The 72089-nt window shown below is 41.5% G+C and overlaps 4 long non-coding RNA genes across 5 annotated transcripts; 2 read left to right on the forward strand and 2 right to left on the reverse strand.

Annotated features, from left to right (window-relative positions):
• The first annotated feature begins 19093 nt into the window (after nucleotides 1-19093).
• Nucleotides 19094-20119, forward strand: LOC129154523 (uncharacterized). Of its 2 annotated transcripts, none has more exons than XR_008559824.2 (5): nucleotides 19094-19213; nucleotides 19346-19509; nucleotides 19584-19655; nucleotides 19730-19800; nucleotides 19896-20119. It is a non-coding gene; the product is annotated as an uncharacterized lncRNA (long non-coding RNA). The 2 variants fall into 2 exon arrangements; XR_008559825.2 differs by having other exon boundaries at nucleotides 19939-20119.
• A 205-nt stretch (nucleotides 20120-20324) lies between these two features.
• Nucleotides 20325-20935, reverse strand: LOC129154524 (uncharacterized). Its single transcript, XR_008559826.2, has 2 exons — nucleotides 20799-20935; nucleotides 20325-20453 (listed from the first exon to the last, which is right to left on the reverse strand). It is a non-coding gene; the product is annotated as an uncharacterized lncRNA (long non-coding RNA).
• Nucleotides 20936-35552: 14617 nt separating this feature from the next.
• On the forward strand, nucleotides 35553-36829 carry LOC139064305 (uncharacterized). Its single transcript, XR_011517380.1, has 2 exons — nucleotides 35553-36331; nucleotides 36680-36829. It is a non-coding gene; the product is annotated as an uncharacterized lncRNA (long non-coding RNA).
• A 76-nt stretch (nucleotides 36830-36905) lies between these two features.
• LOC129154525 (uncharacterized) lies at nucleotides 36906-39053 on the reverse strand. The gene is made up of 3 exons (XR_008559827.2): nucleotides 37916-39053; nucleotides 37595-37775; nucleotides 36906-37252 (listed from the first exon to the last, which is right to left on the reverse strand). It is a non-coding gene; the product is annotated as an uncharacterized lncRNA (long non-coding RNA).
• Nucleotides 39054-72089: the final 33036 nt, after the last annotated feature.

Raw genomic sequence — 72089 nt, forward strand, 5'->3', positions numbered from 1 at the left:
TTCAAATGTGACAAAAACTGTATTTTGATAGATATTTATAGGGGTGGGGATGGTGTTAATCTCAAAACTAATGGTTTTTATAATACTTGTTATTATCATTATTATTATTTTGCTAAAACGTCTGAGAAAAAAAACTTTTTAGTGACCCTAATCCTCTTTTGTGGGCAATTTTCAAAAATATAAATAGTCTCTTTTCTAAAGGTCTTGTAACAGATGTGGCTTCAAAAAGTTTTATTTAGGTGGACTGAGAGGAAGAATTGGCTCGTTGAATTGTAAATAATTGCTTTAACAAGTAAACCAGTAATGAGCAGTCAGGCCAATATTTAAGTATACTGTATAAATATATTGGCAAGGTGATGTATGGAGTGTGAATCTGATTGTTTAGTTGGGCTGCTGTTGTACCCAAACTTCCCCACAGAGAACAAAAAAGAGGACTTGAATTCATAAGTGAGCCCCGCCACCTGTGGATCCTCCACCAGGGGGCGGTATATATGTTTAGGACTTTATATGACAGGTTTACAATGAAAGCACTAATCCTAATATTTTGTCAGTAGTTTCGTGCAAATGTGTGACAGTAGTCTACAAGGGGTTAAAAGAGCCGAGTCACTCTAAATTATATTATCAATGTCTGCACAGACGTAAAAAGAGAGTAATAACAGTCATGTCCGAATGCTCGCTTCTTATTAACGCTGCTTGTGTGTTATGTCAGCTTTGTCTGCTGCAGCAGGATTCTTACATGGAGGCTAACAGAACTGATTTAGGCTTCTAACCTTCAGCAGCCCTGTTTGTGGAGGACACGTAGAGAAGCTCACACTGGACTGAGTCCACTGCTGCTGGAGGATCGGACCATGTTGTCGTCTGCCATCTGCTCAGATAGCCTGCATAAAGGTCGCACATTTCAGAGCTTGGCATCACACCCTCACTGGTGTTAGCAAGTTCACCATCAAAGATCTACATGCAGACTTCAGACCAGAGGAAGACAGCTGCCGCTGCTGCTGGGGTGTGCATTAAAAGTTCCCTGAGTGGAATGAAATCTGGATTTATTAAACAAAAATCTATAAGAAGTAATTTACTTATAAATGTAAAATAACCACAATCAATTTAAAACCAGAGCAGAGTGATTTGCACTCAATAAATCAAAAATGAACGTAAAAATATGACTTTTCTTCCTTTTTTGGTTGAAAATGTTACATGAATCATTTAAAATGATTGTTGATAATTTATCAAAAGACTGTCTGAATTGATATGAAGTGGACCATGATCACTGAAAAAGCAAAGAATCCTAATTCTTCTGATTAAACATTCAAAGATCAATCAGGTTGATATCCTATATTTATATAGAATATCATATCTTATTGGTCATAAGTAAAGGTAGCATATTAAGCTTAAAGCAACATATCATCCCTCTACAGGAGTTACACAAAAAACAATCAGAGATCATTAAAGAACATTTACAAGCTCTTTTGTGGCTTTCCATACATACAGTTCATGTTGACCTCTGCTGCATTAAGTTACAGAGAACACAAAACTTTCTCCAAACTGCACATTTGAAACAGACATGATGGTCTTGATGCTCCTGTGTGGTCTGAATACAGTACAGTGGTGCATCTTCCAGTACTGTTGACAATGACCTGCTACTTGATGAGACACTGGGTAAGCCCATCAGGCACTGCACTGGAGTGGGTTTCCCCTTATTTATATGAGCGTTCCTTCTTCGTGGCTCTCTCTCCAAGTTTCGGTCCTCCTCCATGGTGTCCCACAAGGTTCTGTGCTGGGGCATCTACTGCTTCTACTTTATCTGCTCCCTCTCCAGCGCATCCTGAGCTCTCCTACCAACTTTTTGCAGATGACATCCAACTTTCTACAGCTTTCTACAACTTTGTTGTTGTGACAATTTTCAAAAGCATAAAATACATGAGCACCATCTCTTAAATGACAAGCTGTGCAATTTTTTTGGCTGAACCCTGACATCAGTACAGTGTTGGTTTGAATACATCAAGCTCTGTTTTGATCTTTATTTTTATTTCATACCTGTGTTGTAGAGAATAGTAGAGAATTACATTTCCAATTAAAAACACACTGAACACCTCCAAAAAGCTATTTGCTCTCCACAATAACACACACTCAATTAAAGTTGCTATAATAGAGTAAAAAATCGATTTCCTTCATTCTTCACCAAGTCAGGGACACGGCAGGGTGGGTGAGCTGTTGATTATATTGTGTTGAAATCCTGTTTACAACCTGTCACCTGGGGCTGATTCCAGATCTGTTATCTGTATAATTCATCTGTTCTAGATATTCCAAACATTTTGCTTTAAATTGATCTTCAATGAGCAGATCACCCTTCTTATATTACAGCTTTAATATTATTGTGGCTGTCCTTCCAGACATGCTGCAAATTGTGTATGAATTATTTATTTTGGAGATTATGGTCACAGCAGCAGTTTTTTTAAAATATATATATATTCAGTAAATGTTGGGCAAAGATTGCAGCTATTGAGACAAATTTGAGCCGCAGATAAACCCTGAATCATTGGATTTTAATGCTTATCAAGAATATGTTGTTGCACAATGAAACCAGGAGCTTTTGGAGAAGAGCTGGAACCAGGATGCAGTTGTTTTGCAGCACACAGTGAATGCGTGGCACCAAATCTCAGCAAGCCACTTGTGCTGAAAACCACTCCAGGTATTCCAAAATAAAGGTCCACAATCAAATATCTCTGGTGCACAACATCCCCAACAACATCTTGTTATAATGATGCAAACCCTACCATCGGGTTGAACTGTCAGATTCTTTCTCTCTTTCATCGTTTTACATCACATTCTTCTCTTCCAGCAGCGTAAAACCAATTTTCTCTGGGCTTCTACTTTTTATTTACAAGTCGCTTCCAAACATGTTGCTTTTTAATTAGATGGCACAACTCCTTTCATATGGGGCCACTTTTTATTGAAGTTCCATGAAAAACGGTTTCCCTTCTACATCTGCTTATTGCAATAAATGAAACTGGCATAAAATAAAAACCGCACATCAAAACCATAAATAAATGCGGTCATCTCCCAAAAGCTCCAGCTCACCTGATGATGTTGTGTAGAGCATTTAATGTGAATCCTTATATTGTTATTGAATAAATAAATTTGTATTAAACTGTTGGTAACAAACTGTCCAGGTGCACTGATTATTGGTTGGTTAATAGTTCTCTTGTGGAGATCGTCTATGTACATCAATCATGATGAGTTACAGCCCACAGTGAGGTCCTAACCCCCAGTTGGGGAGAAAAAAGAAGGAACCTTCATGTTTTTAGTTTGTGGGAGGGAACCAGAGAGAACCTACACATGGAAAAAAAATACTGCAAACTCAATGCCAAAAAAAATCCACCCATCCATTCTAACTGCTCCATCTTCACAAGGGTCATGAGGAAGTGGTAGAAGAAGAAGATGATCTTTTATATAGCGCCTCTCAAGATAAAAATCACGAGGCGCTTCACAAAAAAATAAAAAATTACAAATATTTATATAATTATTTAAGATAAAGGATTTTTAAAATGATTAAAAATATGTTTAAAAGGAGAAAAGGGAGAGAGAAAATGAGCAGGGAAAGGGGAAATCAGTGAATCCCGGGAAAGGTGGAATAAGAACAGAATAAGGAGAGGGTGCTGACAAAGGTCACACCAAAGCCTAAACAGGTGAGTCTTCAGCTGCTTTTTAAAGGAGACCACTGAGTCCACTGATCTCAGGCTCAGGGGGAGAGAGTTCCAGAGTCTGGGGGCCACAGCAGCAAATGATCCGTCACCTTTGACCTTTAGTGTGTTTTGGTGCTGCACATCCAGTAGGCTTTGATCACTGGACCTCAGGGACCTGCTGGGGGTGTAGGGACTGAGAAGATCACCAATGTAAGATGGTGCTTGTCCATGTAAGGCCCTATAGACCAGAACCAGGATCTTGAAATGAACCCTGAAGTCGACTGGTGTGTACTGTATATCTAGCAGTCACTGAGCAAGAGGAGTGGGGGAGACCTTGGACAAGTTTTAGCCCATCAAAGTGATGCTCAAAGACAAGCAACCTGTCTTACACCTGTATGGACAATTTAGAGCAGGCCTGTCCAAGGTGTGGCCCAGGGGCCATTTGCGGCCCTCAGAGGGATTTTTGTGGCACCAAATCTAAATTTCGAGAATGGTGGGATTTTGTCTCTCCAGCAGGCTGTTGATATAGAGCAACATGTTTTACCATTATTATAGTCCAATTGTTACTATTATATTTAGTTTAGGCATTTCTGACTTGTACAAATACAAAAGATCCAGTTTTTGCATTTTTAGTAATTTTAAAAATCTAATTTTTGTGGTCTGTGAGGGTGTTTATCATGATGATTTTGTCCCTTTTAATGAAAGGTCTGGGCACCCCTGAATTAGTCTCCAAATAACCTAACTTGTATGTTATAGTCTGTGGGAAGGAACCGGAGTACCCGGAGAAAATCCATGCATGAATGAGGAGAATTATCTAATCCTATGCAGAATAGCTGCATAGACAAGATTCAAACCAACAAAGCAACAGTGAAACCACGGCACCACCATTCAGACATCGCACAAATATTTTGCCCTTAATATGCAATGTCTGCATATATTTGTTATCAAGAGCTCCCAACAGCTTGAACCGAATTGTGTTTTAGACATTTGATAAATAAATCTGATTCTGAAAGATTCCAGTCTTGGTTAGTTTTAGTGTACTGGCTTCTGTAAATATGTTCTGTTGCCTTTTGTTTCAGATTGTGTATGGTTTATTTTGTTTGATTGTTTGTTTTTATTTAAATTTTTTTTTGCTATTTGGGATGTTATCTGTAAAAGGTGCTATGGAAGTAAAGTTCATGCTGTGGCTGTGCCACCGTGCAACTCAACCTAATATAAATAATAATACATTTCTGGCTAGATTTAATCAGATTACTGTCAGGAAACTTAAAAAGATCTGATTTGCTGAGAGTTTTTAGGCGCAAACTCAAATTTGAAATCCTAACTGTTCTCCACAAAAACACGGCAGAAACGGAGCAAAACCACTTATATGCATAAGGAGTTAGTTCATTTGAGCTGATGTTAAGCTCATTTATTAACAGGAATTTCGAATGAATGAGGAAAACTAAGCTCCTCAGGAAAAAAAAACATTTGCTATTTGATAGAGTATGATGGCTACTGAAACTGAAAGCTAGTGAGTAAATGGGAAAACTGCAGATAAGAAAGTCTATCTTGAGTTTCTATATCATTGAAGTCTCCTCAAAATAAGTTTTTACTTTCACAGCCACTGCATGGAAAAATAGCCTGGAGTGAATGACTTTTAGACTCCTGCTAACACAGAAAGTTTGAGGAAGATGGAACTTTTTGAATTATTTTATTCTACAGAAAATGGAAATGCCTAACCTGAAGCCTTTGTTTTATTACAATGTTTCCCTACTCTTTAACCAGCACTTTACAGTATATCACCCCGATCTGTAACTCTGAAACCGTAACAATACCACACAAACCTTTAAACAAATAAAATAACTTTTAATTGCTGAAGCTAACCTGACAAACTTCATTAAAAAGTTAATCAGAGCCACCCTGGGCCAAGAAACACCAAGACAAGGTTGAACAACTGTGTTGATGGTTTGCATGTGTAACGTGACGAAGGTGCTATTCCACCGAAGGTTATTTACCCTGTTGAGGGTATGCCCTCATGAGAAATTGCTGCAGTAATTTTCTCCAAAAGACTGCTAAATTGCTTTGAAAAGCAGATATTAAACATCAGCGCCAAAAGACACTTCATTTCCCATGATGCTTTGCACACGAAAGCAATGTGAAGACGTCACCGCCTAATACCAGAAAAACGTTCTGCGCATGTGCAGGAGCTCATGGAGCTTTCCCGCGACTTCAAAGGCTATAAATCACAACGGAACAAAGAAACTTTGTTCTTTTGCCCAGGATCTCTGGCTGTAAGGACACGCTCGGTCGTACGCTCCGACTAACTTGAGCACGCGGGAAGTCTAAGTGCTCCATCAAGCTCACGGAACCGCTGGAAAGCTAAACTACAAGCCATCAGGTCTGTTCAACCGCTCGCTGCGCTAGCTGCTGAAGGGAGAACACAGAACCGGGCTGAAAAATCAGCAACTCCGTCAAACTCACGGAGAACGCCGGAAACAGCGGAGAAAGCCATCAAACCGACGGACGACGCCGAAAACTGCGGAGAAACACGGAGAACCGTCAAATCAAACAGCGGGGGACGCCTTGCTGTTCTGGTGATCAGAAACTCATCTATTTCTCTATCTCCTTCTTTCCTTCTCCCGTTTCCTCTATAGTCCAGAATAAGCAATAAAACCGCGCTATTGCTTAGTGCCTTGGAAGTTAAAGTGCAAGTTGCCACCCTCACTTTAGCCAGACAAAGGGGTCAGCCATCTTGTATTCAAGACTCCATTTTGAATCCATACACACGCACACACACACCACTCCTTTGTGAGAACAAAGGACCCCATTCATACATCCTCCATCACACGCAAACACATCCATCTTATTATATCACATGGTTATCATTCATTTATTGCATTGTTTATTCATTTGACATATTGTTTAATTAAATGTTATAAAATTCAGATTTTTGTCTCCAGTAGCTTTGTTGTGTCGAAGCGAAGTCTCTGCTCCAAGGATTCTACGAACTTCAAGAAAGACTGATAAGAGTTTTGGATTCAAATTTTCCCCGGTTGAAGGGGATGGTGCCCCGTATATACTTAATTGTATCTTAATTAATTAATAACTCAGTAAATATTCCCATAGTTACAGATTTGATTGAAGAATCCAAAAGTAAGTTAAAGCTTACTAATTGTTCGCTACCCAGATAACCCCAACATTAATTGGTGCAGCCCGTGTGAGGCGGGATACACAGAGATTTCTATCCGGCACAAACAAACAAATAAATCTTTAGCTTGAATTAAAAATAATCAGTTGTTCAGCTTGAACCAGCAACAGAGTGGTACTGATTTCGCTGAGCAGGAAGCTGCATCGAACTCTCACCAGTAACTCAGTGCTTCTTTAAAGGTGCAACGTGTAAATTAATTCTGGTTGACCTTTTAGGTTAAAATTCCGTTTTCCTTAAAGGTGCAACGTGTAATTAATTCTGGCTAACCTTTTAGGTTAAGATTCAGTTCCTCATTAAAGGTGCAACGTGTAATAAATTCTGACTAACCCTTTTAGGCTAAAATTAACTGCTAATTTAGCGACTTTAACTCACAGTGGCTATTATAACTAACTGAAACCTTCACTCAAAGACTGATAACACCCTGTTTGCTAATATTCTGAAGGAATAACTAGCACATCTAACACTGCAAGTGTTGTAAGACGTTGCTACGGCAATGCACCAGCTTTTGCTAAAATACTGAAAGGAATAGTATTTTAGGCGTTAGTCACGGCATTCCGTGCAATTTAAAAAAAACGCTAAAACCTGTGCACACAAAGGTTAATTTAGTGTTTCCTGCTACAAAGCTAGCAGTTGCTGCCAAAAAGGTGCAGCTTTGAGCTATCTGCAGAAGCTCTACTGGGCTATTTTTGGTTTGGTTGTTAAAATGGAGGGACAGAGTAGTGAACTGACCAACTCCCAGCAACCAGGTGGCGCTGCGGCCCACGACTATGAACCTGGCCTACTTTCTGGACAAATATTGTTCAAACTGGTCGCGGTTGCTCGAGAACCCGACTACCCTTCTAGGGATTTCACTGAAGAACAGCTTGACACTGTAATTGATCAAATAGAAAACCCGGATGGTAATGTTCCAATCCAGGTGTCCTTGGCTAAGTTAGCTTTGATCCTCTATCAGAGAGACCTTCAACGTGGTCAGAAGATCATGAACATCCAGAGTATGCTAGCTGAAAAACAGCGAAATGGAAGGCTGATCGAGGAAGACGACACCAGCACCGATTCTGGGGAAGATGGGGAGGAGACCCCGACCCCCTCTGCTGATGACAACAGACAGTGGGAAGGGGGGAAACACCATGACTCTGAGGCTGAGCCAAAGTCCTCTCCCACGCCGGTACGAAAGCAAGCCGGAAAAGCCAACCTGGGTCCGCCCAGGACGACCGGCAAACCGCAATTGGTTTCCTCCACCCAAGGAAGCGAGGGACAGCCGTCCTGCCGTAAAAGTAGGCTACCTCCTGATACATCTCCATACGATAATCGACAGTATGTGGTGTGGGACTCTCTGGACGGACGCACGCCACAGGGGAGAGATGAAGCTCATCAGTCTCAACCTTCAGCCCCGTTCCTTACACACACTATAGGGCATTCAGGACCACCTAGGGGCCGAGGGCAGTTCGCCCTCGAACCCCAGGTTGGACCACCACCCTCATCTTCACGGCCTTCTCAGTCAGTGAGAAGTCGACCAGCTGATCAGCACCTCTATTTAGACCGCTTCCCCAGTCCACGAAGGGTGCAAGGTGCCGATTGGGGTTATGCACCCCAACCTGCACCTCAACCATCCACCCATCCTAGCCACTCCGGTAGTCGGCATGCCGGTAACCAGCTGCATGACAAAGCATCATACGCCAGTCCGTACCCGGACAGAGCGTACTACGCAGACGTGCCCCGGGAGGAGGACCTCCCAGGACACCCAGGTGATGTGCCAGCAGCCCGCCACAACATGCCAGACCCCGATTTGGGCCCCAGGAGTCAACATTGGGAGCCCAGAGCACACCAGCGATATCCAGCGCCCTCTGAGACAGACCGTGGGTCAGAGTCAGAGGATGACGCGCCGTACCGTGAGTCAGGGCTCCGTGTACGTCAAATTGAATCGCTAGCCAAAGACATAGAACGCTTTGATCCTAACACCAATGAATCCAACGTCGACGATTATCTCAGGGAGATAGAACGTTGTCTGCTTGATCTTCCAGCACCCTCTTCAAGGGAAAAGCTCAAGCTAATTTGGAAAAGCACATCTAGAACGGTGCATGGTTTCATGGAAACTCTACCACCTGACACTCGAGATCGGTACTCCTCGCTCTGCCGAGCGTTCAGGGATGAATACGCCACGTATGCAGACTCCGCGTCAGCTACAATGGGGGCCTTCTCCATCAAACACGGGAGGAACGAACCCCCCAGAGAGTATTATCGCCGACTCAAAAGTGCTTATTTCCAAGGTCAAAACGGCCCTGGGCTCGAGGAAGACCCTGCCTTCAGATCCCTGTTCATTCACAACCTGCACGAGTGTGTTCACTCCGAAGTCTCAATGTATTGTCGGATGAAAAAACTGACAACTCAGGAGATTAGGAGATACGCTCAACAGGCTTGGGAAGCCGGCGGGAAGCCCCAAAAGCCTGACGCACATCACCGAGTCATGCACCTAGCTCCCGACGCCGAGCCGTGTTTGGAGCTCGAAGGCACAGAAGCTCCACCCACTACGCCAAGACCTGCTAAACCGTGAAAGCAGTCCCAATCTCCTCAACAGGGGAAGGGGGGTGCTGATTGGCTGCCTAGGTCTGGACAATCAGACAGGAAGTGGCCCAACCAAAACCAACGGCAGGCAGGTCGGAACAATGGAAGGTTTAAGGAGCGCCGCCCACAGGTAGGTCCCGAACGCGAGTCCGCGGATGAGTTCCTGACCAAAGCCGACGTCCAGGAGATGTTTCAGCAGTTCCTAGCTAAACAGAAGGAACAGCTGAGATCTGCAGAAGAGACCCCTGCACCAAAGTCTTCTTCTAAGAAGCCAGACCCAGAGCCAACGTCCGCATGACTAGGCGTGGCTCAACCGCCCAGCGTGGCCAGGACCTACCTGATCAGCTGGGGGAACACTACTGGTAGATCACAGGAGTCTCCTGAAATCTACCCCCCAGGGAAACTTGATACTAAATTTCTGAAGTTCCTTGGTGACTTAACAAACCTTGATCATGCTCGCCATTTGTACTGTAGCACCAACGTAGGTGGATGCATACAGGTTGATGCTCTGCTGGATACCGGCTCAGAAATCACCCTGATGTGCTCCACACTGTTCTGTCGCGTGTCTGACACCATGCGGTCGCTCGGGAAACCAGTCCAGGTTGAACCCTGTGACCTGAAAATCACCAGCTACACCCAGACCCGGGAGTGTATCACTCACCGGGCGTGGCTGGACATCACCTTCCAAGACATGACTCTGGTTCACCCGTTTTATGTCTGCCAGCTAGACACTGAACCACTTCTCATTGGTCAGGACCTGCTTGAATGTCTAGCTCCCCTCATCGACTGGCAGAAGGGTCAACTGTGGGCCCAGGTGGACACACCTAAGCCCTGGAACCCAGATAGCAGCCGACCATCCTCCATTCTTGAAGTCAGCATAAGTGAGCAGCAAAACCCTTGTTCCAAGGTCATGCCCCTCCCTACGGCTCCCACAGACGATGTCCGCCTGCAAAGGCACGAAACCGCTCCTGGAACTTCTCTCCGCACACATTCATCTTTTCTCTGCTCGCTGAAGAACGTCAGCCTGCAGCCATATGCACCACACATAGTTGGTGGTCTCACCATCAACTGCACCCACATCTCAGATGCTCGCCTTGCTCTTTGGTCAGAAAAGTCTGCCATCAGCCAGCATACGTTTGAACACCTGCGTCAGAAGGACCCTCTTCTGGTCAGTGTGACACGTAGCCATCGGCTCTTGTCACCTACTTGGCCGCAGAGGCTCCTGAAAGCGCCAGAGGTCTGCTCTCTGACTATCCAGCTTGGAGCAAGACAGCTCACACATCTATTCAGCATCATACCACAGCTTGATCCACCTGCACTCATTGGAGCAGATCTGCTGGTTCGACTAGGTGCCCAGCTGGACACTTGCAATCAAGTCCTTTGGGCCCGTGCCACACCATCCTCTGAGCCTCGCTCAGAAGGCCCTGAACACTTGCTGTCCGGTCAGACCATTCCACAGGCCTGCCGTGCAGTGGTTGAGGCCAGCACGGTTCTGCCCCCACTGGTCAAAGGAGTGCCTGTTCGTCGTCACCACCTGTTGGCGCAAGCTGAGATTTGGTAACCCTGCATCGTCAACTCGCGCACCTGAAACTACAAAACGATTTGTTAGTTTACATGCGTGACGATCACAGCCCGCCGCGCTGGGTTGTTCCACTTGACCACAGAGGAGTAATGCTTGCTTATGCCCACGACGCTCCGGTCGGAGGTCACCGCGGAGCAAAAGCTACCCTCGCGTCACTGGCAGAAGTAGCATATTGGCCGTCGATGTCCAAGGACGTACACTGCTATGTCCAAGGCTGCCTCATCTGTGCCCAGTTTCAACCCTCCCAGCCGCTTGCTAGAGCACCACTGCAACGCAGGGGAATAACCTTCCCTTGGTCCCACCTGCAGATCGACTGGGTTGGACCGGTTCCCAAATTGGCAAGAGGAAACAAATATATGCTAACTGTAACTTGCAGTTTCACAAAGTGGGTGGAGTGCCTTCCAGCGCCAAACGATACAGCCGTCACAACCGCTGTACTACTGATTAACCACGTTTTCAGTCGATGGGGACTTCCACTCTGCATTGACTCTGACCGGGGAACTCATTTCACATCCAGTGTAATGACGTCCCTGTTTGAACTTCTGGGAGTGGAAGTGAGATTCCACCTTCCCTATCACCCACAGTCATCCGGACAGGTCGAACGGATGAAACGCACGGTCGTCTCCATGCTCAAAAAGTACGTCTGCTCCACTGGGAAGGACTGGGACGTCAAGCTCCCTCTGGTCCTGATGGCCATACGGTCCACTCCCCAGCGATCCATGGGGGTTACGCCCTTTGAGATGATGACCGGCAGACTGATGACTCTACCACTACACCTCCTGTATCACCCAGAGGATGTCAGTGTTGCCACTGCCTATACCGCTCATCAGTATGTGGCAGACTTGAAAACACACCTCAGAGCTACGTTCGCGCACGCTCAGAAGAAACTGGAGACCAACGAAGAAGGCGCTAAAGCCTACTACGACCAAAAGACAACCAGCCGCGAATACGAGGTGGGTGACAAAGTATTCTACTTTCGGTTCGCCCAACCGGCACGCAAAGCTAAGAAGTTCCTGTCCTGCTGGTCAGGACCATTTGAGATCGTGGCAAAACTCTCTCCAGTTGCATACAGGTTACGCATCACCAAAGCGAGACAGGAGCCTGTCTACAAATGGGTGCATGCAAACCAAATCAAACCCTACGTCAAACCATCCCTGCGGGTACAGAGACCAGACTCCCCGCAGGAGGTAGACGTAGTCTCCTCATAGTTCTATGCATGGAAATGGAAAGGGGGGGAAGTGCACGTTTAACCCACTTACATGTACTAACCGACAAAGAACCAGCCCCCCCCCCGCCGTCACTTTCACTAACCAAGAGAAACTCTTCCTAGACCTCTAACAGGATGTACTCACTAAAACCTTACAGGGTACTCTTGTAACTGCCAACCTACACTCGGCTCTGATTATTGAATCTCTACGTGCAATCAAGACTTTGTCTGAAACCATACATACATTGTGTACACACGAGTGGTGAGAGATTTGATGCAGGACCTGCTCAGGGAAGTAAGTTCCACGCTGGACAGCTTGGTTGAAAGTCGTATTTCCCCGTACTTGGTACCACTGGACCTGCTCAAAGTTAGCTTGACAGCTGCTACCCCTCTACTGTGCACCTTTCACAAATCCACCTAGCGTACAGCCTAGGCAGTGCAATTCCCATTCACGTTGATGCAGAAAAATTAGAACTCGGTTTCCTGTTACGTTCCCATAATTGTGACACCTCACATCTATAGGTTTAAGTCGATGCTGAACATTGGTATTTGAAAGGACGGTAGGCATTTCCACTTTGAACTAGAAACCTGGCACTCCATCATCTCAACCTCGAACAGCATGACTCAGAGATTGAAATCATGGACGCTTTCCAGGGTTATAACTTTGCCTTCGATTTAGAAATTGACCAACAATTACTGATTGAAGGAACCAAACTTGTTAAGTTCACACAAACCCCGCGTGAACTTACTCTGACGCCCATGAATAGATACCCAAGACGCTACATTGACACAGATTATACCACCTTAATCTGTACATTGGTCGCCCTGGGGATGGGATGGCTCATCACGGCCGTGATGGCTTATTCCGCCTACAGGCATGTTAAGAAACTCCAAGATAAGATGCACTTGCTCACCTACGGTGTGCCTCGCGACCGCGTTCGGGGAGTCTCCAAGCGTGAATGTACCACACCTGTCTAAAGGGGGCGAGCAACATTTTCTTTGTTATTTTGTAACCCTAAGAGTAGTTCTCACTTTAGTCTACCTCACATTTTTATCTGAGTGTTGCATTATGTCACATTCTTTATAAGCTACACACTGAATGTATGACCTAAGAATGTATTTTATGAGACCTCAAGGTTGCTATGAATTTTCTTGGATGTTATATGTTTTTTGGGGGGGTTTTCTGTATTTTTGTTTCTTACTTGGTCACATATTAACTAGTGGTTATTTGCCGGCCCAGCTCAGTCTGTCAATGACTCTGTCTGACGCACCAGCACATTGTAGTACCTCTTAGTTTTATGGTCCTTGTTTTAGCCCAAAGACTGTCCTGATCCACCCTTTGGACCAAAAAGAGGGGAATCTTGGGACCACATAGGTCAATGCGCGTTTGCGAACTATGGACCTGGTACATCACCGCGTGCTCCATAAACTGAACTGTATGGCCGGCGGTGAGATGCCTTTGTGTCCCCTCGTGGAGTTAACCGCCCACCGACCTTCCTCCTTCTACACTACTACCTCTCGCATGGACGACATCATCATTGCGTACCACCTGCGTGAGTGGCTTCTTCTCGTTATGCGCGTTGGGGACTATCCCGTTTCCTATCCTCTTTGTGCCCGACCAGGATCAAAGACCAAAGGCGCCAGGATCCAAGACAAAGACCAAAGACAAAGGCGTCCAAGGAGACCAACGTCCTAAGGGACAAACCCACCTGTGCTTCCGACAATCAAGTCGACCGAGAACGTCGACCTACGTTCATGAGGGACAAACCCATCTGTGCTTCCGACGATCGAGCTTTGGGCGCGATCCCGGAAACCAAAAGGGGGAATGTTGAGGGTATGCCCTCATGAGAAATTGCTGCAGTAATTTCCTCCAAAAGACTGCTAAATTGCTTTGAAAAGCAGATATTAAACATCGGCGCCAAAATACACTTCATTTCCCATGATGCTTTGCACACGGAAGCAATGTGAAGACGTCACCGCCTAATACCAGAAAAACGTTCTGCGCATGTGCAGGAGCTCATGGAGCTTTCCCGCGACTTCAAAGGCTATAAATCACAACGGAACAAAGAAACATTCTTCTTTTGCCCAGGATCTCTGGCTGTAAGGACACGCTCGGTCATACGCTCTGACTAACTTGAGCACGCGGGAAGTCTAAGTGCTCCATCAAGCTCACGGAACCGTTGGAAAGCTAAACTACAAGCCATCAGGTCTGTTCAACCGCTCGCTGCGCTAGCTGCTGAAGGGAGAACACAGAACCGGGCTGAAAAATCAGCAACTCCGTCAAACTCACGGAGAACGCCGGAAACAGCGGAGAAAGCCATCAAACCGACGGATGACGCCGAAAACTGCGGAGAAACACGGAGAACCGTCAAATCAAACAGCGGGGGACGCCTTGCTGTTCTGGTGATCAGAAACTCATCTATTTCTCTATCTCCTTCTTTCCTTCTCCCGTTTCCTCTATAGTCCAGAATAAGCAATAAAACCGCGCTATTGCTTAAAAGTAGCTTCGTGTTTTCCTCTTTTCGTTCCCAAATACGTCCGTCGGGTCATTTTGAAAGAATAAACTGCTTATTGATCATTGTTTGGTATCTTAAAATGTTTTCTGCTATGGCCAAGCGGTTAAACTAAAAAGATATTAATTCGTGATTAATCTTTTGTGTTGTTTCATGACCATTTTGAAGCGTTTTGAGTGATTTTAAGGTTAAGTTACTTCTGATTCTAAGTGCCTTGGAAGTTAAAGTGCAAGTTGCCACCCTCACTTTAGCCAGACAAAGGGGTCAGCCATCTTGTATTCAAGACTCCATTTTGAATCCATACACACACGCACACACACACCACTCCTTTGTGAGAACGGAGGACCCCATTCATACATCCTCCATCACACGCAAACACATCCATCTTATTATATCACATGGTTATCATTCATTTATTTCATTGTTTATTCATTTGACAAATTGTTTAATTAAATGTTATAAAATTCAGATTTTTGTCTCCAGTAGCTTTGTTGTGTCGAAGCGAAGTCTCTGCTCCAAGGATTCTACGGACTTCAAGAAAGACTGATAAGAATTTTGGATTCAAATTTTCCCCGGTTGAAGGGGATGGTGCCCCGTATATACTTAATTGTATCTTAATTAATTAATAACTCAGTAAATATTCCCATATTTACAGAATTTATTGAAGAATCCAAAAGTAAGTTAAAGCTTACTAATTGTTCGCTACCCAGATAACCCCAACAACCCTCTCCACACAGATGCCTCTGACACAGAACTCATCTGCATGAGACTGCCTCAAGGTCATGCATCTGCTTCTAAACTGCTTCCTTTCCAGCTCAAGAGAAGAAAGAAGACAAAGGACTCTTTCCTTTTAATAAATCAAAGAACGCTATTTTTAATAATGCTAATCAAACAAAGTGTTAGTCAATAATAAGATGTTGACCAATTTGTGAAATGACAATGTTATGATTAGTGTTTTAATAAGTAATATGACTTTAATCTAGCTGCACTAGACACCCTGATCCACGTAATGTAAACGCATGACACATTGCTTTTACTCATCCATTCAGAACCTTCCTTTCTGAAGTGTGGCATAGTCTCTGTGGTGTTTATAAATCTGCCAACTTTGATTCGACCAGAAATCAAAACATCCAGATTAATAAAACCAGTCCCCACGCCATCTTAGTTCAGTTCTCTGAGTTCTCTACAGTTCACTGCATGCTAAGAGAAGTATTGGACCGGCCACCTGGACTTCCTTTTTAAGCAAAGAACCAACAAGCTGGATAAATTATGTTGCATTTAACCAACCAAGCAACGGTTCCTTTCAGAATAAAAGCTGAACTCACTGACCCAAAGGTGGTCCATCTGATGGGCTCGACACACGGGAGGCGACAAACGACCGCGATCAGCGAAATTTGTCGCTGTCGCTTTTATTACCTGTCACACGGGAGGCGATCTGCGGTAGCGGTCAGCGGCAAAGCCGTCTACGCGTTCTGTTCCATGGCGAAATCGAAACTTCTGTTGTTTTGTTTGGCTGTGTCAGGTTGGAGGGAATTTAAGCGGTTCAGAGTTAAAAAGCGGTAGATATGATGTTTCACAAGGTGCTGCTAGAGTTATGTGAAATCTTACTTCTGATTTTACTATAAAATATAATAAAAGTCAACTTCTCCTTCATGTTTGCTCGGAGATGTGCGGAGCATCCTGTCCGCTCATTGGTCAGTGAATGAAACCTCCGTTGATTGGTCCTCGCCCGAGCGACAGCGATGAAAAGTTGAAAATGTTTCAACTTTCTGGGATCGCGTCGCTGGGTCGCCTGTGCACGACACGTGCACGAGTGCAAACTTTCACACGTACGTTTTTCGCGTTTCGCTTGGTAGGAGAGAGACCCGCGATTATCGCTTTGTCGCGCATGTCTCATTGAAAATGAATGGAGGAGAGGCAATGTCGCCTCCCGTGTGTCGAGCCCATGACGCTGTCAACCAACTGTCGCTTTTTACCTGGAGACAATCCAAAAACTAGTCTGTGGTACTGCTGACGCTGTTTCATCAGCTCCGGTACCAAAAGGGGGGTCCGGGGACCTGGCATTCTGGATCTGTACGGAGGTCTCATCCTGAAGGGTATGTGTGGAGCGACAAAATGGCGTCTCATGTGTTTATGAAACTCTGGTCATAGCTTAAGAGCAAAACATCACAACATCATTCAGACTTGCTTCTCCGGATACGAGAGTTCTGATTACAACATCACTCACACATACACCATTCATCTCACGTCTCATTCACACCAAAGAGAGAGGATTATAAGATACCTTTCGTCAAACATTTTGACAGGTCTATTGTTCTTTGACCTTTTTGACCTTTCAGTCCTATTGTTCATTTTGACCCTTGACCTTGCCCCCCTTTCCTATCATTAATCAAATGGACAGGTGTATTGTTCAATCTTTGCCCCCCCTTCCGTATCATTAATCAAATGGACATGTGTATTGTTGATCATCCAGATGGCCTAGACCCCCCACGCCGCATCATCAATGGCGTATTGTTGAGCGTCCAGATGTCCATGATCCCCACGTCATAGGCTAATGTGTGTAATGGCGTGTGAAGTTTCTTATTGTGTTACTCCAGCGGTTCCCACAGCCCCCTCCCTTCTGAGTGTAATCCTATAGTGGATAACTCTTTAAAAGCTCAGATCTGTCCGAATGGTGAAAAGCCGAGCTCTAAGAAAAAATGATGAACCACGAGGAGATGCATGAAGCACCAAGCCACGAGGAAGAGGAATGTCTTACCTCTCAGATATGTTCATCACCTAAATTCAACACACAGAAAGTTTTGTCATCTAAATTGTACTGCAAATGCAGAGAAGCAAGAAAAAGAAGGCCAGCCTCACCAGTGAGCAGAACCACATCAGTCTGACGCTGCAGCCGTTATAATGCATTTACCAGCCCTTACTGGCACACCATATCAGTCTAACCTCGTGGGACTTTTTATATCAAACATGACATGGCTCACTGACAGTGGATGAGTGCGGCCTAACTGCTGTGAATGACAGCCCCACACGCTGGTCAAGTACTTATGAAATGGTTGTACGTCTCCTCAAAGTTAAAGAGCAAGTAACGTCTAAATTAACTTTTTTTTGCTGATGAACTGTATAAATGAGTGTCTAATAGTGTTTTAAATGTCTGTATTCATTATTTTAGCATTTTGGTGCATTTTCTTAAAAAATTAAAAATTCTGCCTAAATACCACAGTATAGCTCCACCTTCAGCTTAAAACATAGAATTTGACTCATTTTGAATAAATTTTAGCCAATGGCTAAAGAGTAAGATACTACGTAATCCAGTAGAGTACTACGTAGCAGCTCTGTGTCAACGTTATAAAAGCATCGGGAGTCTCGGCCACGCCTTGTGGCGAGTTGGGAGTTGGATTTGCATGAGAGTGTAGGAGGCTAGCCGTAGTTCAGCATTAGCATATAGCATTAGCATATCCTAGTCTTTAGCATAGCTTTTAGTGTTATACATACTTATTTAGTGTTAGCTTGGCTGTTGGATATTGTAGTTTAGTTACTGTTTGGCTGTTAGTGTAATTAGGAAAGTAGTTCGGGTTTAGTGCTCCATATCGTGTTAGCATGGTGAGATGGTGTAGTGTAGTATGGTTGCGGAGCTCTGTCGGGTTGCACTCCTTTCCGCTGGACTTAGAAATTAGGCGCCAGTGGTTGCGTGTCTGGAAAAGATTCAGCTCCCGCCTGGTGCTGTAGTTTGCAACCAGCATTTTACCCGCGATTCTGCACGTCTCCGTTCCAAGAGGGAGGCTGTGCCCACCGTGGCTCTTCCGCGATTTAGATGCAGCCCACCGACTCTGCTCCCCCACCATGACGGGCTACAGTCTGAGGTGAGTAAGCTAAATAAAAGTTTTAACATCTTCTAAAGACAATTTCCTACCTAAATGCAAAGTTTGAGAGACGTGGTTCACTCCATTTAGCTAATATCAGTCTGCACTGCCTTCGGGCTGATTTGTCAAGTTCACAAAATGTGGAACGGGATGTAAGGTTAGAATCAGCGGCGAATCGGAACATATCTCGAAGCCCTGGCCGACAAAACGGTCCACATGACTGTCAGGCTCAGAGAAAATTCGGGTTGTTTTTGTGTCAGTCGGTAATTCAGCAACAGTGACTCTAAACTGACGCAGCACTAGTTGACAGACAGCATTACAGCGTGAAATCTAGCACAGCGTGACCCGGTTCCGTGAGGAATTCTGTTCAGGAGGTCGCATTTCAGGGTCTCCACATCATATGTGACTGACTTTTACTTTATAATAACATCACACACTAGGAATGTTATAAAGCGCCTATATGGGACAGTTTCTTTTGTATTTTATCTGACTTTATAAACATCAATGTGCTTCTATTTTTTTTCAGGCTAAATCTACCCAAGACACTGACTGTCAGACTGATTTAGTAATCTGCAAGAATGCACTTGTCCAGGCTGACGTGGTGTTACCCGTAGCAAAGGTGAATTATTTTTAATAATCTTCTATGTAAACATTTTATTACCTTCTAGTTTTAATTTGTTTTACAGATTGTTACAAGTGATTTTATGCTCTTTTAAACATTTATAAATGTGCTGCTTCTTTGTTTTTATAGAGCTCACAGCCTCAGTGTCTTGTGACACAGGGACCATGACAGAAATTCATCTTCCAGAAGGTCCCAGAGCATCCACACCTCCTGAAAAGACCACGGTGTGAGGTGTCTGCTGTTGATTCCAGCTTCCACCTCAGTGACAGTGCAAGCTCAGTGAACTGTTCAAGGTAAAAAAAAATTAAAACATTTCTGAATTTTTAAGATATTAACAATTAAATAAGTATGTGATTACATCATGAAGGAGGCTACTGATTCTGGCCCTGTGACACTTGGTGGTCACCACCAGGTGGTGACGTGTGAGCTGATTCACCTGGTAAATAACTTTTAAATTAAATATTTTGTTTTTGCTATCAAAAGTAAATTAACTAATAACCTGCATTACTGCAGGACACTCAGCAAAATATGGACTCTACACCATGAGGCAGGCACACGTTAATAACTCTATAAGAGCACATAAGGTAAGCAACACCACATATTATTTTTATTACTGTACACTGTCCTGGATTTGTTTTCTTTCTGCATGATTTGTTTTCTTTCTGCATCTCATCATTAGCCTGGCTGATCACCTGATAACTCCTGTCATCTGGTTATGACAGCATGAGGATGTCCTCACACACCTGTAACCTATCAGCTCATCTGGCAGAATAGAGAGAGAAGAGACAACACCACATCTCCTGTTCCTGGAAAGCCTTCAGCCATCCTTTGATGACTGAGAACCTCCATCAGCTCTGTCTCCTGTCTGCCTACAATTATTATAATAAATATTGTGTTTGACAAGTTTTTTGTGCTGCCAAATATCTCATTTTGATTCCAGTTTTGATATTTTAATGGATATTTATAAATTACATTAATTGAATTATCACATTGTCGCATGTTTAACTAGCTCTATTGTGATTAACTAAACTAGCACCTCACTGTTAAAAGCTCGTTTTAATTTCAAGCATGTTTAAGTATTTATGGACATGAACAAAAACAGGAAATATATAAATTGAGATTTATTTAATTAATATAACAAATAAGGGGGAAAGAGTCATTGAAAGGCACATTCTTCTGGAAGTTCCTGATCCCGACGACATCAGCAGGAGACCAGCTGCAGACACCAGAGGATCACCTGCAACCAAGAGCAGCTAGTATCAGTAAATAAATAATGAAATCAGGGCAGTTTTAATGGGCTGAACACATTACAGAATAATTTTCTCATGGTATATTTTCATAACTTTATGCAGCAGACTAGCTTGAGCCCAGATCTCCTGGAGAGCTGCTATCCAGCACGTTTCAGTGGATTTTCCTGCTTTAACAGGTTAGATAAGCTGTTAAGCAGCTCAGCTGTTTGTTGCTGATTAAAACCAGGTGTGTTGATGCAGATAAATCTCTAAAACATGCTGAATACTAGCTTTTTAGGGCCATGGAGACAAACCCTGCAGCTAATCCAATGCTATGGCTAACGGCTACTTACGTTCAGAGATGGGTCTGTTGGGTCGGTTCCAGTAATTTCAGGCAACTCACAAGCTCAAAACAATAAGGCTCATGTCCGGTTGTCTCCTCCAAATAGACTTGGTCCCTTTCTTCTCGAGTGTCTGGGTAAGGAGGGGGAGAAACGTCCTCCACTTCTAATGACTGCTCAGAGTGAAGGGAGCTAGCTTCGTCTAGTTAGCCGTCTCTTCGTCACTGCCACGGCTCCGCCCTCTCGGTCCTCCAGGCAACGCCTACTAATGTTGCAGTTTTCAAAATTGATACGTGGGTGGGGTAAGACTCTGAGGCACACTTGACATGCACTTTAAAGAATCTGTTTTTGGAGTAGCATACAAGATGGGATGGTCTGCTTGCTCTCGAGTGAGTGACAGAAGCTGAGGTCAATGCAAGAACTTTTGCAGCCTTTTACTGAACACACACAAACTCTTCAGAGTGACACATTGTCTATGTCATTAATACTCTCTTTGATTTACTCAGCCATCTGGCAGATGTTCACGTTGGGTTTCGTATGTTCAGTCTTAAACTTTGTGTTTAAATGTGTAAATATTTACATGCAGCTCACTGACACTTTTTGACCAGAACTAAAACTATTGTGTAAAACTCTCTGTCCAGCAGCACATCAAATTAATGGCTGTAAGCCCACACACACACACACACACACACACACACACACACACACACACACACACACACACACACACACACACACACACACATTTAAAGCACTTTCCCCTTTCAGAAAATGTCTGACTCTCTCTAAGACAAGTAAAGAATTTAGGTTACCAACTCTAAACACCATTCATACATTTCTCTCACTTCAGAAAAGCAATGGTTTGCCATCCTAAACCATTTATGGTTCTGTTGTAAACCACCCTGCATACTCAAGCCTATAAGAATAAAAGTTGATCATTACCTCAGCGTGAGCTTTTAGTCGACAACTTACAAAGCAAATTACTCTGTATTGTTCTGCAGGTGGATTTGTTTGAAAGAGTGTCTGGAAGTTGGTTCAACAAAGATCTGTTGAGCTTTCTTAAAGCTCATTCTAAACAATTTTACACGGCCAGCGACTTCTGACAAAGCAATTGACTTCCTTTTTTTTTTTGCAGGTGGCGGGGAAGTTTTAAAACAAAGATCTGGTTCATTCTAACCAAGTCGGTATGGAAACAATTCACAAAAGCAAATGACTTGCTATTGTTTCAAAGAGCTATTTAGGTGAACAGCATCTTTGGTTCGTCATCATCAGCAGTGAAAGCTTAACCATCGCCTCCTGCCTTTAGTGTCACATTTTGTTTTCACTGTCACACACACACACGCACGCACGCACGCACACACACACATTGCTTCCTGCCTCATTGAGACATGATGAGATTGGCTTGACAACGCAACAGATTTTTCATAAGCGATTTCAGGAAGAAATGTCCGGTACAAAACCGGTCCGGTATTATTTTTTGGATCGTAAAGGTTTTTTTATTTCTGCTCCGGGGAGTTTTGATGAAGCAATGGATACGAGTTACACACACACACAACTCTAAACACCCATTCAGACATTTGTCTACCTATACAACAAAGCAAATGACTATGTATTGTTTATAAACATTTTTTTTTCGACCAATCGCAACCGTTTTCTATTCAAGATTTTTTTAAACAGCTGTATAAAATGTAAAACCGCATTTTCGGAGTCGTGATTTGAGGTGTAACAAGCTAAGATGACGGGTAAGTTTTTAACTTAAGACGCAAATCTTTTTTTCTCTTTTTGGTTTAACATCTTTATTTTCAGACGCTATTGTCATATCGGACGGCGAGTGGGAAGAAATTCCTATTGAGGAATTAACTTGTAAAACTCCGGTCCCTCTCGATGATTTGTCTAAAATTAATCGTGCGGTCGAGAATCTGAGTGAGTGGATTTTATAAATATATACGTAACGTTCTTTTCTTCAGCTGAGAAATATCTCATTTTACAGAAAAGGAGGGGGTTCAACCTTACCCCGGAAGTGATAACTTTTACCCAACCACGCCTCCATCCACCAGCCGAACCGTCTTACATTCGTATCAGCCCAGCCATACCGTCAGATCACACGCGAATGCGAACGTGAAAGCTGTTCGTTACAGGACCATCACGCCACAGACGATCCTCGAAGCTGGTAAGTGATTACAAAATAGCGATTAATAAGTCAGAGATGTGTCGTTCATATTTATCGTTTTTATTCTCCAGAGCAACGGCCGACGGCCTACGCACCCCCAATATCTCAGCCCCCACCACCTCCAACCCCTGCTCATGCGCAGACGGATGGTAACGATAAAAAAACAACTGATTAATAAGTCAAAGATGTCTCGTTCACATTTACCGTTGTTTTTTATCCTTTCAGAACAACATCAGACAGCCGCTTCAATATCTCCGCCCACACCTCCTCCTCCTCCTCCTCCTCCCCCTTCTCCTGCACAGGGTAAGAGATATATAAAAAGGTGGTTATTTACTTCAAAGATGATTCGTTCATATTTTTCCTTGTTTTTATTCTTTCAGAACAATCCGACAGCGACTCTGAAACCGCTGAACGTGCTACTGAGCAGCCAGCCGGTAAGCTGTTTCACAAAACTGCTCCGCAGAGTATATTAAATTTTGAAGTAAAAAAATATGTTTTTTATCCTTTCAGAACAACCCACGACCGACGAAGAGAACGCACCACCTCCTGCACCTGTACAGAGTAAGTTAAATTTATATATATAATTTATTAAAAGCTCGTTCATTTTATTTATTTTTTATTTATTTTTTCATCAGAAAAACGGTTAAAGAAGAAGAAGCGGGGCAGATTTACGCGACTTCAGAGATCAAACAGGATGAAGCTTGGCTACCTGCTCCTGCAAGTGAATTCCGGCCTGGTGGAAGTGATCCAGCAAGTTCTGGCTCTGTAAAAGGAGGACGCAGATTTTTTTTCTTCATTTTTAGTAGGTTTTTAATGTCTTTTGTATCATGAGTGAAAATTGGTTTGATGACCTTTCAGATTTGTTTGAAGTAGATGATGAATTAAACGTAGATTTGTTAGATCGAATTTTAGCCAGCCAAAATCCCTCAGTGGAGGCCGAAGAAATCCTATTAAATGACTGGTTTGATTTAAGCGGACTGAGTGAAGTAGATGAATTAGCTGCAGATAGTGAGATCTTAGACGATATTTTAGCATCCCAAGCCGTTTCAAACGAGGTCGATCAAATTCTAGCAAATTCAGATGAGCCTTCATCAGAAGCAATAAACGAAATTTTCAGACAAATAGAACACCAGCAGAGCGTAAACGAGATCGATCAAATACTGGCAAATTCAGATGACCCTTCTCCACAAGCTGTAGATGAAATTTTGAGACAAATAGAACACCGGCAGATCGGAGGGAGCGTAAACGCAGCTTTTAACCAGCGTGAAATTAGAGAGAGAGTGTCTTTTCAAGCAATCAACGACCCAGCCGAGTTTTATATTAATCTGATGGAAATATTAAACAGGTTTGCTGAAAGAGGAAGCCAGATCGCGCGTCCCAACGATAGAGTCCAGTTTGAAATTAATACTTTGCACACGACGCACCACGTTAATTTTAATTATGACGGATCAAATATGTTAAATCAGCTTCAGTATTTACTGGATCTGTTAGTCCAATCAAATGAAGCATTAGAGGCCGACAACGAATTTAATTTCAGACTGCAAGTGATAAATAATCCTTCCGGCGGTGGGAAACGAAAAATCGAAACCATTCTGGATCACGAATTAGTCAATAAAAAACGAAACCATCTCATTTGCCCTCCAGAGGCCAATCAGCCGTTGTGTTTTGCGCTAAGCATAGCCGGACTGTTAAATCCCTCAGCGAGAGATACAGAATTATTGAATGTGGCTAAAAATATTCATCAACAGGCAGGGCTTCAGGAGCAATCAACCGTTTCATTTAGCGACGTGATTCGATTTGAAAATATTGTTCAAAGAAAAATAATCATTTTTTACAGATCCGACAGAATCATTTCTAAATTTGAAACAGATTTTAGCGATCGGTCCAATCCGTTGTTCATTTTGCTACTGAACCAACATTATTACGGCATAAAAAATATTAAAGGTTTCTTAGGAGCCAAATATTTTTGTTCATGGTGCTTTTCCGCTTATAATAACATGAACGGACATCATTGTAAATGGTTCTGTCGCGTGTGTAATACCGATTTATGCAAACGAACAGAAACGTCTCTCATCACATGTTCTGATTGTAATCGAATATGCCAAAATGTAATTTGTTTTCAAACTCACAAAACACCTGTTTTAAGGCCTCAAGCAAACAGGTTAGTTTCTCCTTGCGAAATGTTTAAAAAATGCACCATTTGTAAACAAACTTATTACATCGCCATGGGTGGAAATGGTTCACAGCACGTTTGCTCAGCGACCAAATGCATCGTTTGCAAACAGTCGGTGGTCACGGATGATCATCGCTGTTTTATTCAGCTTGAAAAAAAAGATGACGGTTTAACGGAAAAGGTTATTTATTACGACACTGAAACGTTTACGGATCAGAACGGTGTGCATACACCTTTTTTAATCTGTGCAAAATCCGATTCAGGCGACGTTTGGGAGAAATTTGGTTTAGATTGCATTAAAGATTTTATTATGCAGATGCGTCGTCCTAAATTCAGCAATTATACATTTGTTGCACACAATGCGCGCAGATTTGATGCTTATATAATTTTGAGAGCTATGTGTCAATTAAAAATTGTTCCCAAAAATATACTCATGCAAGGCTGTAAAATCCTGAGTTTTCACGATCCAGATTTCGGGTTGAGATTCATAGATTCCTTAAGTTTTCTCATGATGAAATTAACCAACCTTCCAGCTGCTTTGGGCTTAACAGATAAAACTAAAGGTTATTTTCCTCACAGATTTTCATCGCTTGAACATCTGAATTATAAAGGGCCTTATCCAGATGTCAGCCATTATGGGATTGAACAAATGTCTCCGGAGCATAAAAAAATATTTTTAGAATGGTACACCGATGTGTCTAAACAGCAGCTGTTTGATTTCAGAAAGGAGGCCGTGTTTTATTGTAGAAACGATGTGGAAATTCTGCGTAAAGCATGCGGTATTTTCAGAGAGGAGTTTTTTAATGAAACAGGTATCGACCCGCTGAAATCTGTCACGATCGCTTCAGCTTGCATGCGCGTGTTTAGATCAAAATTCCTAAAACCAGACACATTGGCCATTCCTTGTCCGCTCGGCTATCGACCGCAACAAAAACCATTTTCAAGTTCAAGCATCGTGTGGCTGGAATGGGTTTCACGCAGTCAAAATGTAGACATTCAACACGCTTTAACGCCTTTGGGGGAGTATAAAGTGGGAGATTTTTATCTCGACGGATATGCTGTGATTTCAGGCGTCGAACAAGGGTTTGAGTATATGGGTTGTTTTTTCCACGGCTGTCCAAAATGTTTCTTACAGTCATCCATATGTCCTCTGAGAAAAATCACTTTTGGTGAAATTTATGACAAAACCGTCGAAAAGCTTCAGTCGTTGGAAACTGTGCATCGATTAAAAATGAATGTCATTTGGGAACATGATTGGCAGGAGATGGTAAAAACTGATCCGGACGTGAAACAGTTTGTCTCAAGATTTGACCCACCGCCAGCTCCTCTTTTACCTCGTGAAGCCCTGTATGGAGGCAGAACTTGTCCGGTTCGGCTGAGGCATTCGGCTCAGAGCGGTGAAAAAATCCACTATGTGGATTTTACGAGTCTGTACCCTTATGTAAATGCCACACAGGCTTATCCCATAGGCCATCCCAAAATTCATGTTAAAAATTTCAGAGATCCAAGTCACTATTTTGGCTTGATTAAAGCTGTCGTTTTGCCACCCAGAAAACTGTTTTTCCCTGTTCTGCCTTTTAAAACATCCAAAGGTAAACTTGTTTTTACACTATGTCGCACATGCGCTGAAATGAATAATCAATCTGATTCTTGTTCACACAGCGCGTCTCAACGTGCTTTGACGGGCGTTTGGGTGAGTGTAGAGTTCAATTACGCTTTGGAGTCAGGTTACCGTCTGGTGAAAATGATTGAAGTCTGGGATTTTGAGAAAAGCAGTAAAGATGTGTTCGCAGGTTACATTAACACGTTTTTGAAGCAGAAACAACAAGCGTCTGGTTTTCCTGAAGGATTGATTGACGATGAGTCGAAAAGAAAATACATTCAGGACTACCAACTTCATCAGGGAATACAATTAGATGAGTCTAAGATTCAGCACAATCCTGCTAAGCGTGCCATTTCAAAATTATGTCTCAATTCACTCTGGGGAAAGTTTGGCCAAAGAGATGATCTTGTACAAACCACATTTGTTCAAAAACCTGATGAATTTTTTGACATTCTGTTTTCAGGGAAACACAAAGTTAAATTCTTCAGCTTTGTCACTTCAGGAGCCGTTCTGGTGCAGCACAGTTTGACAGAAAAATGCCTAACGACTCCTGGCAGAAGCAACAACAAATTTATAGCCGCTTTCACCACAACTTATGCCAGACTGAAATTATTAAATGCGTTGAACAAACTGGGAAATCGCGTCATTTATTACGATACAGATTCTATAATTTATTCTGTCAAAGAGAATGAGTGTGTTTTACCAACAGGACCGCTGCTGGGGGATTTAACCGATGAACTGCACGGCGATTCCATCACGGAATTTGCTTCATCCGGTCCAAAAACGTATGCTTACAAAACCCGGGACCGCCAGCAGGTGGTGCTAAAGGCTAAGGGTATCACACAGTCATTCATTTCATCTGATCGCATCAATTTTGACAGCTTAGCGCTGCTGGTTGAGGGGTACGTGGCTGGAGAAAGGGGAAGATTTTTGCAAACTCGGCAGGAGATCGTCAAGAGGGATAAAAAAGGCCTCACTCTCTCGACTGTTTCATTTGTGAAAAGGTTTCGTGTGATTTTTGATAAGCGGAGGTTATTTGCTGACGGCAGTACAGAACCATTTGGGTATTAAAAATGGAAACTGATTTTGACGCTAGACTAAAATCTCCATTCAGTGTACAAATAGCTGGTCCGTCAGGCTGTGGAAAAACCTTTTTTGTAAAAAGTATTTTGGAAAATTGTATGCAATGTTTAACTGAAATGCCAAAAAACATTGTGTGGTTTTTTACATCTTATCAACCTATGTATGATGATCTTTGTAATAAAAGTATTAGATTCGTTCAAGGTCTCCCGCTTTCATTCGAGGATGATGATTTATTTCCATCGGGTCAAAACCACTTGGTGATCTTGGATGACATGATGTCTCAAACGTCCAGCCATCCTGGAGTGCTAAAATTATTTACCCAGCTGAGACATCACAGAAATATGAGCGTCATTTTAATCACTCAAAATGTTTTTCATCAAGGAAAACATAGTCGTTCCATCAGCTTAAACACCAATTATTTGATTTTGTTTAAAAACCCTCGAGACAAATTGCAAATCAATGTTTTAGCAAATCAAATATATCCTACCTAAAAAAGATATTTCATGGAGAGTTTTCAAGACGCTACGTCAGAACCGTACGGTTATTTAATTGTGGATTTAAAAGCGGAAACGCCAGAATCTTTCCGTCTCCGTACGGGTTTACTTCCGGATCAGCTCACTGCGGTGTATTTGTCTAAAACAGAGCCATGTCAGCCCGGATAAAACGCAACGCCAAGATTCTACGTGCTTTGTCACGTATGAAGCCTCGCCAACGTCAGGAGTTTTTAAAAGGGTGCTCCGAGGACGTTCTGAAGGCTTTGTGCGAGATAGCTTTAAACGTGATCAAAGGAAATATACGTCTGTCGCCGCGTCAATTTCAAAAGTTGTCTAAAAGCAAAGAATTGCTCAGACAGTTGACTCATAACAAAACTAGCCTTTTTTAAAAAAAGAAGCTTTTAGTCGGCCAGAAAGGCGGATTTCTACCCATACTACTAGCAGCCGCTGCGCCTCTGATCGGTGAACTGATAGGTGGCTTAATAAGGAAATAAACGATGGCTTCTCAAAAAATGTTTATGGTGACCCCCCAACAATTACGTCAGCTTGTTAAACCTACGATACGGGACGTGGCTGAAGAGAATCTTGACTCTGAAATGAAATTAATTATGCAGGAGACGGGATTAACGCCGTATGAGAAAATTAAAAAATACAATGCGCTGCTACAGCGTTATTTAAAGTTGTTGAGAAGCGGATTACACGAAAGTGCACCTCCCACTGAACCGCCCACGGTGACGGCTGAGCCTACGTCAGCTGTAGAAACAGCGGCTGACACACTCATTAATGAAACGCTACAGAATCTTCCTGTACGCGGAAGAAAAAACGCCGAGTACCTGCTGAAAATGACACGATTAAACTGGACTCCGACGGGGGAATTTAAATATAAAGGCGATGTGCAGAAAGGATCACACATCCTTGACTTGATTAAAAGCATCAGCAACCCGTTAAAAAAACATCCACAATCAGAACCGACGGGTTGGACTCCTTTCCTAAAAACTCTAGTAGAAAAAAATGTACCCTTATCTATCGTGTCCAATCCGCTAGCGAAACGTCAGATTACGCAACTCAGGAACGGAGGGGTTGTTCTTCCGGATTCTGAAGACGGTGTTTTGAAGAAAAAAAAGAAAAAACCGAGGAGAAATATCATTTTATCACCAAGCTGGAGCAATGTCCCCACTTTGAAGAAATGGATCAGCTTTACACCTTAACTCTCTTGTTTGTTCAATAAAACTTTATTCAAAACAAATTTCACAGTCCGTGACATTCTTTAAACATTTCAAGAGTACAATTCACCTGTGTGAAGTATACATCATGACGTTTGATGCAATTTGAAAATTTTTTAACAAAATGATAAACCATAGCATCATTTTTATCTACATTTTTATGATATTTAGACAGAATTTGTTTCAGAGAAAGTCCACAAGCCTTATGACACAGGAAAAAAACACAATGCTGGCCACAACGGTCGGATGCAAAACTCTGTAGCTGACAATCCTGATATTGTATTCGTGAACAACGTTCTGTTAGAAAATTCAGGATGTTTTCAGGGTAATATTTAAATTCAGGCGATAGACCGTAAGAGTCAAAAAATGTCCCGAGGCCATTTTGTTCCACAGCTAGCGCCAACCAGTGTTCACCGGGTAAATGGACAGGATGAGTGTTTACCACAAAGTAGGCCGGTAGTCGAATGTTTTTTGGGACGGTAGACAGCTGATCAGACGCGTACACACCACCAAAATAATCTCCCAGCAGGCTCGATAATATGCCGTCCAATTCGTGATTATCCATTAATAATAATCCACCAATACCTCTCTCTTTGAGTTTATCTCCAGAATGGAGTCGTAACACGCATACACAATGAGTGTAGCCGTGGCTCTCAGAGGTTCTCCAAAGCGCATCTCCATCCTCAGGTTGCCGGTGGAAACGGTTGAAAGCGCCTCCGAGTCATCCGCTGTGTTCAGATTAAAGGCAAAGAGTGTATACCCCTGTTGATATTCCAACCTATTAATCGATAGAGGCAAATCTTTCAATTGTCTTGAAGTGGCTGTAAACAGATTATAAAATTCTCTGACCGATGTTCCCTGGTAAAAAGTAGGTTGGAAGGCTTTCGATGGAATCTGTTTTCCGTCTCTGGACAACGCCAGATATTCCACATTCATGTGGCGAAAATTAAAAGGCGAAAGATCTCTTCGTCCTGTGTAAGCTTCGTGATCCACTAATCCTAAGACGATATATTTAGGAATGGCGCCGAGAAAGAGGTTCTCCAGATTACATATCCTCGAATTTTGTGGAATGGAATAAGTTTTGACGGTCACGCGTGAGAGCGGGTACATGGCGTTTGCTTTTAGTAAAGCAGACTCGTGACCCAAACGTACGGCGGGTGAAATATTAACTTTCTTCACAAAAAGCGATGCACCTAGCAGTTTCAGCTTGTAGGTGGAATCACGCGCCCCCATCAGGCAAAAAGCATCACACGCGCGTGTCAGTTTAATTCTGAGATCGACAGAATTTCAAAGAAGTCTTTCACAGAAAAATATATCAGAATGCAGGGGTCCTATCAGATCCACTTCTCTGGAGTTTTCTGTAAAAGTCGCTAGTTGATTAAGGCCTAAATTGCGTCCGTTAATTACAACGGTGGAATCGTGCGCGCCTGCGGTGTCTTTGAAGAACAATCCCGCGCTGAATTGAGAATTCAAACTCGCTTCAGAAAAGTTCAGCAGGGTTTCGATGATCGCTCTGTAGGGGTGCGTGGCGCTGGACTGTGAAATCAGACGATCGCCGAGAACCACGTCACATTGTGAGAAAATCGTGTTTATCGGGTAATTAATCAGACCGGTGGCAGCACCATCATCTAGCGGGCTGCCGTCATCGTTTGTAATTTTCACCCGCAAAAATAGAAGAGTGTCGTTTAAATCCAAATATTTTTCTCCATCTCCGGGGACAAAAAATTCTACAGGCCCGCCGTCCGTCAGGGCCGCTATGGGTAAAATTTCGCTGTAGATCTTATCTTCGATAGACAACTGCGTCATGGGTACGGTGAAGAGATCCAATTCACTCAGCGTACATTCTGACGATTTGCTGTGGAGCAGTGACATGATTAAAAAATATCAGAGCCCGTCTGGCGAGACTTCTTCCTCTTTTGCTTGCGTTTTGTAACTGGAGCTTTGATGCGCCGGTCGCTTCGTGATGTAGATGTCTTTAAACGCCTGCCGGGGGGTCTTTTGCGAACACGCCTCGACAGAACCATGAGGCCTGACCCCTCTTGGGCATTAGGGTCATTGATTTTACCGACGGCTCTCGTCAACACATCTGACACGATTCCTGTAGCGGCCTTTTTGAGATGTGGTTTAGCCAGAGCAAATCCTTTTTTAACAAAAGGTGATATGAATCGAAACAGTCTTGAAAATATCGATCCAAAGCCACGTCCGTACATATAAGGAACACCGCTAAAACCTGGTAAACCATGACCGGCCTGAGTGACGTAATAATTGATAAAACGGTTGGGATCGTTTCTCTGCAGGTGATAAATCATGTCTGCAAGACGTACGAGCGTAACTGACTCTCTCACCCTGTTTCACGAGCGTTATATTATTGTATTTCTCTGATGTGCGGGCCTGAAATGAAGCCTCACCGTTGTTTTTCCGTATAAGAAGTGAATCGGCTCATTCTGATCAGATTTTATTTCGATATGAATGCTTTCTATATGATTCGTAGAAACGCTGATGTAATCCACTGGATTAAACACATGAGTGACCGTGTGACCGAAGGTCCCTTCAACTTTCACCGTACGTAATAAAGGCGCAAAGACGTCCCCGACCAACTGCTCGGTCACGACATCCGTGTAGCAGTAAAACTGATATAGACCGCCTGTTAAATCGGGTGGGTGAGGCGCCGATTTGATCGGTTCATCGAGGCCTGAAGTACCTTCAGGCGTCAACCACTCACCCGCGTTGAAACCTAACAGATAGGCCAGAGGCGCTAAAAATCTAAATTCTATTTCATCACCGATCTGATATTTGAGAATGGGGTCGGGGAATCTGTGAATGAGATAGAAATCAGGATCAATCTTTCTCATAGCAGTCTCACATTCCATTCTAAGTGTTTGGATAGCTTTATAATATCCGGGAGTAATCGGAGCTCTGTTGATTTTCTTAGGTTCTTTCACTCGTCGCCATTCAACAAACGCACGATCGTTCGGTAAATTAAACCACGAGTGCACGTAAGTGATTTCAGACAGTCCCACTTGCCACCTGCCATTGAGATTGATGTGACGGGCTAGATCGGTTCTGTAACTGGCAATCGTGTTATTTTTAAACACTTCGTTACTGGCGTTAGAGGGCAATGTGATATAAAAACCCTCCTCTTGTCTCAGATCCATTTTTTTATTGTATCTGTTTTTTTAAACGTCGTGCAGGTCTGAGGCTTTAATCCAACTGGAAAATTTTTGAGGCCAGCCAAGCCATTTAACAAAAACTTGCTTCTGGCCTCTGTAAGTTCTGCGCTTTAAAATTTTTTCAACGTGGAAGGATCGTTCGGTCGATAAGTTTACTTTCTGCAATTCGGGTTCATAAAATGACCCTTCAATTTTTTCCCCATCAAAATCTTTGAGTTTATAAACCGGCGGTGCTCGATGAAGACACTGGTCCACTGTGAACAGATCGTGCGTGAAACTCTGCTCATATTTTTTATCAAAAACACCTCTGAGTTTGGAAATTCTCACAACGTCACCCCTGTTAAACTTCATTTTCTTTGCAGGCTTCGGTGCGGTGGTCCCGTAAAGGTTGCGAAACACTTGCCATTGATTTTCCGTGTTAACTTCAAAGGGGGCCATTTTGATAGAAGTGTGGTAGCTATGATTATAACCTTTCACCAAATCTTGAATCACATCTATGTAGCGATGGGTGTTTTTGGCTGTGAAATATCTCCACATTCTACCTTTTAGAGTCCTGTTAAATCTCTCCACAACGCTGGCCTTTACGCTGCTGGCTGTGGCAAAATGCACAATTTCGTGTTTCTTCATGAGGGCTTCAAATTTCTTATTAAAAAATTCTTTACCGGAATCCGTTTGCAATTTTTTAGGGACACCGCTGTCTTTCAAAACTGAAGCAAAAGCTTCTGTAACATCTTTCCCCGATTTGTTTTTCAGGGCTCGTACATAGGCTTTCTTTGAAAATACATCTATGACGGTTAATAGGTAATTAAAGCCGTCGTTTGATTTTGACAAGGCCTGCATGTCGCATAAGTCAGCTTGAAACTGTTTTAGCGGCCCTGAGACAAAAACCTTATTTCTCGGAAAATGAACTCTTGCAGGTTTGTGAAGTGTATAGGCGTCTTGTTCTGAGAGAAAATCGCGAGCCTTATCCGATGAAACTTTCTCCCCAATATCTTGTTGTAAACCGGTTCTAAACCTTTCCACACCACCGTAACTACCCTGATGTTCTGGTGTAAAATAAACCTTTTTCATTACCTCCTCCATCTCTGATGAATGGTTGGCAAAAATGATGCATATTTGTTTTCATTAGTTCTTTTTATTTCATAAAATCACACAATCTAATCAGAACTAAAATCTAACGACGCTACAGTCAGAAATAAAATCTAATCATACTGTAAAAAACAACAGTCATCAAATATAATCACACAGTCTAATCATACTGTAAAAACAGCAGTCGTCAAATATAATGAATAAAATCACACAGTCTAATCATACTGTCGTCAAATATAATCTAAACACTAGTCAGAACTAAAAACAGTCGTCAAATATAATGAATAAAATCACACAGTCTAATCATACTGCCGTCAAATATAATCTAAACACTAGTCAGAACTAAAAACAGTCATCAAATATAATGAATAAAATCACACAGTCTAATCTAAACACTAGTCAGAACTAAAATCTAATCATACTGTCGTCAATTATAATAATAAAGTTGTAGAAGAGACCCTCCGCAGCTCGCTCACTCCATCACCACCCCGGACAGCGCGTCCAGGTCAGCTTTGGACAGGCGATCGTACACCGGAAAAATGTCTTTGTGAATGGGCATCACAGCCCTGAATCCGTGTAGCTGCGTCACAGCCATGGTGAACAGAATCTCAGTGTCCAGAGGCTGGAAGCCGTGCAGACTGAGAAAACTTTGAAGAGCCGGAATCAGTTTAGGTGTTAAAACCCTGCGAATAATGTCCGTAAAGTGAAAATCGTAAAATAATTCATTTTCAGCTACGTAAAGACATTCGTGTTGCCGTTGACTGGGGTGATCGATCTTGCATCCGTGGCAGATGGTTGGTAAGTGAGCTTTGATCGCCATGTTGACCAAGTGAAGAAGACCCATTTTCACACGGTCTACTTTGTCTTCTGAAAACACCCAGTCAGGCAGACGGTGAGGCTCCTCATCGGTGCTCTGGATGTCGAGGGGTTGCACATCCTCCTCCTCCTCATGACCTGGCGGCGGCTCAGGGTTTGATGTCACCAAAGGTGGATCAGCCCCGTCGACCCAGGGCCTGAATGGTACGTTCTCCGGAACCTCCATGATGGTGGGGAGTCGTGGTAGGTTATCCTCTGGAAAACACGATGGTGCCGATGCGGGCCTCGGACTGCCGTTGTATCTCGGCGGTGGTGGTGATGGTAGCGATCTGGACCTCGGACTGGTGTTGTATCTCGGTGGTGATGAATCCGTTAGTACCCAGCTCGGTGGTGGGCTCCAAAGGTCTTTAAGGGTCGTCTGATTGTAGAACCCCGTCATGCTGATGCCTAGATCGTCTGGATGAAATGGTTTCTAACTGTAAGCTCTTTATAACTAGTGCTGGGTGGGGGGTGGTATGATGATGCAACCTCCTCCTCCTCCTCCTAAGGCAGGTCTTAGAACTCCAGCTTTATTCGCACTGTCAGAATGTCGTTCCAACAGCGGCTGGTACGAAAAAGTGAAGTAATACGATCCTCCACTTCATTTATTTTTTCACACCAGGCTTCGAAAGGTACAACCTGTAGAAGGCGGTAAATTCCGCATACAGAATGCACATTCTCCAGCACAAAAAAGAGCTCAAATCCTCTCACACGGACCGAGGCCTTGAACATCCACTCTCCATCAGCATCCTCTTCCCCCTCCCATGAAGCGCTGAATGCTGTCACAGCGTTCTGGATTTCATCCAACGTTGGAAGAGCTTGCGGCCCGCTGCGATTGACAGGCGGACGAGGTCTCTCTTCATCATCTCTGTGCACCTTGCGTGGAACAGTCAGCCTGAGCACAGCCCAATCGTTGTAGGAGAGAACCGCTGGTGAGTTTGATAAATAGGATTTAAGAGGTTCCCCCTCAGCCACATCTTGGATTAAACACAGTTCCTTAGTGTCGTAGCTGAACCGGTACACAAAACTACCGGAATAGCCGTAAGGTTCCAACTGCCATATTTGCTCCAAGATCTCTTTACCGCCGAAAGGAGGAACCTGCACTCTGCAGATGTAAAATGTAGATTTGCGGGGAGCACCAATTCCAGCCGGCATCTGATGTATAGCGATGGATTTTTCACAAAGCATGGTTTTTGACAGCGGCGTATCCACGCTCTCTTCTTTCACTTTTTGAGTTGAAGTTGAAGCGTCGGATGTAGTAGGCACCTCTTCCTCGTGGCTTGGTGCTTCATGCATCTCCTCGTGGTTCATCATTTTTTCTTAGAGCTCGGCTTTTCACCATTCGGACAGATCTGAGCTTTTAAAGAGCGGGTCAATTGAGCCTCGGAGTCCTTCTCCACCCACGTATCAATTTTAAAAAATGCAACATTAGTAGGCGTTGCCTGGAGGACCGAGAGGGCGGAGCCGCGGCAGTGACGAAGACGATGGCTAACTAGACGAAGCTAGCTCCCTTCACTCTGAGCAGTTGATAGAAGTGGAGGACGTTTCTCCCCCTCCTTACAGACACTCGAGAAGAAAGGGACCAAGTCTATTTGGAGGAGACAAGCGGACCTGAGTCTTATTGTTTTGAGCTTGTGAGTTGCCTGAAACTCCCAGAACCGACCCAACAGAATCACCTCTGAAAGGTAAGTAGCCGTTAGCCATAGCATTGGATTAGCTGCAGGGTTTGTCTCCACGGCCCCAAAAAGCTAGTATTCAGCATGTTTTAGAGGTTTATCTGCTTCAGCACACCTGGTTTTAATCAGCAACAAATAGCTGAGCTGCTTAACAGCTAATCTAACCTGTTAAAGCAGGAAAATCCACTGAAACATGCTGGATAGCTCTCCGGTAGCCCTGGGCTCAAGGTACAGTCTGCTGCATATAAAGTTATGAAAATACCCCATGAGAAAATTATTCTGTAATGTGTTCAGCCCACTAAAACTGCCCTGATTTCTTTATTTATTTACTAATAACAGCTGCTCTCTCGGTTCTAGGTCCTCTGGTGTCTGCAGCTGGTCTCTGGTGTCTGCAGCTGGTCTCCTCTGCTGGTGTCCTCAGGATCAGGAACTTCCAGAAGAATGTGCCTTTCAATGACTCTTTCCCCCTTATTTGTTATATTAATTAAATAAATCTCAATTTATATATTTCCTGTTTTTGTTCATGTCCATAAATACTTAAACATGCTTGAAATTAGAACGAGCTTTTAACAGTGATGTGCTAGTTTAATTAATCACAATAGCTAGTTAAACATGCAACAAAAATGTGATATTCAATGTAATTTATAAATATCCATTAAAATATCAAAACTGGAATCTAAATGAGATATTTGGCAGCACAAAAAACTTGTCAAACACAATATTTATTATAATAATTGTAGGCAGACAGGAGACAGAGCTGATGGAGGTGCTCAGTCATCGAAGGAAGGCTGAAGGCTTTCCAGGAACAGGAGATGTGGTGTTGTCTCTTCTCTCTCTATTCTGCCAGATGAGCTGATAGGTTACAGGTGTGTGAGGACATCCTCATGCTGTCATAACCAGATGACAGGAGTTATCAGGTGATCAGCCAGGCTAATGAGATGCAGAAAGAAAACAAATTCAGGACAGTGTACAATATGTGGTGTTGCTCACCTTATGTGCTCTTATTGAGTATTAACGTGTGCATGCCTCATGGTGTAGAGTCCATATTTTGCTGAATGTCCTGCAATAATGCAGGTTATTAGTTAATTTACTTTTGATAGCAAAAACAAAATATTTAATGTAAAAGTTATTTTCCAGGAGAATCAGCTCACACGTCACCACCAAGTGTCACGGGCAGAATCAGTAGCCTCCGTCATGATGTCATGATGTAATCACATACTTATTTAATTGTTAATATCTTAAAAATTCTGAAATGTTTTAATTTTTTTTTACCTTGAACAGTTCACTGAGCTTGCACTGTCACTGAGGTGGAAGCTGGAATCAACAGCAGACACCTCACATCTTGGTCTTTTCAGGGGGTCTGGACGCTCTGGGACCTTCTGGAAGATGAATTTTCATCATGGTCCCCGTGGGTCACCAGACACACTGCGGCTGTGAACTCCATTCTGGCTGGCTATGTAAAAATAAAGAAGCAGCACATTTATAAATGTTTAAAAGAGCATAAAATCACGTGTAAAAATAATCTGTAAAACAAATTAAAACTAGAAGGTAATAATAAAATGTTTGCATAGAAGATTATTAAAAATAATTCACCTTTGCTACAGGGAAGGTTTCACGTCAGCCTGGACAAGTACATTCATGCAGCTAAATCAGTCTGACAGCCAGTGTCTTGGGTAGATTTAGCCTGAAAAAAAAAATAGAAGCACATTGTTGTTGGAGTTTATAGTCAGATAATATACAAAAGAATCTCCTATATAGGCGCTTTATAACATTCCTAGTGTGTGATCGTTGTTATAACGTAAAAGTCAGTCACATATGATGTGGAGAGCCTGAAATGCGACCTCCTGAACAGAATTCCTCACAGAACCGGGTCACAAGCTGGATTTCACGCTGTAATGCGGTCAACAAGTGCTGCGTCAGTTAGAGACACTGTTGCAGAATTGCCGACTGACTAGCTAAAGGAAGTGAACCACGTCTCTCAGACTTTGCATTTAGGTAGGGAATTGTCTTTAGAAGATGTTAAAACGTTTATTTAGCTGACTCACCTCAGACTGGAGCCCGCCGTGGTGGGGGAGCAGAGTCGGTGGGCTGCATCTAAATCGCGGAAGAGCCACGGTGGGCACAGCCTCCCTCTTCAAACGGAGACGTGCAGAATCGCGGGTAAAATGCCCACAGAGTCACCGCAACCATACTACACTACACCTACTCACCAATACTAAGACGATATGGAACACTAAACCCGAAATACTTTCCCAATTACACTAACAGCCAAACACTAACTAAACTATAATATACAACAGCCAAGCTAACACTAAATAAGTATTTATAACACTAAAAGATATGCTAAAGACTAGGATATGCTAATGCTATATGCTAATGCTGAACTACCGCTGACCTCCTACACTCGCTTGCAAATCCAACTCCCACTCGCCACAGGGCGTGGCCGAGACGCTCGTTGCTTTTATAACTTTGGCACGGAGCTGCTACGTAGTACTCTACTGGTTTACGTAGTACTTTACTCTTTAGCCATTGGCTAAAATTTATTCAAAATGACTCAAATTCTATGTTTTCAGCTGAAGGTGGCGCATTACTGTGGTTTTTAGACAGAATTTTTAATTTTTAAAGAAAATGCACCAAAATGCTAAAATAAAGAATGCACACATTTAAAACACTATTAGACACTCATTTATACAGTTCATCAGCAAAAAAAAGTTAATTTAGACGTTACTTGCTCTTTAAAGAGTTATCCACTATAGGATTACACTCAGAAGGGAGGGGGCTGTGGGAACCGCTGGAGTAACACAATAAGAAACTTCACACGCCATTACACACATTAGCCTATGACGTGGGGATCATGGACATCTGGACGCTCAACAATACGCCATTGATGATGCGGCGTGGGGGGTCTAGGCCATCTGGATGATCAACAATACACATGTCCATTTGATTAATGATACGGAAGGGGGGGCAAAGATTGAACAATACACCTGTCCATTTGATTAATGATAGGAAAGGGGGGCAAGGTCAAGGGTCAAAATGAACAATAGGACTGAAAGGTCAAAAAGGTCAAAGAACAATAGACCTGTCAAAATGTTTGACGAAAGGTATCTTATAATCCTCTCTCACCAAGATCCATTCATCACTTAGTTTAGAGTTAGTCTTGTTTAAAATTCTTTAAAATTGTTTAGAAATAAATCGTTAACACTTTAATAATAAGTGCACACTATTAAGCATTAGTTAATCATCAGTAAAGCATTGGTTAATGGTTACTTAATCATTTGTAAAGCATCTGCAAAAACATGATCATAATTACTTAACGGCTTACAAGCACCACTATAAAGGCTTTATTCATGATGAAGAAGCTACTGTGTCACACTTTTTATTCATGATGTTTCATGATCTATAAGTCATTGATTAATCCTTTATAAACTCTGCTCTCCATCATTTACAAACCAGTCCTTTCATGATGTAAAACAGTATACAACCCCACTGGTAAAGGGTACGTAGTTAACATACCCTATATAATACTATAAACTAAACATTTACTACACATACTTGAGTCTCACTAGATGTTTTCTAAACACTGAATCTCATGACTACATCAGTCAGCTACTAAATGTTAACAGATGCCTTACAATACATTTACAATTGTCACTTAACGGCTTCCAAAGATGCAGCTCCCTACCGACCCACTTCTTTTTCAAAAGATAATTTATCAATTATTATTAATACATTAATAAACTACTTTAGAACGCTACAAACCATTTACTACTTCTTAGTGAAGTATTTTGAGTGAGCTCATCTAAAGTGGAGACTATATATACCTTACAACCTATTTATAAAAGTGAAAGTTTTTCAAAATACATTGTAACCAAAAAAGGACAACACAGATACAGAAAGCACTTTATTTTTAAGATGCCAAAACATCAGAACAATGCTTACAAATATTGACACACAACTGTCAAAACAAACATTGTGCTGAACCACTATGAGCCAGTATTTGAAGTAAAGAACAAGGCTTGATGCACTTTTATGGCCTGTATATCTTTACATGAAGTGCTCAAATAACATTTTCAAAAGGTGAAAAAAATTGCAGTTGCAACAGTAACTTTTTAAATTTATCTGTATTTTTTTTAAATGTCATATATCAGTCTCCCTAAAGCACCCTGTTTGTGTTTTGCAGGCCATCCGTTCCACTCAACAACTGTAAGGTGTTCTGATAGTAGGCTGTCATTTCTGTTACCCCAGAGTCTCCAAATTCTCTCCTTGTAAGACCTCCAGGCTCTCTCCAGATGTTGGGTATGGGCACCTGTTAGAGGGTCCACATACCATCTGCTGTGGTTAACAGTTTGGTGTTCATAACCTAAGTTTGGGAGAACGTGATAGGCCCGCCATTCATCACTTATCACCGAGGAACCAATCCTGACATGAAGGGTGATCAGAGGAACAAGATGTCTTCGAGATCTTTTCTCCTCAAGACGCAAGATAGGCCTTGTTTTATGCAGATTTTTTATGCCCAGCATTCCGAACACCCACTTTCTTCTTCTCCAGCCCCCTGCCATTCTTCCTCTCCCATACTGATGCAGAAAGAAAACAATTAACACAAATGGCAAAAAAAAAGTGCTGTGAAAGGTTGTTATATAGATGTAATATATCATTTCTATTACAAAAACTTACCTTTCGTTTGTGATGAAAATGACTCTCATCGATCACAACAAACTCCCTTCGGCCACCAATCTGCTGACCTGTACGACGTCTCATTCTTTCAACTGCAGCCACACATACCCTCCTTAATTTTTTGGACATTTTACTAAGTGTTGTCGTACTGCCTGCAATGGTGTCATCCATCATGTCAGTTTGACGTAATCTGAGACCCTGAGAGAATCTTCAGGGAGAAAAATATCATCCATACAAAAAGTAATTTAAATTTAGTTCCTTTTTGTCTAGTGTTTATGCTTACCTGTAGATAAATTGCATCCAGTGTTGAGGTGAGACTTTCGAACGGCTGAAAAGGGACTTGTGTCTGACAGAGATTTGTTTAACGTGTCCTCCATGTGCTGCTCCTCGACAGATCCTATTTAAAAATTGTAACATGAAAAAATGTATGTATCATTATACGCAGTGAGTTACTTAAGTAAGAAAAAAGCATTTTGTATTTAGGGGTGGAACATCCCTTTCAAGAGATGTCCCTGTTTGCTGTTTCAATGAGGATTTAGGTATAAAACCAAATAATAGCAATGACTTTTACAGTAAGTACCCCGGTTATTATGGCATCCTACAAAAAAAAATGCATTTCTTACCAGGCATATTGGTCTCCGTTGTTCACCCTTTTCTTCAGTTTTGTTTCCTAGTGGCATACTTTGCATTTCGTTTTTCTTTTAAGCCGTTTAATCTTCTGAAGATGTTTTATCAGCTCCAGTGGGCCTCTTACAGAAAGCTCCTTGTTAATTAATTTTTTCAGTCATGGAAAATTTCCCATTTTGGCCAAAAGTTCATTTAATGAGTTTCCAGTTATGCTAGCTCTGAGCTGCAATGTCGCTTCTGGCCAGAGAAAGCCGCGCATTTGCTGCTTCCGTCTTCCGACGTGACCAATAGGAGACCGCGATGCTGTGCCCTTTCACCTCTAGGGCTTAACCAAGGTGGCGTAATGACTTCCTCTGGCTCTGTGAACATGACGAGCCCTGGTCGATCTACAACAGGCAGGCGAACGAGGGCAAAAAAGGGAAGTAACGACATGGACAAGGTGGATGTCAGTGTTACCAGTGGTGAGTGTTTTGCACTTTATTGTGTTTGGTTATTTTGTTGGAGACAACCACCATCACGGGGCTAGGCGCTAACCGCTACAAAGCGGTTAGCTTAGCTTTCAGCTACATTCAAGCTTTAGATATCCACAAAAACAATGCGCAGTGTATGCTACTAGTTATTTTTGTGACCTAGTTAAAGGAATAAATAAGGATTATTGCTTTTGGAATAACTCTGGGCTGCTGTTGGTTATAATTGCAATTTAGTTTGTCGTTCTGTAGCATTTTTGATATGCAATAAATGCTCTACATTATACAATCGAATACAATACATTTGAAATGCATTGATATATAATTATTGTCAAGTAAGCAAGTTTCTAATAACAACTTAATATGGTTTGTAATTTTACCACTGCATGCTATGTATTAATCATTGCAATGTTTTTACTGTTATTCATATTTTACAAACTGTTCTTTAGTATTATGATTGCACTGTCTGCAGTTGTTGTTTAATCAGTTGTTAGTTGTATTAATAGCCTAGTTTCTTTTTGTTTTTAATTTTCTCTAGGTGTGACTATTGCTCCAACTGCACAGCTGACAGACAGAAGACGATCACAAGAGGTGGAGCTCTGTAAGATGAAGCTAGAGTGGCAAAAGGATAAGACTGATGAGCTCACCAAAGAAAGAGACTGTCTAAAAGAGCAATTAGCAGCATGTAAGTCCACTATTAAAAACATTACATAGCATGACAAATACTTTCTTTGCTTTAGCATTTACATAAGCATTCTGTTCTGTAACTTTGTCTGTTTAACTGTTTTACTAGGTCTCACAAGAGAACCCACAAGGTCTGTCCAGCATTCCAGTGAAGTACTGAGCATGTCTTCACTTTCCTCTGACGGGTCATTTGATAAAGGTTCTGACTCCTCCACGAGCACAACTTCATCAGATGAAGACGGTCAGAAGAGGAAGAAGAAAGGCAAAGCCCAAAAGAATAAGAAGTCAAAGAAACATGACCAAATTGCAAGAACAAGAGGTATAGAGATTAAATCTTTCTATAATTTGATCCTGCATGCTGTATTGTACAGCTGTTCCTCTGAGTTCATTATGTTATTTAACCCTTCTAGTGTCTCTAGAGACTTATGTGTGACTAAAATTAAATAATATTTCATAAATTACAGTTTTTAGATTGCTTTCACCCTTAGCTTGAAAACTCACAAATGTGATAAAGTAGAGCTGTCTGTTCTCACGGTGCGGGGGCTCTTTCCGACGCCCACACAGTATAAAAATGCTAATGACGACTTTAGTCGTCATTAGCATTTAATGAGTAAATTTAGAAAAATGTGTGTTACATTACTACACTATTACATAAAATTAATAATCTCAATATAACACATTTGTTCTCTAAGTTGCAGCCCAGAATCCCAAACAAGTGGTCACCCGGTATGAGAGGATTTTGAGGCTGCTCAAAAGAGGAGGGACCATGTCAGCTGCCTTTAAACGTCTGGGAGTGGACCGGAACACAATTGTGGCAACTGCTCCAATTGCTGAGCTTTTCATTGTCGCACCTGATAGGTATAAAGAATTAGAAAAAAAAAAAAAAAAACAGGGAAAGAAACTGCTGCAGCAATCAGTGCAGATCCAGAGCTAGAGGACAAACGTGAGTCCTATAAGTCTTCTGGGAAGTTGCTTCCTCTTAAAAAAAGACTAGATTTGTGTGTTTTTTTACATTGTGAAATGTGGTGATAGGTCACCATTGTTAACTGCAAAAAGGGCCAGATTTAGTTATGCAGTCCAGTTGATTGGCAGATTGGTGTGATAAAAAAGACACTATTTTTGGTTTGTATGACTTTTATTTTTTTACTGTTAGATTCTATGTTTATTTTAATGATCACACATGTGATACTCTTCATGTAAAGATATACAGGTCATAAAAGTGCATCGAGCCTTGTTCTTTACTTCAAATACCGGCTCATAGTGGTTCAGCACAATGTTTGTGTTGACAGTTGTGTGTCAATATTTGTAAGCATTGTTCTGATGTTTTATAATTGGCATCTTAAAAATAAAGTGCTTTCTGTATCTGTGTTGTCCTGTTACCAGTGGGGTTGTCTACTGTTTTACATCATGAAAGGACTGGTTAGTAAATGATGGAGAGCAGAGTTTATAAATGATTAATCAATGACTTATAGATCATGAAACATCATGAATAAAAAGTGTGACACAGTAGCTTCATCTCGAATAAAGCCTTTATAGTGGTGCTTGTAAGCCGTTAAGTAATTATGATCATGTTTTTGTAGATGCATTACAAATTATTAAATAACCATTAACCAATGCTTTACTGATGATTAACTAATGCTTAATAGTGTGCACTTATTATAAAGTGTAAACGTTTTAAAGGTGACTCTCTCTTCTCTTGTCTCTCAGTTAATACAAAGTGTTACATAATCCCTGCAATAAAAAGTTCCAATCTTCTGGTTAAAATAACCCAAAGGTCCACAAGGTTGATTCCATATTCATTATGGAATTTCATGTCTTATGGTCCATTAATTAGATGTAAATTAACCCCTTACACATGAATAGAAAGATTAAAAGTGTAATTCACTGAAAACCAATTTCTTATTATTTTGTTCTAGTCATAATCAGTCACTCAAGAGTTTTTCAGGCCTAACACCAAAAGAGTCTCCACCTATCTGCTGTAAATGTGTGAAAATCTAGGATTTGAAAAGTCTGACAGATCTTCAACACACAATGTTCCTGGACTCACCCATCTCACAACAGGGAAGGCTGTTGTGGTTTTAGCCTTCAAGAAACAGCGGTGAATGTCCTGACTAGTTTAAGCTAACTGTTAGCATTGGCTACTTCACCACACAACAGAAGCTCCTCCAGGCTTGTGTTATTTGTGGAGTCAGGGATAAAGTCATGTTGCTGTTATTCAGTTTGAGGCGAATTGTTCAAATACCAGGAAATAACACTAAAACCTGCCGTCTGAAGCTCAGCTGTGATGTGGGTAATTGCTAGTTCCTGGAAAATGTGCACCGATATATTTTTTCCTCCCAAGTACGACTTACCAGGCACTCATTCCTACTAGAGAGCACTCCAAATGTATTGATTAAATGAGTAATCCACACCTTTAATTGTTAGAATCTCTATAGTTAAACAAGGCCATACGAACTGTTGCCTTCTGTGGAGGCCAGATTGTTTTTTTAACCACTTAGAAGCATTTAATGTATGTTTTATGTATGTTGGGGGTGACGGTGGCACAGGAGTTAAGTGCTCGCCCCGTAATAGGAAGGTTGCAGGTCTGTCGCTGTTGTTGTTTCCTTGGGCAAGACATTTAACCCCCCTTGCCTGCTGGTGGTGGTTGGAGGGACCAGTGGCGCCAGCGCTCGGCAGCCTCACCTCCGTTAGCACGCCACAGAGCAGCTGTAGCTACATCACAGCTCATCCCCACCAGCGTGTGAATGGGTGAATGACTGATTATGTTGTAAAGCACCTTAGCGGGCTCTAGGACTCCAGAAGGCGCTATATCAAATTCAGGTTTTTTACCATTTTTAGCATTTTTTATTCACAGAGTACAAAAGCTCTCTTTTTTCATTAAAAAAACACATTAGCAGTGCTGAAGCTAATTGAATCACAAATTTGTTTGGAGGTCACTGGCTGTTTTGGTCCTTTTTCAGAGGCAGACAATTTCTTGTTCCATTTTCAGAAAAACTCCTTTTTCCATTTATCTAATGGCCTCACATCATGTATCCGACATGATGTTTCAGAAGATGAACTCTGAAACCCTTTGAACTTAACCAAACAGCAGGATTGAACAAGTCTGAATAAATTACTTATGGCAAGATGCATTAAAATGTATAATGTAGCTTGATTCTACTCATGAAAAGAAAATGAAACAAATTCACTTGGTAGCTATGGTGTGTTTGGTCTGTTTCAGTGGCCTGGTTTGGTGCAAATGAGCCATTAGATTAAAAAAAATCAAAAATGTTGTTTTGTGAGGTAGAAACAGTTGGAACTTGCAGGAATAATGACCTGATTCTGTAAGTGATTTGAAGAAGAGGCTATGTTTCTAGTGTTTCTGAAGTACAATTACAATCCTCTCGTGTATTTCAAAGGCTTTATTGACTAAGTAGAGAACATGATAGACATAATTCATCATAATTAATGTGTAAGATAAAAATATGTGTTACTTTAAGAAACAGTCAGTGTGCCGTTATGGGTGCATGTCTGATGCAGCTGTCAATAGGTTTACTGACATTCAAAAGGGTAAAACTATAAACAAGACAAAAAATACACTTATGATATACATATGTGCAGCATAATATGCATTTATATACCACACTGCTACTACACAGCATATGTCACAGGTCTAATTATAAGAACTTGTGCGATTGACGCCATCCAGACGACCTCCAAAATCGCGGGTAACTAGCTTAACAAAAAGACTAGCTTGCAGCTAAATACTGCATTAGCGGGCAACATATTGCACAAAAACAACGTTGCAACTTATACTTTAAGTACATACCGGCGATACAACCATAAAGAAGAAGAAGAAAATATCATTTCTATAGTGCCTCTCAAGATAAAAATCACGAGGCGTTTCACAAAAACAAAAAATAAAAAAAAATTGTAAAAATATAAAAAAGCATTTCGAAAATGTTTAAAATATATTTAAAATGAGTAAGAATAAGCTATTGCGATTTAAAAGAAAAAATGTTAAGAAAGAGAGAGAGTGAACAGGAAAGAGGGAAATCAGTGGATCCTGAGGAAGGTGGAATAGGTGGGGAGAGCAGAATAAAGAGAGAGTGGTGAAGAAGGTCATACAAAAGCCAGCTTGAACAAGTGAGTCTTCAGCTGCTTTTTAAAGGAGACCACTGAGTCCACTGATCTCAGGCTCAGGGGGAGAGAGGTCCAGAGTCTGGGGGAGACTAGCAGCAGATGATCTGTCACCTTTGACCTTTAGCCTGGTGCTGCACAACCAGTAGGCAGAAGATAAACAGAAGATGTAGGCAGTGTTTTTTTCCAACAGGACACCATAAACTGTGTGCCGATAGGTTTCCTTTCTTCTTGCTCGCTTGCTTTGCTAGACTGAGCGGACTTCCTGTTCAATAGACCCTTTTACTACCTACGTCATCAAAAGTTACGCGCGCAGCCTGGCAACGAGAGTGAAGGCTTCCTCATTCACACTTGATACTAAAACAGCGTTTTAAACCCTTTTGAAGTTCTGAGCACATAAAAATGTCGGGTTGTTGCGTGTATGGATGCCAGAATCGCTTCTCTTCAAGCAGTGGACTGAAACTTTACAGAATTCCAAAGGGAGCACATCCATTTCAACAAAATCGGAGGCGTCTGTGGCTGCAGGCCATCAAAAGGGTTGATGAAAACTGGACTGAAAACACGATCCAAAATGCTCGAGTTTGTAGCGCCCAGTTTATATCAGGTAAGGTAGTTATGTACTAAGATTACACCAGAAAGTTGGTTAAACGTGTGTTTTATTAAATAAAGTTGCGTTTGCTGGTTTGCTTTTAAGCAGTCTATTTATTTAAAGGCGAGGTGTCGGACTCCTCGAGTCCTGATTTGGTGCCTTCTGTGTTTACGTGCACAAAGCGAAGTCCAAACCCCCATGCAAAGATGGACAGGTAATGCTTACACCTTCCCATCACAGATATATTTAATATTTAGAAATTCGCAGACACAAAACTCAGAGTCTATGTGGTGATGTTTTACTTTCTGTACGTGGCCACAGACAACATAGTTGTATGCATCTAACGATTTGTATGCCCGTAGCTTCTCACGTGTGTACTTACTGGGCCTCTCCACTAAAAACGTATATATATCGGGCCACTGGATATCTGGCCACGCACCTACATCTTCCACCCATTCCGTAATGCCACAGGGATCCGGGAGTCTGTTGCCATTCGTTAAAGTGACTTTAATAATATAACATTCAAGATTTGCCGGTGATAACCCCGCAGCGTAGCTTGATAAAGCCTGACACAACGCCATTCTCTGTTGACAAGCTGCGCGCGCATTCTCGCTGACGTCATATTGTTTACAAACAGTAAAAGGGTCTATAAAGTTATTAAAAAATAAATCCGTTTCTAAAGTGCACCACTTGAAGAAACCACAGAGGGTGCTGTAAACACATAATGAATAACAACTGACTGAGAATGATATTTTAGTGATACAACATTTTACAACTGTTAGTGAAAACAGAACAGTCAGTTACAAGGACTGTTATGTTGTTGATTTTTACAGAGAATAAACTGTCATTTGTTTCATTTGTGACACCACATAATTATGTTATCAAAGGGCTTTGTAGAAATATTGTGTGTTCCTTATTTTCATGAGAGGTTCAACATGTAGGAATTTTACAGAGAAATAATCACTAAACTGTCTAATGTCTCAATCGTGGATACAGATTTCATTCTCAGCCTACTGGGGGTTGTCAGTGTTTCCCCTTTTAAAAAGGCCAAAGAGGGACGTAGCCTCCACACTTCCAACTTAACCCTAACCCAAGTCTGTGCTGGCTAACACTGCTGCGCCGGCATTTGTAAATCCGCACCTGCCGGCAAAAGGCAACAGCATTGTGAAAATGATGTTAGCCAGTAAACAGGAGCGACTCAGAAGTTATTTCTTGTAACCCAAAGAAGCCACGATATTGATTCATCAGTGTGAGATGTTGGAGGTGTGGCGTGAGAGCGTGTGAAGAGAGTTTCACGCTCAATGCACGAGAGTTGGCAGCCCTGGTAGAATGTTAGTATGCTCCAGAGCTTCATGCCTGCAGCCATTTCCTGGGTTAGAGTCTATAGGCCATAAAACTGAACACAATGTTGAACATTACCACAATTTTTTGTGAGCTGAGTTGTATTTCTGTGTAGCATTCAGATCACCTCACACTGTTTACTGATCACCTTGTGCTTTTTTGTCTCCAGTAAAGATCTTTCATCCCCTCTGCAGTAAGAGGGAGGATCTCCTCAGTTTTAGCTGTACTGGCATTATCCTGTTAAATAATAACGCCAATGCAATACTCAGTGTGGGTTCAATACCAGTGCAATACCAGATTTACATACTATGTCTCTGTCCCTCGCAGTATGCTGCATAGCGCTGGGACCCAACATTTTCATTTTTTACTTGTGTTTTAAAAGAACAAAGGTTACAACAATAGCTTACTGCCTATGTGTATGTACATGTACCTTTGTTTTTACCTCTCTTCAAATTATTCTCCAGAGTGTTGGTGCTGCTGTAACAAGTGAATTTCCCCACTGTGAGACCAATAAAGTTAATTCTATCTACACTGAACAAAAAGATAAACACAACACTTTTGTTTTTGCTCCCGTTTTTCATGAGGACAAAGTTGTTATGCAGCTTTATGATGATGATCAGATGGTCATGATGATGAAGTCTCTGCCTTGCATCTGTATTATGATTCATGCTACAGATTTACTTAAAAGTTCAGCTGTATAGCGGTCACACTGGAATATTTAAAACTTTTTAATGAACATTCCCATATTTTTTTATTTTCATCTGTACTTACGCCATTCTTGTAAAAATGCATCTATCAAAAATATTGTTTTGATGCATTTTTTTCTACTTTATTGCTATTCAACTTTCTGAAGGATAAGGTTTTTGTCGTTTTAGTGCTCTGCAGACTAAAGAGTGGGTGGAACAAGGTTAATGGAGTCTGTGGCTGTCACTAAGGCTCTGCTTCCCTCAGTTCCATTAAATTTAATTAACTACATCTGAACTCTTTCAGTAATTCAGTAAAAGACCCGTTATTATGTAAAAGGCATGCCATGCCTTGCTTTTAATTCTTAGTCAAAGTCAAGGGGAAAGTCAGGGTTGTTGTCGAAGCTCAGTAGACGTTTAATACCATACCACTTTATTCATAGAGCACTTTTAACCCAGAATCACTTTATTATAGACAGCAACATCATGAGAGACCCCTCACACCCTTCTCTTAAAATGTTCCAAACGTATGGAAAAGGTTTCAGGAGCATCAAAGCCGGAACTATCAGAGTCAGGGACGCTTTTATCCAGAGGTCGTTAGGTTACTAAACACTACCCGAGCTTCTCCAGTGCAGCCGAGGCTCATCCCTGGTGAAACGGGTTTTGGCTGAGTGAGTTTATTATGTTTTTTATCAAGAGCTCAGCGTGTATTTGATTTGAATTTGATCTTTTTACAACGACTCTGTGTACATCCATCTGATATTGATGTAATATTAATTGTTTGTGTTTATTTTTATCTCTTTAAATGCCATAGGTAGCACAGAAAAGTCACCGAATTTTTTTCTATGACAACAAATAAGGTCATGCATTCATAAAAACTACACATTTGTAGCTAAACTCACCTTTTACATCCTGTTGTGTTGCCATGTGGGTCTCTACTGCCCCTGTAAACACTCCAAACATGAAAAAGCCCAGGGATTTTTGTACAAATAACTTCATAAACATGCTTTTATGGACCATAGCACTGTCACAACTAACTACTAAAAACCAGAACCAGGATCTTGACATGAACTCTGAAGTTAACTGGCAGCCAGCGAAGCTGGAAGAGAAGTGGGGTGACGTATGTGGGCCTTGACGGTATGGTCTGTGCATCTATTACAGCGTGGGCTGTTTTCAGTCCATTATATAGTGCGATGCTTGTAAATTCTGCTGTTGTGTTTTGAAGCAGAAGAGTTAGCCAAAAGGGAAGCTAATGCTAGCTTCAGGTTACCACTCATCATAGATTTTGGAGTTCTGGCTGATTCCACTGAATTGACCAAGCAGCAGATCTTTTATCATTATTGTAGCAGATGTCTGAAAAATGTAACATTTTTGTATCCTTTGGAGGTTTTCCTTTGTGTATCAACTAAGAACACATGACCAACAGGTCAGCGGTCACTTCAAGAGTGTTCTGGGAACAACATCAGTAAACCGCATGGGCACAGCCAGCTGCCAGCTGCTCTCTACGTTAGGATCTAAATTACAGCCTTGGTGGTGCAAAGTGGAGCTGCTGATGACTGACACTGCTCTGTTGAGTAATTAAGAAAAACACAGTAGGCAGACCTAATGCTTCAGTTATTAAATGAAAGGATCACAAACAAAAGAACAACATGCTGCTGGCAGAAACACTACTCCAAATGTCTCCGTGGTCTCCGGTCAACCAGTAGCAAGGAATTTGTCAAAGGTTTGGCAGTTGTCTCTTTATATCACACTGATTCTCTTTGGGCAGCTTGACAGACGTTTAAAAATGGGAAAATATAAGAAAGACTTAAGGGGAAGAACCAACTTGTGGCTTTGCATTTAAAGCAATGGGGTCAATATTACCTCTAAGGTTAATCCTTGAACCCGAAGACTTGCAGAGTCAGCTGTAATGTGTTCCTTTGCCTCGCTGTAGCTACCACACAACATTAATCCCTAGTTCCATTCTTCATTATTAGTGCTAGATTGATTGGTTGTGCCTGGAGCTGGAAAACACTGGAGGGATTAAAGTTTTGCTTGTCAACTTTTTATGAATGATACAGGCATATCCCACTCACCCCCACCCCTTGTTTGTTAACAAAATACCACAACAGCTCACTTCCTCTACGTCTCCTATAAACATGTTTCTATTGCATTAGCAGTCAAGGCTGCTGACATTAGCTGATCCTATTAGGAGACCACACCAATGATAGTGTATTCCCACGCATTAAATGGTCTGTGTGACCACCGCCCAAGAAAACACGTTGCTAAAGTGAAGTCACATCAGATGAGCGTGTTTCCATGCAAGTGAAAAACAAATATTTACTTACTGTTGTAGATCTTTTGCTGGAAGAAACAGACTTGAGGCTCTGAATGGAAATTCTCAGTATCTCATAATAACGAGAACGTTTGTCATTATAAGGTGTTATGAATCTTGTTTTTACGAGAAACTTTGTCATAATAACATAACATTATGCAAAGTTTCCAGTCAGTGATGGTTTGGGGTGTTTTATCATCTGCTGGTGTTGGTCCATTGTGTTTTCTGAGGTCCAAGGCCAACGCAGCTGTCTACCAGGACATTTTAGAGCACCTCATGTTTCCTGCTGCTGGCAAGCTTTATGGAGATTTCATTTTCCTGCAGGACTTGGCATCTGCACACAGTGCCAAAGCTACCAGTACCTGGTTCAAAGACCCTGGTTCTTTTTTAGTCAGCAAACTTGCCTGACCTTAACCCCATAGTCTCTCTCTCTCTCTCTCTCTCTCTCTCTCTCTCTCTCTCTCTCTCTCTCTCTCTCTCTCTCTCTCTCTCTCTCTCTCTCTCTCTCTCTCTCTCTCTCTCTCTCTCTCTCTCTCTCTCTCTCTCTCTCTCTCTCTCTCTCTCTCTCTCTCTCTCTCTCTCTCTCTCTCTCTCTCTCTCTCTCTCTCTCTCTCTCTCTCTCTCTCTCTCTCTCTCTCTCTCTCTCTCTCTCTCTCTCTCTCTCTCTCTCTCTCTCTCTCTCTCTCTCTCTCTCTCTCTCTCTCTCTGAAAAAGTCCCTTATTGTGATGTAACAATAAGGAAAATTACCACCACCCGTCCACGCTAGGAAGACTTCTGCTCTGCATGCGGAGGAACAGCAGCACTACTTCAATCCTCTCCTGGATGTCTGAGTTCCTCATCTAATATCAGCCAATCAGTGTGTGAGTGCTTTAAAGGAACAGATCAATCTGGAAGGTTCTGAAAATGTCAAGATTAGAGATGAGATATTACCATTTTTGGTTCTTTTTTAAAACACAGGAAAGGTTTCTCTTTACCTAGCTAACGTTTTGATTGCCGACTGCAAAACATCCTCAGAGCTGACACTGATGGTGGCGTCACTTCCTACACTGTTTATCTGTGGACAGCAGAAGAAGAAGAAGAAAATATCATTTCTTTAGCGCCTCTCAAGATAAGAATCACGAGGCGCATCACAAAAACAAAAAATGTAAAAATATAACAAAGAATTTAGAAAATGGTTTAAAATAAAGAATAAAGAAATAAATGAAATAAAATCAAGAAAATATATTTAAAATGAGCAAAAATAGATAATTATGATTAAAAAATGTTAAGAAAGAGAGAGTGAACAGGAAAGAGGGAAATCAGTGAGGAAGGAGGAATAGGTGGGGAGAGCAGAATAAAGAGAGAGTGGTGAAGAAGGTCATACAAAAGCCAGCTTGAACAAGTGAGTCTTCAGCTGCTTTTTAAAGGAGACCACTGAGTCCACTGATCTCAGGCTCAGGGGGAGAGAGTTCCAGAGTCTGGGGGGCCACAGCAGCAAATGATCTGTCACCTTTGGTCTTTAGCCTGGTGCTGCACAACCAGTAGGCTTTGATCACTGGACCTCAGGGACCTGCTGGGGGTGTAGGGACTAAGAAGATCACCAATGTAAGATGGTGCTTGTCCATGTAAGGCCCTAAAGACCAGAACCAGGATCTTGAAATGAACCCTGAAGTTGAATGGCAGCCAGTGAAGCTGGAGGAGAAGCGGGGTGATGTGGGTGTGTTTGGATGACTTGGCCAGAAGCCGAGCACAGGCGTTCTGAACCACCTGTAGACGGTTCAGGGAGGTTCTGCTCAGACACGTGAAAAGAGAGTTACAGTAGTCTAAGTGTGAGGAGATGAAGGTGTGGAGATAACTGACAAGTTCAGAGTGGGACAGAATGGGACTCAGCTTAGCAATGTTCCTGAGATTGAAGAAGGAAGAGCGAACAAGAGAACTGACATGAGAATCCAGGGTGAGAGCCAGGTCAAAGGTCACACCAAGATTCCTGACGGAAGGTTTGGTGTGGGAAGCAAGCTGACCAAGAGAGTCTCTGACTTTGGGAACCAGCTTGTCTGGGGCACAGATGAGGATCTCAGTCTTATCTTCATTCAGCTGACGAAAGCTTCCAGCCATCCAGGTTTTGATAGAGTCTAAGCAGGTGTGTAACAGCTGCAGCTTAGACATCTCATGGGGCTTAAAGGAGATCTACAGTTGGATGTCATCTGCATAAAGATGGTAGGAGATTCCTTTGAAGGAGCTCAGGATGTGCTGAAGAGGAAGCAGATAGAGGAGGAAGAGCAGTGGCCCCAGCACAGAACCTTGTGGGACACCATGGGTAAGAGAGGTGGTGGAGGACTTAAGCTTGGAGACAGCCACAGAAAAGGAGTGCTCAGAGAGATAAGAGGAGAACCACTCCAGAGCAGATCCTGATAGGCCTACCCAGTCTCTGAGCCTCTCCAGTAGCAGGTGATGGTCAACAGTGTCAAAGGCTGCAGTCAGGTCCAGCAGGACCAGAACAGAACAGTCCCCTGCATCACTGTGAGTCAGAGGGTCATTAGAGACCCTAAGAAGAGCTGTCTCAGTAGAATGAGCTCTACAAAAACCTGACTGGAAGCTATCATAGATGTTATGTTGATCAAGAGCAGCTGTGAGTTGTTTAGCCACAACCTTTTCCAAGATCTTGGAGATGAACGGAAGATTAGAGATGGGTCTGAAGCTGCTATGGAGAGAGGGGTCAAGACTGGGTTTTTGAAGAAGCGGGTGGATTACAGCATTCTTAAAGTAAGCAGGGACCTTGTAACTGTTTTCAGGTTTTGCTTTTTTGACTAAATGATAATGGACGTTGGGCGCCAGTCAGGTCTCCCTCCTGACACATGGGATAAAACAAAAAAAAACGGCGTACAAGTTGCAATGGTGAATAAAATAAAAACTCCCGTTTCACAAGGAAATATATTACCAGATGTTAAGTTGTCTGACCAAGAAATGAACGGTGGTAATAGTCCAGAAGAAAATCAGGTTTGGGCAATTTCACAGATGCAGTTTATTTAGCTGACTTTGTCCATAAAGGAGAAGCGGTGCTTTCAGGTGAGTGCAGAATTTTACTCTCTTATAGGAAAAGCTATAAACAAACAAAGAAATTGCATTTATAATATTGTTTTTCTAATATACTGTATGCACATATACACAAAATATTCAAATAAACTTACTTGACAGGGGTCGTTTAACAAATCAGAGTGATGAGCAGTTTGAAAAACATGCTCTCACTACAAAGGAAATAATTTTCTTTTAATAATCAATTCCATATTCATCCTGTCATTGAGTAAACCCAAATTCTGAGATTAGTTTTCTTTTGAACTCACGTTTTAGTAGATCATTTACGTGACGGAAGAATCTCTTCAATTGGCAATCCGGTGACATTAAGCAATCCCTTTTAAAAGAATTTTCAGATGAGTTTTGGCTTCATTTTTCTTTTTTCTCTCACTACGGTCAGTAGGAACTCACATCCGTTGTCAAGTTGCAATGAATATGGTGCGTCCAGATGATGACATCACTGTTGAAAATAGCAAACTTATAAACTTGTTTGTTGAGCGATTCTTCCGTCTTCCAGATCGGTCTGTCTCAATCCTTGAGGGATTAACAGCCTCTTTGATTAGAAAAACAGCCCGTTTACTCGGTAGAAATCACTGTGCGCCTGTGTTCATGTCACTCTGTTCACAGGTGGCGAGAAAGTCCGTGGAGCTTGAAGGCACTTTCTATTTTTCTGTTAGGGTGCGGCAGCCGAGTGCGCACAGGTGCAGCAGATTTATAATCAAGAAAGTGAAGGTGAGGAGCGGTGGAGTGCTTAGCTCTATGTTGTCATGACAATTTCAGATTTGTTACAACCTGACCAGAGACCAGAGAAGCATTAATTATGGAGAGCACGCTGGGACCGATGGACTGAAAAGCAGATGGGGGTAAGATGTGGAGGGGGCATGCAGAGGTCTTCATAGAGTTAACTAGTTTGGTTAACTCAGGCAAAGAAACAGGAGCACAGCTATCTAGGATGATGGGCCTGGTTGGAGTCGGGAGAGGCAGCGATAAGGCTGAAGGAGAGATGCTAGATCTAACCTTATTGACTTTGTCTACAAAGAAAGACAGAAAGTTCTCACAGTCTGCAACAGAGTGGATGGAGGCTGTAGGAGAGGCAGGAGAGACAATGCTGCTGATGGTGTTAAACAGCACCTTGGGGTTCCCTTTGGGGTCATAGCTCTGAACCATCTATCCCCTTAGCCCTCAGCAGCAATGACTTCATGGGATTTTTTACAAGTAAAATTAATTCTATTAGAAACAAAATCTTCAGCATTCTCCCTAATGCGATTTCTTCTTCCTCAGTAAGTGAGGCAGCATCAGAGGTGACTGTAGAACCTCATCTGTGCTTGAACCGTTTTGATCCAGTTGAGCTTTCAGAGTTATCAAAAATATTAGCTTCATCTAAACCTTCAACTTGCATTTTGGATCCAATCCCAACCAAATTATTTAAAGAAGCATTTCCTTTGGTTACTGCCCCCATTCTAGATATAATCAATCTATCCTTAGTAAATGGATATGTACCACAGGATTTTAAGGTTGCTGTAATCAAACCTTCACTTAAGAAGCCTTCTCTGGATCCAGATGACCCAATGAATTGTAGACCAATATCTAACCTTCCATTTTTATCCAAAGTCCTGGAGAAAATAGTGGCCATCCAAGTATGTCAGCATTTAAACACTAATGCTCTGTTTTAGGAATTTCAGTCTGGTTTTAGAGAGTATCACAGCACTGAAACTGCATTAGTGAGAGTTACAAATGATATTCTCATGGCCTCAGATAAGAATCTTGTGTCTGTTCTAGTCTTGTTAGATCTCAGTGCTGCCTTTGACACAGTTGATCACAATGTTCTTTTAGAAAGGCTTGAACATGTTGTAGGGATCAAAGGAACAGCACTAGGCTGGTTTAAATCCTACCTGTCTGACAGATTTCATTTTGTAAATGTACATGACAAATCTTCTTCATACTCCAGGGTTACTTGTGGCGTACCACAGTGTTCAGTGCTTGGACCAATTCTTTTTACTATATATATGCTCCCAATTGGTAAAATCATTAGACAGCATGGGATAAACTTCCACTGTTATGCTGACGATACTCAGTTATATTTATCCATTAACCCTGATGAACCTAATCGGTTGGGTAGAGTACAGGCTTGTCTTGAGGACATAAAAAATTGGATGGCTCTAATCTTTTTGCTTTTAAATCAAGACAAGACGGAAGTTTTCATCTTTGGACCAGAAATCCAGATAAGTAAATTGCTTAGTCAATCACCTGACCTGAATGGCATTACATTAATCTCCGAAAACAAAGTAAGGAACCTTGGTGTTATCTTTGACCAGGACATGTCATTCAAATCCCAGGTTAAACAGGTTTGTAGGACTTTTTTCCACCTTTGGAATATTGCTAAGATTAGAAGCATCCTTTCCAGGAGTGATGCTGAAAAACTAGTTCATGCATTTATTACATCAAGACTGGATTACTGTAATCCATTACTCTCAGGAAGTCCACAGTTTATCCATCTTTTGTAGAGAGTGGGCAGCAGAGGGCAACAACGTCCTCTGCTGCCCGCAGATAAATGGAGTAGGAAGTGACGCCACCATCAGCGTCAGCTCTGTGGATGTTTTGCAGCCGGCAAACGAAACGTTAGCAAGGTAAAGAGAAACCTTTCCTGTGTTTTAAAAAAGAACCAAAAATGGAATTAGAAACTAAACACAGTAAGAACACACCAAAGAAGAGATGAGATATTGCTATTGTTAGAGGGATTTTGTGCAAAAATGTCATGAACATGTTTTGTGTCAACTATAGAACCATTAAAATTGTTTAAAACCCAAAGAACTTTTTTCTCCTTCCGTCCAAAATAAAACTTTTTTTAGAGCCGAAACATTTTGAAAATGAAAGTTTTTAATTTTTGAGAAAAATTTCTCAGAATTCTGAAACTAATTTGAGAAAACAGAGAAAAAGTTACAACTCTGAGGTTAAATTCTAATTTTTGTCTGTGATCTTGTTTTACCCTCTCCACAAATATCTACTGTAAGAGATTTGTTGCCACTTCTAAAAGAAGAAGTCACCATTTTGTTCCTATTAGGTTTTAAAACTAAGAAGGTTGTATAAATCTTCTGTATGTTTTTTAAAGTGAGTTAATCTTTTGTCATTTTACTCAAAGTTATTAAAAGTCACAGTTTCAGATTCCTGTCCCGATCTAGTCCAATCCTGGTCCTGCAGTGCCACCTTACATTCTTTTATGTAGGTTGCTCTGCTTCAACACACCTGATTGTGTGATTTACAGGCATCTGCAAAGCTTGATGACATTCTGAGAAAGGAAATTCAACCACTGAATCTGTTGTGTTTGAGCAAGAAAACAGCTAAAACATGCTGGAGAGTGGCCCTCCAGGACCAGAACCAGGATTAGACACCACTGATCTAGTTACTAGTAGCTGGGGTGCAGGGGAAAGTGGTGCACAGTTCCAATATGTTTGCCAAACAGATGAAAAGTGGATTTATTTATTTATTTTTTTGGGTGAATGACTCAAAAATCCTAGAATCAGAAAACTGTTTCAGATGATCTACCATTAACAAGCATGTTCCTCTGAGCCACTCCCGAGGCATACAGTTGGCTTTTATTGACTGAGCTGAACCCTTTTACACTGAACCGTTTTGTGACTCAGTCATCAATGAAACATAGTTCTGCTAAAAGAGGCTGTAATCATTTGGGTTCGCTACTCAACGTAATGCTCAATTCTCTCTGTCTTCCTCCACCTCTTACTGCTGGATCCTCTGCAATAGTTAATCAGTCAGCAAATGCAAGTGTGCAGCAGCCTGCCTTGCACCAAACAAACATGAATCTAATTAATGTCAGTAACTGAAGCATAAGTGCTGCAATCTGACACTTTGATTGCGTTGACAATTTACATATCTGACATGTCTTTACAAATAGGTCTTTATTCTGCATTAAGCATGAATTACCATTGCAGCAGCCTCTATGACCTGGCATATATTTTACAGTTCAGTGTCACTAGTCATTACCGTCTTGCGGCATATACAGCATTCTGCTATTGGCAAGCTTCTGTTTGAACATTATAAAAGCTAAAACTAAGACATCATTGTTTCATTCTGACAAAGGGCCTCAAATAAAATTCATGCAAAGCAAAAAGTTCAATTTTCAGCTTGTTTGGAGAGACTTTCCCCCAGTTTAAAGCTGCCTGCTCCTTCAGTGAGGCTAAAATATTTTTCTTCAAAATGGCTCAAATGAACAAAAGTGCTGTAACAGCATACAGCCACTTGAGGGCAGAAACTCTACATCTTCCCTTCATTTCTATCTGATGTTGGACACATAGCACTGTTCTATTTTCTGCCAGCAGATGGCGCAAATTTCCCATTGTGTCAAGAAAACTGAACAGTGTTTGGAATAATTTAGATAAAGTGTTTCAACTAAGAAAGGCTTTTAACTTTATAAATCCAGTTATTTTTCTTCTTCCAATCCTCTTTTTTCCCCTCTATATATATATTCCAAAAGAGATTAAAAGATTGTCATGAGCTGAACTCAGAAGACCCATGAAGACGCCAAACACAGTAAAAATAGATTAAAAAAAGTCTTTATTTGTAGCAGAGTTACCAGGAGGGCGAGGCTGGAGACAGAGTTGGTAGACAGGCTAAGGTCAAAATGGCAGGCAGAATACAAGGCAGGGGTCAGGAAAAGAACGAGGTCCGGAGGCAGAGATCAGGCAGGGTGAAACGCTGGCGAACGACTGGCAGAGCTGTAATAATCTGGCAGAGACTGGACAGCAGGATGGTTCTTTTATAGCAGGGGATCAGGTGTGTGAGATGAGCTGAGGAGTCAGGAGCAGGTGAAGTGGATGAAACTGATGACAGGAACAGGTGAGAAGAATGGAGTTGATTGTGGTTGCCAGGGAAACAGGGCTTGTCAGGAGCTTGGTGAAGGGACCAGGTGAGCTGAATGAAGGTGAAATGAGGGTGAAGGATGGGAGTCATGACAAAGATAGACCATGCCAAATAATGTATTAATTCTTTGGAAAGGAGATTCATGAAGGGTCTGTTTGTTTATTTATTTTGTATATTTTGTTTATTTTTTCATTTTTTATGCTCATGAAGAAAAGGAAGAATTAAAGAAAAATAAATGGAATCAAAGGAACACCGTAGACTTGATGTCATTGGTTTGAAATTCTTTCTTAGTTTTTAAACTATTTCAAATGCTCGTGGATAAAGCGTATGAACCGGGGCACGTTTTGTCCGTCCAGTGCCTGCAAGCCATTTCCAGTTAGGGGGCTGTAACGAGTATCCAGGGGCGTCGGACTGGGGGGGGGGGGGGGGGGGGGGGGGTACCGTTTACCCAGGGCCCACTGCAGGGAGGGGCCCTGAGACAGCTTTGAATAAAAATGTTTTATTGTTGTTGTTTTTCCCCCCAACTAACTTAATGTCTTAATAAACTTCCCTTTACCTGGATAAAGAGGTTAAGAAACAGAATTTCGCCTTAAAAATAATAACTGAATAATCTCTGAGGCATCTATCACCCCTTAAAAATGTGCAAAGTGGTTTAGTCCACACCAGCGGCCAGGGGCTGCACGGCCGCATGTACAGCTAATGAGACATCGCAGATGCCGACAGCCAGAGCTGGAGGCAGGAGAGTCAGTCATGTCTTTTCCCAAGAAAGGCAAATCTGGCTTCCAGAAAAGAAAAGAAAAGAAGGAGAAGTAGAAAAAGTTAATTGAACAGAAGCAAGTAGAAGGACGGTGAGCAGCAGCAGCAGAACACAGTTTTAGCTGATATTAGCTAGCTCTAAGAAGCTGCATTCATGTTAGGTGTTCAGTGTTAAACGCCTTTAGTTTCACCATCAAGATCAAATATAAATTAATTAGTGTTATCAGTGAAAACACTAATTAATATATATATATATATTAATCAAAATTATTATCGCGGGCGGCCGCCGCCAATTACTTCGCGGACCTCGCAGTAAAAACAGGTTCACTCTGTGTGGATATTTCAGCTCCTTCCCAGTCATGGACCAGGACAAACTTGGTATCGATGGATTGGTGGTAATCTCAGGAATGTGAAGCTGCCACTGTTTTTTGTATAGCATGATGACACTGGTGTTAGAGGATTGTTATTGACTTGGTTAGATATTTTAAGCCTATTTTAAATTTCTTTATATTTGATCTTGAAAACGGACAATCTTATAATTTGGCTGATAATGCAGCGATTATAAAATTTAGATTACATTACATTCACAGAGAGAACCTGGTTTATTTCATGTCATATGTATTTAATATATCAATACATATCAGCAAAGCTTAACATCATGAACCATGACAGACATGACTGAAGAGCAGATGAAGATATCATGCCAGGCACTGATGAGAAAATATTACAAGGATCTCACAGCTGAATTTGAGAATGAGATGCTACACCTGAGAACAATATATGGTGCCACATTCCCACATATTCGGTCTCCTCTTGAGCTGCTTAATGCCATCTACAGGATGCAATTACAGAGCATTTTTGGAGAAGTTTGTATTGGACTGAGGATATTTTGCACACTACCTGTGACTGTTGCTGGGGGTGAACGGGCTTTTAGCAAACTGAAACTGGTGAATAATTATTTGAGATCAACAATGTCCCAGGATAGACTGAACAGCCTAGCTCTTCTTTCTATTGAAAGCCAATTAGCCAAAGGATTGGACTTTAAAGATCTCATAAGTGATTTTGCTAACATGAAGACCCGTCAGTGGGCATTTACTGGAAAATAAATTCCAGGATTTTTGTTTGAACACATTGTTGGCAAATAAAAATAATTATATGTGAAGTCTGGGCATTTCACTTTTATTATGCTGGCATTTGTATTTGCTCAATATAGAGCAGACCTGGGCATTTTACGGCCCGCGGGCCACATCCGGCCTTTTGGTTGACTTTGACCGGCCCGCGTAAGGTTAATTGGAAATTACAAAATAAATGTATTTTCTCATTTTACCTCATGCATGGGCTAAGGCTGCATTGCTTTTATTTTGAAGTTGTTTTTTACGTGCACAATGACGCAATACGTATAGCAACAGGTGCCCGCGGTTGACATGGTGATTGTAGCCCCAGAAACGTCCACTCATGCAAAAAAAAAAAAAGAAAGAAAGAAAAAAAGAAAGATGCCAAATACAGGATTTTCAACAAAAATTGGACTGCTAAGTTTTTTTTTTACTGAAGTCGGAGGTAAAGCCGTGTGCTTGGTTTGCGGGGAGGAGATTGCCGTGTTTAAGGACTACAATTTGAGTCGGCATTACGACAAGAAACACTCGGAAAAACACAAGAACTTGTCTGATGCTGAGAGGGCACGGACATCCGAAGCTTTGCTAGCAAAGTTGCAAAAGCAGCAAGGCTGTTTTACTAAGCTTCACACATCCAGGGATGCAGCAGCCAGGACCAGCTTTGTGATATCCCACAAAATAGCTAAAAACAGCAAGCTGTTTTCGGAGGGAGAGTTTGTCAAAGAGTGCATGGGGGACTCTGCCGCACTAATATGCCCTGAAATAAAGGCGCATTTGAGCAAATCCCGCTGTCCAGGCGAACCGTGGGGAACCTGGAGCTTCAGCTGCAACGTGAAGTGGCATGTTTTGACTTTTTCCTCATTGGCCTTAGACGAGAGCTGTGATGTCCGGGGGATAACGGCGCTCACAGAGGAGCTGGCAGCAATGCGGTCGATGAAAGGGACAACGACAGGGAGTGATCTTTCTACAGAGGTAAATGCGTGCACGGACACTCTGGGATTGAAATGGGAGAGACTGTCAGGTGTCACAACAGACAGTTGTCCAAATCTTACAGGGAAAAATGTCGGACTTTTGAAACGCATGCAAGATAAAGGGACAGAAATCGATGCAGATCAAAAATAGGTGTTTTTGCATTGAATTATACACCAACATGTGTTGTGCAAGTCAGTGCTAAAAATCAACCATGTTACTGATGTTGTTACTAAAATAATAAACTTCATCAGGGCGCGGGCGATGAATCACAGACAGTTTGTGGCTCTTGTGGAGGACTCCACACAGCTGTCAGATGGCTCAGCCTGGGGAAAGTGCTGAAGAGGGTTTGGGACTCGAAAGCAGAGATTCAGGATCTCTGCTGGATTTCTACTCTTCTCTTAAGGAGGATAACTTTCCAAACCTGAGGAGACATGCTCAGAAGATGTTGGTTATCTTCGGCTCTACCTACATTTGTGAACAAACATTTTCAATGATGAAGTTTACAAAATCCAGGTAAAGATCCTCTCTCACTGATGATCATTAGTCAGCTGTGCTTCGCATCTCCACCTCAGACATTCAACCTGACTGATGCACTCGTTAAAGCCCAGCAGAGACTAGATTTCTCTCACTGAATAAGAAAAAAATCGCTTAAAAACACAAAATAAGGTGTTTGGACCACAAATGAAGGCAACTAGCAGTGAACTGGGACACTTTTTTTTAAACCTCTTTCTCAAGATCACAGTTCAATGATTTTATTTTGTGTCTGTAGAATGCTAAGAACCTCTTTCCAACAACATTTGAAACTCAGAATGTGTTTTGGAGTGAATGTGACTAAAACTGTTAACTAATATAAGTCACAAATGTTTAACAAAAACCAAATGTGCACTTTGTTTACCATTGCCTTGGGACATTTGAATAAATCACATTTTTGTAAGCCAACCTCACTTTTTCCTTTTTGCTCATTTATAACATATAGTCTACTCTTACCAGCTTGAAAAAACAATGGTATTTACTGCTTTTTATAAAGAAATACCATTAATATTATACATAATTGACTTCAGCCTTTTGGCCTGCGGCCCTCCACAATATTTTCTGTTTCTCATGTGGCCCCGTGGAAAAAATAATTGCCCACCCCTGATATAGAGGTTAAACTAAGATCATATTTATTATCTTGTCTTATAGCATGACAAAAAATGTGTAAGAGAGATATTGAGTAATTGAGCATGGGGGCCAACCTAGAAGACTTGTACCTAGGGCCCAGAATTTGGTGCTACACCCCTGCCAGTATCCTTACAAAGTTGATTTCAGGAGAATGTTCTAACGTGTCTGATTCTGAAAGGGGTTTCACTCTGGTGATGCCTTTAACAGATGTTGACTCGTCAGAATCAGATGGGGGTGGGGGTGGGGGGGGCAGACGGACATTTCAGAGTTACTCCTGACAGGGGGTAGTTTTGCTATGCAGAAAAAACACCTCAGATATAGGCACAAAACATCAGACAGTTCACAGATATGAGTCTCCAATGGGTAGGCCTTCCACAAATCCAAAATATACCCCATCGGGTGCATTCCATCCAGATAAGCTGGAGCCCCTTGTTCCATTCTCATTGTTGAAAAATTCTTGTCAATTGCGTTGAATGACCAGTTGACCAAATCCTACAGTTAATAAAACTGAGCTTCCAGGAGGAATACAGGCAAGCGCTCTGCAGACAGACAAGACAAGAGCCTTGGGAAAAGAGAAGGGAGGAGAAAAGAGAAGCATCTGTACTCTCCGGGTGCCAGGGGGAAAAAGATGATTCTCCTGAGAATCGTTGTCATCTGAGTCATCACTCAGACTGTTTTGTCTTAAAGACAGATGTCGAGACAATTCTTATGGGTTGGCAACAAATACAGGATTCAAATGGAATTTGTATTTAGTGTCTGCTCTGTCTTCTCGATCCCCAGTGAGTCGTGGAGGATGGCTGCTTATACTGAGCCGGGATCCTCTGGAGGTTTCTTCCTGTTAAAAGGGAGTTTTCCTCTTCACTGTCGCTAAATGCTTGCTTAGTATGAGCATTGCTGTAAAGTCACTGTGACTTGATGCAATCTGCTGGGTTCCTTACATAGGAAACATTTTACTGATTGGCTTAATGAACTGACCTGTTTTGGAATGTTTACTTTGTGAAGTGCCTTGAGACGACTCTTGTCATGATTTGGCACTTCATAAATAAACTTGAATTGAATTCATTCCAGGGATGTGGTTGAAAGACTCCTATTATTGGGGGTTGGCGACCAAAAACCATGTCTTAAATTATTACGAGTTGTGATAGGAAGATCGATTCCTGATTTTATATATATATATAATATTTTGTTGCTTGCAACTTGAAGCTCTGACTTCCTTTTGCCTGTGAACATGCAGCAAATCACTTTAGCTATACCCGAGTGAGTGAAACGCACAGAGAAGATTAAATAGGCAGCTTGCAAAGAACCACACAGTTTCCTCACTGACAGCCTAGAGAAAATATTCCACATCAGTGACCATATGTAATTAACTGTTTCAGCTAGGTAGCAATAAAACTGCGTTTGTCCATTTTCTTGAATTCCTTCCCCAACCCATTGAAGCGGTCTCTATCACGCGGGCTTGACCTGGAGGTTGCCACTTTGTGTTTGTGTCTTTGTCTGCAATTCTAGTAGAGGTTTGTGGCTTTGGCAGGAGGAAAAGACAGCGTTGTGGTGATGCAAGGAAGAGGGATGCGGAGGTGGACACAGAGGAGAGACGAGGGAAAGCGAAGGAAAACTGGACAATCAGGCACAAACAGAGCCAAGGTGATGACTTCGTGCCAAGAAAAAAAGTGTATAATTTAAACCTCAGAGGTACAGAAATATACTACAGTAGAGCTCTGGCCACAACTATGACATAAACAACTTTACTGTCATTAAATCTGATGGTTTTTATACCCATGAAAAGGAATTCTACAAGACAATCCATCATTTAAAAACATTATCCTTTCATTTCATTTATGTACTCCAACCCTTTTGCTTTGGTCTTCTTTCAAATTATATGTGCACTGACCAATCTTTTGCTGAGGCTCGTAATGCGCTTGTTGCCTAGTCTGTCATTGTGCCTCAGGCCAGGACTTTCTGCCATCTCTACGAGTCTCCCCACCCACCCACCCACCCAAAACAAGTTAGCCACTTTCTGGTTGCTGATGTCATTGCCTCCATTTCAGCCATTGCCCTGTAATCATGCTGCTTTTCTCTGTGATTGGAGCTACCCAAACGATCTGGGCTTGGCAGCGTCTGTGGGACCAATGGCAACGAATGATGAAGTAACATATGGAGGACTCTGATGTCAATCTCTGTGAAAATGCACTCTGTGGTGACTAGCATTGGTCAAATATAAAATATTGAACGTTGTTAAAATGTTATTCAAAGAGTAATTTGGCCTAAGGTTGGTAATGCAGTACGAGACAATCTCTTTGACAATGAAGGCATTTCTGATCAATTTTACAGGACAAAATTATAATAAAAGACATTAGTTTTACTACGCTATATCATAGGAACAAAATTTAGAGCCACGTTTTTGTTTGAAAATAAAGACATCATTGTATCATAGAAAAATGTAATCTGCTTTTTGGAATGAATTTGTTGGGTATTTTATTTAATTCAATCCAGGCGTACCTCAAAGAAAGTCCAACACACACAAGGGGGGTTAGAGATATTAGGTTATCAATACCATTTACCAATAAACACCAATAATCAACAATCAGATTTTACAAAACTGGAGAGAAATGAAGATACACACCAATTGGGATATCTGTTTGGTCTCTCGACGAGCAGAAGCTCGCAAAAAGGTTTTATTCAAAAATGACATAGCACACACACATTGAAGGTAAACACACCCACCCCCTTCACAGAAAGCAAACTTTCCCAGGTTCTTGGTATAACAGAGAAACGCTCCGTCTGGACTTCACTAGGGAGCTTTTTGTGATAACAGAACTGCAGACCTTCAAGGTCGAACTTCCCTGCCGGAGGCGCAGAATAATAACAAAATATGAACAAGGAATGAATCTTCGTTTGAACACCAGATGGTACCCAGACAAAATCATTTTCCGTGCATCTAATACTGTATTTACCACCTTAAAGAGCAAGTTACCCCCAAATTACATTTTTTTTGCTGATAAACTATATAAAGGAGTGTCTAATCGTGCTGCAGACACGTGTAGTCAATAATTTGGCAGTTCAGTGCATCTTGGTTAAAATTCAAATATTCTGCCTAAAACTGTCAGTGTTGCGCCGTCGTCAGGGAAAAATTCTGCACTGTATTTGAATTTAAATCTGCCACCGCTATTGGCTAAGAGGTATGCTATGATGTCATCTGATACATTATGATGTGATAATGCCATTGTGAGCCTGTGTGTGTGTATTTGTTAGCGGCTCCGCCCTCTTGGTCTGCCAAGCAACAGCATTAGTTGCATTTTTCAAACATGAAGTGGGAGTGAAGTAAGTTTCTTGTAGGGGGTGACTTGCTCTTTAAATGTGAATAAGGCTAATGAACTCTGTTTGAAAGAACAACATTATTAACAAGAGGAGGTGAAAATCAGTTTTTACCTAACAGAATTAAGAAACGTCAGTCGTTTCCAGAGGTGTGACCAAGTCACTGTTTTGCAAGTCACAAGTAAGTCACACGTCTTTCCAGTCAAGTCTTGGGTCAAGTCCAAGTCAAAGAAAACCAAGTCCAAGTCGAGCCCAAAATCAATGATGTGGAAGTCAAGTCCAAGTCTTTAACTTTGAATTTTCAAATCATATGCAAGTCATCTGTCCAACTTCAATTTAATGACGATGATAATAAATGAATTCCAGAATAAAAGCTTCTTAAAGCTTCATTTATTTGCTGAGACAAGCAGGAAGTGCAACTGAAACCGATTATAAACAAAGTGCTGCTGCAGTTAGCAGAACAAGATCACACCCAGAACAAAGAATGATTTGTGATTTTTGTCCATGTCGTGCAACTTTTGTGCTAAAATATCAATAATGCACAAGTCATCATCAAGTCAATAGATGCAAGTCAATTCAAGTTGCAAGTCATTGGCATTCAAGTCCGAGTCAAGTCGTAAGTCTTTATAGATTTTATCAAGTCAAGTCAAAAGTCATTAAAATAATGATTTGAGTCTGACTCGAGTCATTTCTTCCAGGGTGGTGCTCCCCACTATCTAGCCACACTCCTGAACAAACACTCCCCATCACGTGCTCTGAGCTCCTCTGACCAAGGCCTGCTCGCTGTCCCTCGTTCTAGGTGTCGTACCCGTGGGGACCGGGCTTTCTCAGTCCTAGCACCGTCACACTGGAACCAGTTTCCACCCTCAGTTAGGCCGTCCCCATCTCTGCCAGTCTTTAAGAGTCACCTAAAAACACACCTCCTCCGCTTGGCGTTCCCTGAACAGGTTTGATTTTGGCCCTCTTTTATGTTGAATTTATTTCACAGTTTTCATTGGTTCACTCAATCCATCCACTCAATCCAATTGTGTTTCACACATTTGTCCTGTACCAGAATGTTTCACCTGTTTTGTAATTTGTATTTTGTAATATGAATTGCTTTTATTGTTGATTTATTCAATATATTTACCTACAACTGAACCGTGTTCAGCGCTTTGGGCTTCCTGACAGGGTTGCGGAAGGCGCTTTATAAATAAAGCTTTGAATGATTGATTGATTGATTGATTGATTGATTGATTGATTGATTGATTGATTGACTCAAGTCCAAGTCATGTGACTTGAGTCCACACCTCTGATCACTGCTATCTAAAGAGTATTTCTCAAATTTTTTGTGAACTCTCCCAGACGTTCCATGATGTGACCCAACTTTGGTACACTCAGTAAACAACTGGATGCAGTCAAACTTCCTTTAACTAAACAAAGACAAGACTGAAGTTGTTGTCTTTGGCAACAAGAAGGATAGAATGGATGTTATTGCTCAGCTAGACTCCAGGGGAATAAAGAGAAAAACCCAGATTAGAAATCCAGGTGTCAGACCTGAGCTTCTCTGGACATATCAAGGCTATAACTAAATCAGCGTTTTAGCACCTTGATCAAATATCGAGTCAGAGGTCTCATGTCAGACCAGAATTGGAGAAACGTATTCATGCTTTTATTTCTAGTTGGTTGGACAATTGCAATGGTCTCCTAACTGGTCTTCCCAAAAAAGCTGTGAAGCAACCACAGCTTGCTCAGAATGCTGCTGCTAGAGTCTTAACAAGAACTAAGAGAACGGAGCACATCACTCCTGTTCTTAGATCTCTACACCGGTTACCAGTAAACCACAGAATACACTACAAGGTGCTTCTACTAGTTTATAAATCACTCAGTGGAATAAGACCAAAATACATGTCCGATCTCATGTATATACACCCAATAGGGCTCTAAGATCCCTTGGAATCAATCAGCTGGTAGAACCGCGGGTCAGAACCAAACATGGTGGAGATGCATTTAGTTACTATGCTGCTCACATATGGCTTCCCCATGACCTCAGATCTGCCCCAACTCTAGTGCTGTTTAAAACAAAACTACAAACCATAATGTACTCATCAGCCTTTAACCCTCCCACTGTCCTGATGGGGGTGACCCCGCGAGGAAAGGTGACCATTGAGCAGGATTGATGGTTTATTCCTTGAAGTCCTCGTGGCTGGGGTGAGGTGGTGCTCACTCCTCACATGAACCCAAGAGATAAACCATCAATCCTGCTCAGTGGTCACCTTTCCTCGCGGGGTCACCCCCATCAGGACAGTGGGAATTGTTTCTTATGCTGCGTCATCTCCACTCTAATCTGTGCTGTAACTTTGTCTTCTCCTTTGGCTCTAAACTGTAATTCTATCTATGTGTACTTTCATTTGTGTTTTTATGTGTTTTAACACCATGTCCTGATAACTGTAAAGCACACTGAATTGCCTCTAACTGTGCTCTATAAACAAAGCTGCCTTGCCTCATCCACCAGATAGCCACTTTTCCAGGTACAGTCTGCAGCTTTGCTTGCACAGAAACTCTGAGTTCTATAAAACTAGACGATGTCCGACTGATTTGCCGTATTTTACAATGTCAGCTTCATTTCCTATTTTTCAGAGAAGATTGCAGGCCTTTGCTGACCCTGACCCAGACTATGATGTTGAACTTTGATTTTGAAGTCAATGTGAATCAAGCTTTAATTGTTATCATTTTTGCCATTACTATTTAAATTCCCTTCACATTTCAAATTTAATGGATATAATTCTCTCTTCTCTGCATTACACGTCTCTTTTAAAAACAATGTTTGTCTCATGCTTCACCTGCATATTTTTTTTCAAACAATAAGATTCAAGAGTTTTTTTTTAAAAGCTCCCTGGCCAAAATAACAACTTAACTTAAAGCTTTACTTGGTTTCTTCAAAGGTAGTGTCTAACAGTGTGTAAATGTTTTGTTTTTACCCACGCAGCTCTACACTGATCTCCATGGGATCACCAACAAAACCTGCAACACTCCTTTCTGTTCTTGGCTGGACCCGTGGTCACCTCAGCAGCTGACGCGGTACAACAAGACGACGACTGGAATTTCAGGGGAGGCGATGAAAAAACTCATGAATACTTTTTAAGAACAGGTAAAATGCTTCAAATATTCTTAACTGAGGATGATTGCAAAAAATACTAAATAATCACAACTTACATTTATCCAACAGGACGAGAATGAACAGCGGCCCTGGCTGAGGATCTGGACATCTGTAGCACTTATAAGGTCATTTGTGATTTGTTTGTCTTTTTATTTTTATTTGTGACATTTACTTGGAAATGTCAATTTGCTTATAATGAAAACATTTTGTAGCTTAAATCTGTGCATTTTCATTTTTTTACCCTAAGGACGTTTACCTACATGCAAAGTTATGGTGTTTATTTGACCTTTTAGTTTTTTAAGTACGATTTTACTGAACATGTATCCATTTCCAGGAGGTGCTAGAGACGCTGTAGGAGCTGTGCTTCTGGTGGCAGCTGTAAATGAAGCGGTCCCTGCTGAACTTCCCTTTGAGAGTCTCCGTGTGTTCTTTACCCTTGAGGACCAGATGTTCCACAGATCCCAGCCAGATCCACTGGTGATTTTGTTTGTACTGATGCATGATCTTCATATGAGCAACCCTGAAAAGCTCATTTTATTCATGGTATTGTTTTAAACCTGAATGCTGAAAGAAAGCACCTTTAACCTGGGCTGCAGGCTCTCAGGAATGAGCTGGATTAAAATATTTCCTTGCTGACATTCATGATTTCAGTTGTTTTACTTGCAATCCACAAACAATTGCAATTTCAATGTAAAAAAAACATTTTTCTTTTATATATGTTTTGTTAATGTTTAAGTTGATGGTTTAAAACTCACTAGCCCAATAATATGAAACTATGTGTTCAGTGGTCCTTACATCATGTGACTGTGACATTAATATTGCCTCTGAAAGGAAATATATTTAATTAATTTTTCTGTACATATGTAGTTTGAGTAGCAAGGTTTTAAATGTGCATTTATGAAAGTTTTTGTTGAGGTCTGGTAATAAACTACATTGTCTATCATTTTTGTCTCGTATGAATGAATGATTTTTTTTAATGACCATAGATGTATATGGACAAGACAAAAGATAGACATAAAGATCATAGAACAGCTTGTGCAACACCTATGAGAGCAGTTTCCTCAATTAATTTGAGTTGAACTTACAGGTTCATATATACTTACAATATATACTTACAGGTTCATATATACTTACAGGTTCATATATACTTACAATATATACTTACAGGTTCATATATACTTACAGGTTCATATATACTTACAATATATACTTACAGGTTCATATATACTTACAGGTTCATATATACTTACAGGTTCATATATACTTACAGGTTCATTTATACTTACAGGTTCATATATACTTACAGGATCATATATACTTACAGGTTCATATATACTTACAGGTTCATTTATACTTACAGGTTCATATATACTTACAGGTTCATATATACTTACAGATTCATATATACTTACAGGTTCATATATACTTACAGGTTCATTTATACTTACAGGTTCATATATACTTACAGGTTCATATATACTTACAGGTTCATATATACTTACAGGTTCATATATACTTACAGGTTCATATATACTTACAGGTTCATATATACTTACAATATATACTTACAGGTTCATATATACTTACAAGTTCATATGTACTTACAGGTTCATATATACTTACAGGTTCATATATACTTACAGGTTCATATATACTTACAAGTTCATATATACTTACAGGTTCATATATACTTACAATATATACTTACAGGTTCATATATACTTACAAGTTCATATATACTTACAGGTTAATATATACTTACAGGTTCATATATACTTACAGGTTCATATATACTTACAGGTTCATATATACTTACAGGTTCATATATACTTGCAGGTTCATATATACTTACAAGTTCATATATACTTACAGGTTCATATATACTTA

Source organism: Nothobranchius furzeri, chromosome 19 (genome assembly GCF_043380555.1).
Source record: "Nothobranchius furzeri strain GRZ-AD chromosome 19, NfurGRZ-RIMD1, whole genome shotgun sequence".
NCBI lineage: Eukaryota > Metazoa > Chordata > Actinopteri > Cyprinodontiformes > Nothobranchiidae > Nothobranchius > Nothobranchius furzeri.